Consider the following 63,584-nt stretch of genomic DNA (forward strand, 5'->3'; position numbering starts at 1 on the left):
ACTATCTGTAGTGGCAGAAAAGTCGGCCTTACATTCCCCGTGGTGCTTTGAAATTCATTCCTTACTTTTCCTCTATTTTCAGGTGAAATTGAGAACAGCTGGTCAACAAATTTTCTTATATTTAAAAAACATTATAAAGGTACTCTTCATTCCTTTTTCCCCTCCAGACTAAATAATATAAATTCAAATAATATTAATTCCTTAGTCTTGGTAGGATGTATTTTCTAATCATTAAATCATTCAACTCTGGTCAAATTCTTTCCTCTCCAGAATCATAGACAACACCCTTTGACCATGGAAAGAGATCCTACTATTTAATATTTCAGATTAGAAAAATCAGAAGCCTAGAGAAGTCACACTAAAGCCATCTGTATTAGTTTTTCACAGAAATTGAACCATTAGATACATAGATACATATATATTATATATCTATATAATATATATAATATAAACCTATACAATTATGGAGGCTCAGAAGTCCCATCATCTGCAGGTTCGAGACCCACAAACGCTGGTGATGTAAATTCTGGTCTGAGTCCAAAGGTCCAATATCCAGGGGCACCAATGGCATAAATCCTACTCCAACAGCAGGAGAAGACTGATGCCCAGCTTGCAGGCAGGCAGGAAGTAAAAGGGACAAATTCCTCCTTCTTCTGCCTTCTGTTCTATTCAGGCCCTCAATGGATTGGATGACGCCCTCCCCCACTGGAAAGGGTAATCTGCTTGACTGAGTCCACCGATTCAAATGCTAATCTCATTTGGAAACAACCTCATAGACGCACCCAGAAAGACTGTTTAATCTGGGCACCCCTAGGCCTAGTCAAGTTGACACATAGAATTCACCATAACACTATCCTAATCAGGGTTATTTCCAGCCATGAAAAAATGTGTACTTATGAATTGTTAACCTAACGGTATCTGCCTCTAATTCCTCCTTCCTTCCTGTTAGCCTTTTGTGTTGACTTTGATCAATGAAGGAACAAACCTAGCACTAACAGGTTGTGTCTGAGCCCTGTTGTGCCACAGGAGGATGTGAGTGATGAGATTGGGAAAAGGTACTCATGAGGTAAGTCCTAAGCAACTTTTCACCTGACCTTGTTAGCTTTTGAGCTTTTGCAAGTCTTGAGAACCAGTTATACCTTTTTGAGCAACACAAAAATGACACTTGGTGAGGGCCATAGACAGCAATCTGATACTGCTAGAGCCAGAAGGCTTAAAATCCTAGCACTGACACCTGCTATTTCTCAGCCTGCAGTTTTGCTCTCTCTTGAAAGAACTCTGCTAATCATTCACATATGCATTCATCAAACATGAGTCAACATTCCCTGAGTATTCACAGTCTAGCAGAGTTACAACAGGTACTATGAATAACGAATCTCTGAATAAGAGAGAACTTTGATGAGTTAGAGGAAAAGAAGAAAATAGAAGGGTTATTCAGTTTCAAACCACACTGATCAAATGACTCAGAGCCCCTTTGTGTGCATCCACAAGAAACAGACAGAGCGATAGGAAGAGCTAGGTCACCTAAGCTCCTGCCATTCATACTCTTCTAGCAGTAGAAAAAGTACCACTACTTGGCTAGTAGCCAGCCACATATTTCCCATTCTAGAGACGACTATGGGACTTTACTGAGAGTGTCTTTTTTTTAGTCCGACTAGGAAAGTTAACAGTTTTAATGGCTTTTTTAAGTCATAAGGTATTTATGAAGTACCCATTATGAGCAGAACTTTTTAAAATTAAGAATTGCTAAAGAAATGAGAAGATACAGTCAGCCCGTGAGGATTTTACAATTTATTTAGGACTGAAGATACTCATATCGTTAGAGAATGCTATAGGAATTCAAATTAAGAATTCAGTTTCCTGGAAAGGATGATTGATCACAGGAACTATCATGAGGAAGAGTCTCGAACTGAGTCTTGAAGAAAATGGAGGGTGGCATTGACAGGAGGAAGAAAGACTTACTAGGGAGGGCGAACTACACCCAACAAAGGCACAGCAAGGAGAAAGTTCATCAAGGTAAGAGGAAGACCAAGAAATCTGGGCAAACTGAATAAAGGGATCATTTAATGGGAGCTGTAAATAAAAGGTGAACTCAAGGGGTGGAATTCTTTGAATTCAGCCTAATTATTAGGTTGGCCATATGAAACTGCCACTTTTGTAAGTCAATTACTGGGAATTTCATATGGTTCAGTTAGGAATATGGAGTTCGTGAAATGACAAAGTGAAGAAGCTATTTTGGGAAGATTTATCTGGTAATGGGTAGGCTGGAAGTCAGCTACACTAGAGACCTGGAGACAACTAGAATTACTCTAGTAAATTGAGCATAAGATGGTCATAACATGGATGAGGGTAGGCTGTGGATATAGAGAGGAAGAGTCAAATCTCACAGGCATTACGAAGGAAAAATTTCACCTAGACTCGATGACTAATTGAACATGGGCAAAAAAGGAAAGAGAAGAGTCAGAGATGAATACGAGATTTGCAGTATAGGGGACTAGAAGGATAGTGTTGCCATGGACAATAGAGGCGTACCTTGGTTTATGCAATAAATGCTTTCCTGAAAATGTGTGTAGCGCAAAATTTTATAAATCAGGTCATGATTTAAATACACTAAGAACACTTGCTGCATTTGTTAGCATATTGATTTGCTGCTTTAATAAACAGAAAGATAAACCAGAATGGCCAGTAATGCCACACCTTGGGGTTATCTTTACTAAATATGGGCCCTACTGAACAGAAATTAGAGCTTATCACAACACAACAAATTTTGTTTGAAAATAACCTTTTTACTACTTTTTTATCTGACTCTAAAAGTAACATAGTGGCTGAAATAAAATAGATTTGTCTTTTATGTGAGGGTCTGAGCTGGTAGAAAACACACAAAGCAGGACAGGGCTTTGTGGGGACCCAAGTTCTTTTCACCTCTTTGCTCTATCATCCTTTATGATGCTGAAATTTGCATGACCAAAACTGGCTCACCATCATCTGTCCTTGTGCCAGGTTATAGAAAAAAGAAAGAGGATGTCAACGACAGCAGCTTCTGTATTAGGACATACCAGAAGTTGTACACATCACTTCTACTCACATCCTACCGGCCAGATCTTGGTCACATGGATATACCTAGCTGCAAGGGATCCTGAAAAATAGTCTCTAAGGGTAGCCATGTGCCCAGCTAAAAATTATGGGGGTTTTCCATTAAAAGGAAGACTGGAACAGCAGATATTGTGAGACAATTAACAGTTTCTGTCATAGTTGAGAAAGTCTTGTAAAATTGCTTTGAAAATAATAGTTAAGGGAAAATCTAGATTTTCAATGATCAGGTGGGCTAGGACTGCCATATATCTGTACAGGGAATGGGAAGAAGAAAATATCACTTCCTTTTCCCAAAAACGTGCTCTAGTCCCTGAGATTTTGAACTAATCAATGAGTCAAGAAGCATTGAAGAATTGTTTGAACAAACTAGTTGTCAAATTTTAGAACTGGGAGGAATCTTGTAAGAGTATCTTATTAAACACAGCATGAACCAGTAGATTTTCTGGAAGGAGATTTCTCCATGTAAAATAAATGACTGCCCAAGTGAATCTTCATTTCCACCTCTGTCACCAAACCTAAGACCTTTCCAAAGTTGCATCTTCTCCTAGAAGTATCACACTTTGATTCCAACTGCCACTTCCATGCCTGTCTCCCTGGAACACCCAGTTTCTCCTTTAAAATTTAGCCTGGACACAAGTAGACCCCGTTTCTTTAATGCCCTTTCATGCAACTAAGACAGGTATTCAAAAATGACTTAACTAGATATGATGAAAGAACCAAAAGAAAAATTAAAAAAAAAATAGATGCTACATAACAATCATCAGGTTTTTGAGGTACAGAGAGAATTTTGAGCCAACATTGACAGCAGTGGAGGAACTAGTGCAATGTCAGAGACACCTTCCTTCCCAGCTCCCCACCAATCTTTGCCAGGTGGCCTCTGGCCATTGCTTGTTTTTCTAACCTCTGGGAGCCGGGCCCAGACAGTTCTGCCCCGAATGAATAGAAGACCTTTGGGTACCAAATTGGGGCTTCTAAATACTAACCAAAGACACTAGTCTCCTAAGGGACTTAGGATCTCACAATTAGCAGACAGTAGGGTCTGTTCGTTCTTGTTGCCCCTATGCCTAGCCTAGTAACTGGCACATGGTCAGGGTCCAATATAATGTCTCTCATGTAAAAATTCAAAACCTATCCTCATGCAAATGATCAGGGCAAGCCAAATCTTCCCACTTAATTCCAGTTTGGGATCTGAAGGCCATGCTTTCCTTGAATAGTTGGAATCGGGGTGTTGGACATTCTGAATAGTCAATGCTTCAAGACTTACGTGATCTGCTGCAGCCATCTTCATGCACTCCAAAACAGGAGATGACTCACAGACCTGACCTGAGATCAGCACACCCACCTCTTCATTTTGAAATGAAGAAGCTGAGGTCCAGAGAAAGATCAGTGACTTGCCCAGGTTCTCACAGTAATTCAGTGGCAGAGATGCACCTGGAACCCAAATCAGGCAATGCCAGGTCTCTGTGTGTTTCACCTCACCACTTCTCATTGCTTAGCTCCTTGATTTGTTTTCCCCAGAACCCTGATCTCAGAGAAGCTGCAGAAGGTTCTGCTCACCTGGGACCCACAGGTGGCTCCTTATGGTCCCTCAGCATCGGGTGGGCCTTCTGTTAGTTCCCAGAAGCTACATCATTCCTTCATGTTTACCCCAGAACTCTTGAAGTTCAACAGATGTAAAAAACACATACTGACCAAACCTGGGCTCACCTGTGCAAGCCTCTGGGAACTTGAAGAAGACAGAGTTGTTTGCTACAGGGCTCTTGAGTGCGTCATAAATACAGAAAGCAGCTGTCAAAAGTAATGCTGCCTTATTCTTCAAAAAAAAAAAAAAGCACAAAAGACAAACTTTTCTCTGTTTTATTTGCCTTTTCCTTCTATTGGCCCAACTCTACCTTCCTGAAGAAATTGTAGGCAAACCCTCTGAATGCCTAATCCCTAGTTTAGAACACATAAACCAGAGAGGCCAGTAACTCCATGCCTTGAGGTTACCTTTACTGAGTATGGGCCCTACCAAACAGAAATTAGAGCTTACCACAAGAGGACAAATGTTGTTTAAAAATACCTTTTAAATACTTCTTAATCTGACTCTAAAAGTAATATACACTCTTGGATCAAAATTGGGGGAAAGCAGAGAAATATTTTTTAAAGTTTTAAAAAGTATAATCCCACCAACACTGTTAATGCTTTGGTATATATCTTTTCAGTCTTTTTTCTTTTTCAACACACATAGAACTATCATACGGTTGCAGGCAGAGTTACAGACCAAAAAAAAAAAAAAAAAAATCAGTGTTGGGTCAGAAAAACAGGCAACAGAAAAAAAAAAAGTCTCACACGTCCCAAGAACTGTTGACACATACAGAGATAGGAAACAAGAAAGCTTCATCTTTAAACTTGGAAAAAGAGAACTGCAGGTGGTATTCATGTTATCATTGTAACTGACTCCAACGGAAAAAGAAAAGTATATTAATCCATTTGTTGTTTAGAATTTATTGGTCAGCATTAGAGTAAGCGTTTCGTGTGGCTGTGACTAAGGTCAGTCAGTTTCTGTTCTTGCGCTAAAGTGGAATGAATCAATGTGCTTGTCCGAAGTGGCCATGGCAGAGGTGATGGCCCCAGTGTTTGCAGCAGCAGCAGCAGCCTGAATGCAGGAAATCACATTCAAAGGGGACGCTCCAGGCTGGCAGAAGTGTGTTAACCTTTCATCCATGTCATTGGGTTTAATATGTTAACTTTGTAGCTTTGTAGTAAAAGCTGCTTCTTTGAGCTCAGGGTTCATAAAAAGTGTGACTGGTCCTCAGTGTTCCCAGTTAAGGATAGTAAGGAAAACAGAACCCTGAAAGCTCACATTGATTGAAGAAAAGATAGAGCTGGGGGGGTCAGCCCAGTGCCCCAGCTCCTCCCCAGCCTGACAGAACTGAACAGCTATTCATAGCCACTGGAGTACTTCCAAACCGCGAGTGTAAATTTACTTGTATCATCTTTGCAGAGAGGAACTGTATAGTCCCCAGTGCCTCCTGGTTGATTCGGATCGACTGTTTATTTGTTTAGTCCTGTAATGATATTATCCACAGGGCCAGAGCCACACAGGGAGGACGAGGAATTCCTGGAGGAGGGAGGCTGTGTGTGTTTATTGCCCTGTCAGCCCTTCACGACAAAAGACAAAAGTTGCTGTAATTTGTGTGTTCCCACACACATGATCCATATGGACAATATCGAGTATAGGTGCTGATGAAGGGGGGGAGAAAGGATGACCAGAAATCAAGATGCCGGCTGCCTTGTGGGAAACATGGAGAAATGCTCTAACAGTGAGCCTCTGACTGAACACCACAGTTCCAGAGCTGGGAGGAATTCTGAGACGTTCTCCACACCACAGGGAAAAAGAACCACCAGCTCTTGACTGACTAAGGCCTTGTGTTGCCTTGGACCTTGGGCTTAATTTTTTTCTTTTCAAGCTTAAAGGTTTCTGTTGCCTTTGCAGGAGAATCTAGGTTTTTCTCCTACAGCAATACGTATTGGGGGGGACCATGATTTCCCTTTTTCTCAGCACATTTATTATAGCTCAGTTTCCACACAGTTCTTAGCTATGGGTGCATTATCAGGGCCAATTCTAGTTCATCTCCTCAGTGTCAGACTGAAACCACCTAAAATATGCTGCCAATTGGTTCCTGATTGTATTTCTGGAAGCTTGCAACTCTGAAAGCTTTTTCTACCTCAGGGACATGCCATCATCCAAGAAATACAGTACTTGAAAGAAAGGGCACAATGAATCAACACAGTGAGCCTGTCACTCAGCAGGCAAACGATGATCTGCTAAGGAGTAGTTGTGCCCAACCTTCTTGCTGACTGTAGGTCCCCTGGAACCCGCCACATGGAGGCTGCCATCACACAGTTTGATCAGTGCCAGGTCAGCCTTGCGAGTCTCACACAGTTCACTGATACCAAGACAGCAAAGGGCACTGCACTGCAGTGAGGGCTGCCTGGAAAGTAAATGCAAGTGAGATGGATGGCTGCCACCGGCCTTGAGAAACAACCCTCAAAACACCAAGCCAGCCAGGCAGCGATATGACACTGCTAGAAGCCAGTGAGGAACGATGGCACAGCCGGCAACCTCAAACTGCCTGGGCTCATTTTGAGTAGGAGACAAATCAAAGCATGGATGCATCATGGAGTTGCAGCCATCTCAGAAACAGTCATTTAGGGTTCCCAAACAATGAAATATTTCATGACCAATGCCAGGGAAAGGAATAGGAAAAGCCACATTCGACTTCCTGGGCAGTATTCACCATAGAAGCCCCACCCAACTGCCACAGAGCCCGCATGCAGTATGTAGTGAAAAGCTGAACTGCCTCTACAGAATTATAATATGAATAATAATTTAGGAAACGGGGATATGAAATAATAAGAGGAGAATGCTTAACGAAGGAACTAGAAATTCATTAGCAATCCTGAATTGCTGGAAGAGGCAGCGGTTGAAAGGCAGATGCTGTTGCAATTCGCACTTGGCCTCGGGCTGGTACCCACCAGCCTCTGAGCTTACCTTTTCTGATTCTCTAAGTAAAAAACCTAGAAGAGTCCCCTCATTTTGTTTACCGGGTGTGAATGGGAGGCAGAGATTGAGGGTCGGGGAGAGGGAATAAACTTGCCCTAGAACAAAGCAAACAACTATATTAAACAGAGGGGCTGTTACAAAAGCAAAATGTGGGCAGTGCATACATTTTTAATGACCAGGACTCGGGTGCCCTGTGCAAACATAAACAGCTCCCTGCCAGCGGAGGGCTAGAAACCTTCCAGTCCTGGAGTTTGAGCTCCCTGCCACCCCCTCCTAAGGGTGCCTGGCTGGCCCTGACAAAAATCATTCACAAATAAAGAGCTCTCAGAAATGTGCCCTACCTTCGGCCAAAGAAGAGAACCTCTTTTCCAATAAATATTTGGCCGGGTAGTGGGGAGAAGGGCCAAGAGTAACAAAGGGAGCCAGCGGCCTGGTTTGTTTGGATTGCCGGGCCGGCGCGGGAGCGGCCGGGCGCAGCTGACCACGGGTACAGATAGGTTAATTTCCACATGGAGCTGCAGAAACCCTATCCGCGGGTTGCGAAGCGTGGGTCAGCCAAGGCATGTTAATCTGTTTAGCATGTGTGCCGCACGGAGGAGCCAGACCACCGGGGCGCAGGAGGCGCGGCCGCAGCCGGCGCTCCTCTGGGGGAGTTAATAAAGAGCTTAAGGCAGGCAAGTAAGTGTATGGAGGTTGCGAGCGGCTCCTTGCCGGCGGCCCGGGGGAGGGCGAGGCCCGGCTGCCAGCGCTCGCGTTCCCAGGCCCTCGGAACCGCGCGCCCTCGAGGCCGAGCGAGCCTCGCCGGGCCGAGCCTCCCGGGCGTCCGCGGGCCTGACGCGCACTGAGGCGGGGGGTGCAGTACTGCGCTCCCGCCCCCCGGAGCCGAGCCTCTTCGCGTTCGCACCGTGAAAGGAGGAGGGGAGCGAGGGGTTAGCCATCTCGAACATTTTTAACTAATCAAAATATTTGCTGATGAGTATTTATTTTTACAAGAACTCGGTTTGGCTGGAGACTTCCCGAGCAACAATATGGGCTGCCGTATTAGGTTTGTGACGGAGCCAAGTGTGGTTGGGGCTTATTGAATCTGCGGGCCGGAGATCGCTCGCTCCGGAGATGTTTCTCCGTTCTGGGGAAGCAGCTTTCCCAAGACCGTCCTTCTGCAGATGGCTCTTAGAACACAACCACATGTCGTGTTTTATGTTTGGGCTGAATGAAAAGTGGAACGCACGCTCTTTCCTGTCCAAGCCAACAAAAGAGAAAATAGCGGGAAACGTCCCTGACCTGAGAAAGGAAAGCCAGAGAGCTCAGAGGTGCCAGTGTAAGCGCAAACAACAAAACTGGATCAGTCCAAAACACCTACCTCAACACATCGCTTCATCGTGCTAAGCTTTTTCTCTCTCTTGTCTTTCTTCCTCCCAATATCCACCCAAGAAAGACCCACTTTTAACTTTACCGTAGTAAAGATGTTGAGTCTGATCTGAAGGTGATTAAACAACTACGTCAAGTCATTGCAAAGCCACTGGCCACTATCTAGGAAAAGCTATGGACGATGAAGTCGAATCAAGTTTGAAAACGGACAAGTGGGAGCTTATAATACTTGAACTATAAAGATAACCTGAAAAATACTGGACCATAATTTTTTCAATGTTACTGACTGAGAACTAGATAAAACATATCTGAACTGGCAATAATAGTCATTAAGAAATGGACTGCTGTGGCAGGAACTTGCTAACCTGTAACAATTCTGCTAACCTCTAACAATTCAATTATTGCTAACCTCTAACTATTCAGCAGTCCTTAGAAAGTGCCTCATAAAGAGTACTTCTCAATGACTCTTAAGAAAAGGGAAGTTGGGTAGGGGTTGTTCTGGAAGACAGCATGCAGGGTATTGCTGGTAAGAAGTGTCTGCAGAAAGTGTAAATGAGCAAATATTGAAAAGAAGAGATTGGTGGCTTAGTCCTGTAATCCCAGCACTTTGGGAGGCTGAGGCGGGCGGATCACCTGCGGTCAAGAGTTCGAGAGCAGCCTGGCCAACATGGCAAAACCCCTTCTCTACTAAAAATTAGCCAGGCATGGTGGTGAGCCCCTGTAATCCCAGCTACCCAGGAGGCAGAGGCTGGAGAATCACTTGAAGCCATGAGGCAGAGGTTGCAGTGAGCCGAGATTGCACCACCACACTCCAGTCTGGGCAACAGAGCTAGACTTCATCTCAAAAAAAAAAAAAGAAAGAAAAGAAAAAAAAAGAAAGAAAATAGGAAGTTGAATCAGAGCAAGCAGAAAGTAAATTTACCTCTCATGAAGAGACTTCCCAAGTGCAAGATGAGACAGAACTCATTCAAATATACACAGAAGAGAAATAGCTGAAGAGCCATAGAGATCTTGAGCTAAGTATCACTTGGCAATGCAATCTGAAGACTTTCAAAAGCAAGCATAGTGCTAGGAAATAGAAAGTAAAATGGACTGTTTGGAACCATGTGCCAACTTCTCCCTGGTTTCTATATTAGAGGTTTTTTTTTTGTTCAATCTGGGGAGCCACAACTGAAGAGATTTGGGGAATTAAAACAATCTTTTTCTCTTATACTTCCTTCACTTGCTTGGCTTATATTGCTCATGAAGTGTCTTGATCTAAATGACTTAATACAGTGTCCACCTGTCTGATTTGGGCCCATATGCTCCTCCAACTCAAAATTAAGATGTGAAAGAAGCTTATGGGTCCTTTTGATCAAAGAGACACGGCCCTAAATTTAAAACAGAAAAGGAAAGCTAGCACTAGTACAAATTGCCTTCAGTTTACATTATTTTGAAACTGATTGGGAGAAATGAGGGGAATAAGGAAAGCAAAAATTTCAGCAAACCAGAAAAAAAAATCACAGCTGAGGAACTTAAATTCTTTGGAATCAAAGAAGAGAATGGGTTTCAATAATTCCAACCCAAATTTCCTTTATTTAGTGACCCCAGCCAAAAGAGGACACTTTACTCCTACCAGTCAGTAGAAAGACAATAATAAAGAGCCTGGAGCCCAGTAAACCAATGAGATTGCCTCCCTGGAAGGTGGCATATTCCCATGCGGAGGCTGAGGTTTCTGATGCTCCCCTCACCTCATATGAGAGTGTCTTTGTCAGCTTAAGCAGCTATAACAAAATACCATAGACTGGATGGCTTAAACAATAGACTGGATGGCTTAAACAACAGACATTTATTTCTCACAGCTCTGAAAATTGGGAGGTCCAACATCCAGGTGCTGACAAATTTGGCTCCTGGTGAGGGCTCTAGTCTCCTTGCTTGCTGACAGCCACCTGCTTGCTGTGTCTTCATAATGCAGGGAGAGGGAGCTCTAATCTCTTCCTCTTCTTATAAGGATACTAATCCTGTCATGGGGGGCCCACTGTCATGACCTCATCTAAACCTAATTACCTCCCAAAGGCCCCACTTCCAAATATCATGACATTGGAGGTTAGGACTTCAATACATGAATTTGGAGTTGGGGGCACAAACATCCAGTCTATAACAGAGAGGCACTGCTGTGTCAGTGCAGAGCAGCTGGTGGATGGAACAAGGGATGGCAATTTCCACCCCACCTTCAAGGCCCAGACCAAGGCCCTGCAAAGAGACCACCTACTCTTTGAAGCTTTCTCTCTCTTCCTTTTTACAGTCCCTTATTCCTCTTAAAAAAAAATTTTAGGGCACTTACTTTGACCATCTTTGTTTAGTAGCATAAGTTACTTTTAAATAATGTATATATGGATTTACATATGTACAATTTATATAATATATACATGGTTTAATATCTATTCCATGGCCTTGACTAGAATGTCATATCAGTAACAGTGATAATGTAATGATGATCATGATAATGACAGCAGCTAACACTGATTTAGCCTGTATCATCTGCCCATGCTTTGCATGCATTATATTGCATACTTTTCACAATAAACCTATGAGGTAGATATTATTATTTCCCATTTTACAAATGAGAACACTGTGGCTTAGGGAAGTTAAATAGTTTATCCACCAGGTTAATATGTGGCAGGGCTGGTCTCCAATCATTGGCATATGTACTCCCAAGCCTGTGACATTAACCATGCACCATACATAGGCCCCTCTTCATGCATACAGTGTCCCCCAATGTATGTGAGGGATGATTCTAAATGTTAATTTCAATGCCCCTGGGACCACAGTTCTCTTAATAGAAGCCTAAGATTTTTAGTATCAACACTTTCCTTACTGGGTAGAATTATATTTCCATTCTCAACAATGAATTAATTATTGCCTCCCTGTTTCTTTTAAACTAAAGCCTCTTTCCATCACCTATGACTGGATTCTGTTGTGTGCCTTCCCTGAGCCTGTGTCATTTCATTTGCTACAATGGGAGTGATTGATGGTTCTAATTCTTATGTATTTAATTTTTTAATGTATTAGACACCAAACTGGGAAAATTTACTCACCCCATTTGTCATTCTAAAAAATCTAAGACTAATGAGATATAGAAAAAAAAACTTAAATGGAACAGTTTCCCAGGGTCCCCAGTAGGTAGGTGGAGTCATGACAGGAAATGAACCCAGGGCTTACTGAAGAACTCCAGCAGAAGACAGTGCAGAAACCCGGGTAAAAGGCCAGATGGGCCAGAACCAGCCTCCTACTATGACAATCTTTGGTGTAAGGAAGTAGATATCCTTCATTCAGAACAAAGAGAACAGGACAGGGATTTGGTTAGCTCATGGGTCTTAGGCTTATAAAAATGGAACTGGCAATAGTGTTGCCTCTCTCCTAATTAAATATGCTGCCAAATTGAGAGACAAATTTGAATTTGGTCAAGTACCTTGAGTACCTCTGAGGAGAGCACCATAGAAAAGGTCTTTTCTTTTTTTTTTTTCCTTTTTGGAACAGAGTCTCACTCTGTCACCAAGGCTAGAGTCCAGTGGCACTATCTTGGCTCACTGCAACCTCTATCACCCAGGTTCAAGGAATTCTTCTGCCTCAGACTCCTGAGTAGCTGGGACTACAGGCAGGCACCACCACGCCTGGCTAATTTTTGTATTTTTAGTAGAGAAGGGGTTTCACTATGTTGGCCAGGCTGGTCTCTGACTCCTAACCTCAGGTGATCTACCCTCCTTGGCCTCCCAAATCCTCCCAAAGGGATTACAGGTGTGAGCCACCGTGCCTGGCCAGAAAACCTCTTTTCTAAAATGACATTGCCTCACTCACTTGCCAGAAAGTATTTCTTCCCAAATAATGTCATTGATGAACTGAAGAACTTTCAAAGTATGATGGATCCATGTCATTTAGGTAAGCCATTTGTCTGGGGTGCCAAAACAGAATCAATTCCCCACAATTCCTTAAACAATAGGTATCCTTATATGGGCCAAATTTGCCTGAAAACAACAGCATGACATTGCCCAGTGAATCCCCCAGGCTTCACATTCCAAAAGTGTCCCATTAAATGGGTCCAAGCAGTTGCTTCTGAAATCATAAATTCCAAAAGACAATGAAAGTTGCAATCACAAGGGGTAACAGAAGCCAAACACATTAGGAACATGTTCCTTGTGCAAATAGCATAATCCCGGACACGCGGGAACACATGGTTTGCCTCAGACATGTTTCATTTTGTCATCGCATTGAGTGTACAGTGTTTCTCTTTGGGTGCAAGAGTGATTGATTTCCTTGGGAGAATTGTTTGTAAGAACATGAAAGTTGCCAAAGCAAACACGTTGGAGGGAAGTGTGGAGAAGGGGAGTAAGAATATTTGGAGTAGATCTGGGTTTGGGAAGTTCATGCAGAGGTGAGACAGTGAGATGTAGAACAAATAAAAACATTCTGCACACTTCATCTACATAAATTATGTTCTGAAATTCACTCTGTATAGACACTAGCAGTGCAGCTACAACTCTCCCTAGTGTGCCTCTAGAATGTGGGCACAAAGCCAATTTTTAAGTGAATGATTTGTAACTTTTCCTCCACATAAATTAATCTACTAATATTTAGATCATCCTGATTTTAATCCACAAAAGTCATGTAGTCATTGTAAAAAATATCCAATAATCTATTTGTCTTTTACGATAGAATTATAGTACTGATTTGTATTAATAGATCTGTCTTGAGATATGTTGACAAAATGGAAAACATTACACATATTTCCTTTGATCTCTTTCTCTACCATAAAAAACCCACCTAAATAAATATGGCGGCATTTATAACATGTGAATTTGAAATGATCCTTTTGGTTATTTACTTTAAATTTTAAATTATGTTAAAGATGAACACTTTTAAGCTCCTATCTACCTATATGAACTTGCTTCTTAAGAGACGTGAATTTATTATAAAATACTCATGACACTTAGATGCTTAAGTGTGTGGTTACAAGACAGAGTAACAAATGGAATTTGTTTACTCCGCTAGGATTTTGTTTTCCATATAGCTATTGTTATAGTGCAAAATGAGAACTTCTGAGAACTAGCAATAGGATACCTAAATAAACATTCCCATTTAAAGATGATTCTCTAAGTAAAACATAAATAATTTAAACCCCAGAGAATAAAGACTCGTGACCTGGTTCTGTACAGTGCCCAGAATAGCTTCGTTACATGAAGGTTCTCATCACTCACACTAAGGCAGTTTTTCTCAAGTCTCCCCACTGTTCTTCTCCTGCCTAGCTAGTTATCTATTGCGGTATAATAGATTACCCCCAAACTTAGCAGTTTAAAACAACACTTATTATCTCACAGTTTCTATGGGTCAGGAGCTGGGCACGGTTTGGCTGGATCCCCTAACTGGGTCTCTTGCATGGCTACAGTCATCTCAAGGCTTGAATTGGAAGGGTCCACTTCTGAGGTCACTCATCTGCTTGGTGGCAGGAATCAGTTCCATGCCGGTCGGCTGGTGGACTGAGGCCTCATTTCTTCCAGGCCTGCTGGCTGGAGGCTTTGCCTCCCTAGGTTCCTTCCCATGTGGGCCTCTAGGTAGATCACCTCACAACATGTCAGCTGGCTGCATCAGTGCTAGCATGCAAGTGGGCGAGAGAGTACTAGCAAGGTGGAAGACACAGTCTCTTGCGACCTGATCATGTAAGTGACACCCCACCACTTTAGCTGTATTTTCTTTGTTGGAGGAAAGTGACTAGGTCCTGCTCACACTTGAGGGGAGGGGATTACACACGGTTTGAATTCCAAGAGGTGTGCATCACTGGGAGCATGTCAGTAGCTGCCTTCTGTATCACTGGTGACCATTAGGGGTGTACTTCCTGTGATGGTTAATTTTAGGTGTCAACTTGACTAGATTAAGGATACCTAGAGAACTGGTAATGCATTATATCTGGGTGTGTCTGTTGGGGTGTTTCCAGAGAAGATTGGCAGTCTGTGAACTGAGTGGGGGGAAATCCAATGTGGACAGGCACCACCCAGTCACCTAGAGGCCCAGAAAGAACCAAAAAAAAGCAAAGGAAAGGTGGTTTCCTCTCTCTCTCTCCTGGAGCTGAGACATCCATCTTCTCATGCCCTTGGACATCAGAACTCCAGGTTCTCCAGCCTTTGGACTCTAATACTTAACCAGCAGCCCCCTAGGTTCTCAGGCCCTTGGTTTCAGACTGAGAATTAAACCATCAGCTCCCCTAGTTCTGAAGCTTTCAGATTTAGACTGAGCCATGGTACTGGCATCCAGGGTCTCCAGCTTTTGGACGGTTTGTCGTGGGATTTCTCAGCCTGCATAACCATGTGAGCCAATTTCCCTAATAAATTACCTCTCATCTACCTACCTTTCTATCTGCAGTCGTCCCTTGGTATCTGTGGGGGACTCAGGAACTTCTTAGAGCTGCAGATTTCCAGGCCTACTCCAGATCTACTGAGTCAGAAACTCTAGGATTGAGGCCCAATATGCTGTGTTCTAAGAAGCGCACCAGATTATTCTGAGCATCTTAAAAATTTGAGAAGTATTGCCCTAAAAACAAAGGGAGTAGAGCTGCTGGGCCTCCCAATTTCCCTCTTACAAGACCACGATCCCAGTCATGGGAATACTTGCTACTGCTCATGGTTTTAATGATGATGATTTGCAACGTAAACTAGGAGACAGCTTATAACGGTACATCATATGGCAAATCTAGAAGAGAATTTTAGTTTTTCTTCACCTGGGATTTCAGTTTTTCAACCTAGTGAACCTCATGCACCTAACCCCAAAGCCTAGTACTTTGCATGTTGTGAGGCCAAAAGGAACTAAACAAAGCTTCAGAAAAGCTAATCAGCAGTAGAAACTTCATTCAGTTGTACAAATGCCAGACTTATTAATATACCTTAATTCTCTTAAAGGGTTCTTCTTATACTCTTTACCACTTCCTGCCCCCCACCCAAAAAATATTGTAATGGCCACAACTGTACTCCTAAGGTATAAGGTGGCTAAGAATAGCTAATTATATGTACTAGGTCCTTCTAGTAGGAATGCAAACTGAAGTGAGTTAGCATCATAGCCATGAAACGCTATGCAATGTCCTCCCCATTTGTGTTCCTTCTGGTCTCTTTACCATCATTTCAAACTCTTCATCTTTGGGAGGCCTCCACAGTGTTGTAAGAAAGAATATAGGCTCTGGAGATGGAAGATCTGGGTTCACGTCTAAGCTCTGATACCTAGTACAGTCATGCATTGCATAACAATGTCTCAGTCAATGACAGACCACCACTAACAGATATTGATCCTATAAGATGATTAGGCTCTATTTTTATTGTGTCTTTTCTGTGTCTAGATATGTTTGGGTACACTTACCTTTGTGTTACAAGTGCCTACAGTGTTCAGTATAGCCATACTGAACAAGTTTGTAGCCTAAGTAGGCTGCACCATATAGTCTAGATGTGTGGTAGACTATACCATCTACATTTCTGTAAGTACACCCTATTATGTTCACATAACAACAAATTTCTCAAAACATAACCCCATTGTTAAGCAACCCATGACTGTACATCTATAATAGTCTACAACTTTTGGTCAGACCAATCAGCAGGCATCCAACATAGCAGTGCGAATGCCAGGTATCTGAAAGGGCAAATTACTACAACCCTACCAGTCTAGTTGGACAGTGTAGATCCATTAGGCCAACATTTATCGTTAGAGCAATTTCTTATCTTTACTGTTTTGCTTTTGGGTAAGTAGACAAAGCCAATGGACTCCAAATTATTTTATCCACATCATTCACCTGGTAAATCAGTCAATTTATTAATCAGTCAAAATATTTATTCAATGCTAATTATGTACATGGAATTATGGAAATGCAAAGAATTACAAGGCATGGCCTTACTTTTAAGTAGCTTGAAATATAGTGGAAACTTAATAGTGGACTGAGTAAAGATTGGCACTTCACAAACGCTCATATAGAATTAATACCAGGTAAGTAGTGGTCCACATAAAAAATTGCTAGGGATTGGGGAAATGAGTCCTTCACTGGGGGCAAATAAGAGTAACAGCACCCAGGCTCAAGAATCCAGCCACCTGGATTTGAATTCTAGCTCATCCACTTACAGATATATGACAATGGTAAGCTGCTTAACCTTCTCATGCTTCAGTGATTCCTTCTTTTCTGTTTTTTTTTTTGGGGGGGGGGGTTGTTTGTTTGTTTTTATTTTTTGGAGACAGGGTCTCACTCTGTCACCTATGCTGGAGTGCAATGGAGTGATCATAGCTCACTGCAGCCTCAATCTTCTCCTTAGCTCAAGCCATCCTTCTGCCTCAGCCTCCCAAGTAGCTGAGACTACAGGCTTGCACCTACACACCTAGCTAATTTTTTGTAGAGATGGGGTCTCACTGCATTGCCCAGGCTGGTCTTAAACTCCTGAGCCCATGGGATCTTCTCACTGTGGCCTCCCAAAGTGCTGGGATTACAGGTGTGCACCACCATGCCTGGCCCAGTGTTTCTCTCTTAAAAACCTTGTAGGATGGCTGTGAGAATTAAATGAACTAATTTATGTCACATACTTAACAAAGAACCTAGCCTAAAGTACTCCATACATGTTATCTATGTAGTGGTAGCTTTTATGGGGTAATAGTATTCATGAAGAAGAAAAAAGTCTTAGTAGGGTCTTATGAAGACTACGGAGTAAGAAGGAAAAGGTCTTACAGATATGGACTATAACATCAATAGTACAAATTGCAGGAAAATTGTGGTGTTGGCTGGGATAGTAAGTTTGGCCCAGTTGTAAAAGGTCTTGAACATAAGATGAACTTAAGACTTCATCATGTAATCAGTAGAGAATCACTTTCACTTCTTAAGCAGAAGTGTAGCACGATAAAGATGTTTTGGAAAGTTTTAGTCTGCTGCACATATTGGGCAATGGGAAGACTAGAGGCAAGGAGACCAGAGAGAAAAAGGTATTTCAATGGTACATGAATAGGGTAATAGGTGCCCAATCTTTGATGATAACAGTGGGAGTGCAGAAGGGAGAAAAGGTGAGTTTTTACAGAGGAAGAATTAACTATACTTGGTGAATGACTGGATGTGAGAATTATGCTGCTATTTTTTATACATTCTATTTACAAGTTTAATTTCTGTTCCTTCTTCAAAGGTCATCTAAAATATTACCTCCTCTGGGAAGCTTTCTCTATCCCTCCCAGATAGTTATTTTTCTCTGTCAATCCTGTCGATCAGTTCATATTTCTATGACAACACATCAAGAATTGTTTTATTTCAGTGAGTATACATATCTCACCACCTCCAACCAGATGTCTAATATTTTTGTATCCACATCACACTATGCCTGGCACACAGTAGGTGCTCACGATAAAAGAAGAATGAATAGATGATTAAATCTGGGTCTTTGGTTCCCCTTGATCATTTTTTTTTTTTAAGAGATGGAGGTCTTGCCCTGTTGCCCAGGGTGGTCTCAAACTCCTGACCTCAAGTGATCCTCCTGCCTCAGCCCCCCAAAGCACTGGGATCACAGGCATGAGCCAACATGCCCAGCCTACAATATAAGTATTTTAATGTGAAGTTTATTTGTATTTTTTTCACCCCTTATGCTACTTTATGGCTATAATGTTATACAGATCCAAGAATCTCAAAATAAATGCCCAAGTTTTGACACTTTTTATAGCATTTTATAAGAAGTGTTTTTTCTTTGTTATTAATTTTTCATATATTTTGTTGACTTCTTAAATGAAAATATTCACAATTTTTCTAAGAATTTATGTAAGGATATTATAGAGCAAAGTAATGTATCATAAGTTGCTTTGTTTTTAAAATAAACTGTTTTCAAGCAAAAGAAGAAATGAACAAAAATTTAATATCTTTACTAGAGATTTTTCTATAATAAAACCATTTTGTCAGCTACTCACAACGTAGTTCTTCTGCTCAAGTTTCTTAGAATCTGTGTGGTCTCTTCTGAATTCTTTAAATAGACAGGAGCCCATCTATGTGAGCAGGTAGATGAATGGGTGCAATGAAAGTAGCCAGTCTCTTTCTCCACATATAGATCTCCAAAAATAATAGGATACATGTGTGCAAAAGCGGTAAACCACTAATAATATTTATAACTCCACAATTCCTAGTGGAAATAAAATAATAAAGCAATAAAACATTCAAGGAAAGGAACAAGTACCATGGTTAAAACATTGGCATCAGGGCTTGAAACTTGTCTGAAACCCAGTCACTCATGATTTGGAATGCTTACAGTAGGAATTTAGATTGTTTTATGTCATGTTCCACTTACAGATCGGCAGGCCAGATCTCATGGGCGGGATATGTATTAAACCTGTGCCATATTCCTATTGAGCACAAAGATTGAACATGCTCTTCATCATTAGAGACTTTTTGCTACTTAATTAGTGGTAGTACTGGTTGAGTCACCCTTATGCTTTGGTAGAGGGTAAAGGGAGTTACAATTACGTGTAGAGTTTTTAAAAATTTCACTTGCATGGCCGGGCACAGTGGCTCACGCCTGTAATCCCAGCACTTTGGGAGGCTGAGGTGTGCAGATCACGAGGTCAGGAGTTCATTCGAGACCAGCCTGGCCAACATAGTGAAGCCCCATCTGTACTAAAAATACAAAAAATTAGCCAGGCGTGGTGGCAGGCGCCTGTAATTCCAGCTACTCGGGAGGCTGAGGCAGGACGGAGGCGGAGGTTGCAGTGAGCCGAGATCACGTCATTGCACTCCAGCCTGGGCAACAAGAGTGAAACTCTGTCTCAAAAATAAAAAATAAAAAAATTCACTTGCAGTAGTTCAAAATTATAAAACAGTTAAGATAATGTATATTGCTTTGTCTTAGAAAAAGATTAATAAATGCTATCTTTTAAAAATTTGATACCTTGTTTAATATATTACTTCTAAAATTAGCCATATATATATCCAAGAACCATCTTTAAAGCATGACTAAAAAGTGACGCAACTTTTTTTTACCCTTCATCAAACTTACAGGCATGTTCTCTTGTAAGCAATCACCCTGGGAGCACACCAATATCAATGGTACTGCCATTCCTGAGGACATCTTGAGAACTCTCCTTTTGTAACCAGTTTACAAGACACACAAGATGATAATTCTTCAAGGATATGTTAGTTTTTGTTTTTTGTTTTTTTTACTAAATTTGTTCATCCGCTTTATGCAACATATTTGACTCAGTGACATTTGACTATTTGCAAAATTAAATCTACCTTCAAAGAATGAAGTTTTTTAAAGTACCTGTTGCAAGGACAGAGCTAGATAATTACCCTTATTAATTATTGAAAAAGACAATGAAAGCACTTGTCATCAGTGGAGTTTTATTAATGACACAGAAACTGAAGGATCCTTTACTTTCTTTTAACTATTTTTTAAATAATTATAGACTCATAGGAAGTTGCAAAAATACAGTTCCATACACCCTTCACCCAGCTTTCTCTAGTGGTGACATGTAATTGCAATACAATATCAAAACTAGGAAACGGGTATTGTATAACACTGTTTTTTTGTGTGCGTGTGTGTGTATTTTTTGTTCTCTTTGTTTCTGTTTTTGTTTGAGACAGACTCTCCCTCTGTTGTTCAGGCTGGAGTGCACTGGCGCGATCTCAGCTCACTGCAACCTCCCCCTCCCAGGTTCAAGCGATTTTCCTGCCTCAGCCTCCTGAGTAGCTGGGATTACAGATGCCCATCACCATGCCCAGCTAATTTTTGTAATTTTAGTAGAGACAGGGGCTTCACCATGTTGACCAGGTTGGTCTTGAACTCCTGGCCTCAAGCGATCCACCAGCCTCAGCCTCCCAAAGTGTTGGAATTACAGGCATGAGCTACCATGTCTTACAGGCGTGAGCTACCATGTCCGGCTCAGAAATTGACATTGTATGTCACTGTTTTTTTTTCCCCCAAACCCCTGCCCCCGAGACGGAGTCTTGCCCTGTTGCCCAGGCCGGAGTGCAGTGGTGCGATCCCTGCTCACTGCAAGCTCCGCCTCCCGGGTTCACGCCATTCTCCTGCCTCAGCCTCCTGAGTAGCTGGGACTACAAGCGCCCGCCACCACGCCCGGCTAATTTTTGTATTTTTATTTTTAGTACAGACGGGTTTTCACCGTGTTAGCCAGGATGGTCTCAATCTCTTGACCTTGCGATCCGCCCACCTCGGCCTCCCAAAGTGCTGGGATTACAGGCGTGAGCCACCGCGCCCAGCCGTATTTTCACTGTTAAGTACACTACAGGCCTTACTCAGTTTTTGCGAAGTTTTACATGCATTCACGTGTGTACTGTTCTATGTAGTTTTATCCCATGTGTAATTCAAGCACCATAACAAGGTACAGAACTCTTTCATCAATACAAAGGAACTCATTCCTGGTCCCCTCTTACATTCCGACCCCCACCCTTTCCCTTTCCTGTGTAGGCCACCAATCTGTTCTCATATGTACAGTTTTGTCATTTTGAGAATGTCACATAAATGGAAATATGCAGTATGTAACAATTTGAGGTGGACTGTTTTCCCTATATTGCCATTGAGATTCTATTTGCTGTGCACATCAGTAGTTTATTTCTTTTTATTCCTAAGTAGTATTCCTTTGTATGCATATCCCAGAGTTTCACCACTGAAGGACATATGGGTTGTCTTTTTTCTTTCCTTCTTCTTCTTGTTACAAATAAAGCTACTATGAACATTCATGTGCAGGTTTTTCTGCAAACATAAATTTTCATTTCTCTGAGATTAATGCCCTAGGACATAGTGGCTGGGCTGAATGGTTAAGTGCATATTTAATTTTGTAAGTAACTGACAAACTATTTTCCAGAGTGACTGTGCCACTTTACATTCACATCAGTAATGTAGGAGAGATCCAGGTTTTTTGCATCCTTGCTAGCATTTTGTATTATTGCTATTTTAGCTATTCTAATAGGTCGGTAGTTCTAATTATTTTTGGAAATTGCTGATTCAATGTATTTGGTCTTATGATAATTCAATAGAGATGGCTTTTTGCCTTCACATTGTCTTCCTGGGTATGAACTTCAAGCCTTATTTTATATTTATTTTTAGCTTTAAAATTATAAAAAGATGTGTTCATCACTTCGTTTACCAATGTCCAGCATAAGTGACGAAAAATTCACTTCAGGCTCTTCTGCCTGCCCTTATAATTTCTCCCATGTCATAAACATGCCTTTGTCTAAAAATATTGTCCTTCCTGGAAAAAAAAAAGTCCTATTGGCTGCCTTCTGTTTCTGTTGAGGGAAGGAGGACTAATGTTGGGCTGCACTGGTTGCCTCTGGTTAGTCACTCGCAGCATGAATTCTACTGTGAATTCTGGCTTTGTGGCTGGCTTTTGTGGGTGAATTTCTGGGGATGCTAGGAGTGAACAGGACAATCATAATTCTGCAGGTTTGCTCTGTTCAAAGTTAACAGGTCTGTATGGTGACCCATAGATGAGACAAAGTAGAGACTGCTATGTTAGTTGCAAAATGATCACTTTACTTCAAACAGAATTCAAAGTGCTCTTGAGAGGCTGTTGCATTAAGTACTTGCACGGCTGAGGTGGAACACACAGGATACAATTTACTTTCCCCCTCAAGTTCACGCCATTCTTTGTGAAGAGGCCCAAAGTGCTTACTACTAGTCTTAGGGAACGAAATGGCAAGGAGGAAAAGAATCCAATTACAAAACAGCTTGTGGCTTCTGCTCCACTTACACTTACCCACAACTGCATCTTGAAAATGATGTAACTAGCAGTTACTATGTGTAAATCATTTAATTTTATTTACTTGTAGTCATAAAATTACCTCTGTTAGTTGATAATGAAATGTTGGGGTTTGGGGAGGGGCATATGTTTTAATTTCAGGTTAAGATAAAGCTTTCCAGCATTTGCTTCCCATTCTTTATCTATCTAAATTGACATCATTTATATTATTCTATAAATAGGAGTTTGAACAGATGAATATCACAAACATACTGATGAGTAAAAGAAAAGTCAATCAAGAGACTCCATACATATTGTATAATTTCATTTATATGAAGTTCAAAAACATGTAAAACTAATCTGTGGTGAGAGAAATGAGAACAGTGGCTGGAAGTGGAATGACATTTATTGGATACAGGCACAGAGGAGTTTTCTGGGGTGTTTAAAATACTCTGTAACTCCGGTAGCTACACAGGTGCATATATATGGACAATTCACCAAGATGTACACTAGGAGTTGGATACTTTATTGTATCTATGTTATTCTTTAATTAAAAGTTAAGCTAACAACTGAAATGAAAAAATAAGAGGTTTGGTGATAACATCACAGGCAGAATCGATTTTGGTTTTTCCTCTCAAAGTTTCCAGGAATTTTTACATCTTACAAATTGTCATTTTCTCCAATGCAAACGAATGGCTTTTCTCACCTCTTTCCTCTTCTCTGCCCCTCCCAGTTTCTAAACTAGTTAGATTTATGGTGCAATGTCATGCATACTGTAACTGTGAAATTAAAATATTGTGAAGCAGAGTGTGGAAGCAATAAAACCCTATTAAGATCAGTTTAGGCCTTTAAAAATTCCATGATTCCTTTCACTCACATGACATCTTTCATTCCTTTTTTTGAAGTTTGGATCCAAGGAATTTTGCATGCTGTGGGTTGACATTTAGTTAATAGCATCTTTTGCTGAGGTTCTATTTTCTAAATTAACAAGATCAAGAACAGTGACCTGATGATATTTCTTTGTACATCTGGCTCTTTTCCAAAAAGAAGGATTAAGGGGGTGGGGTGGGGGAGAGAGAGACAGAGAGAGAGAGAGGAAATCAAACCCCTTTTGGTCACCTTTATTTTAGGGCAAAGTTTGTTTCAAATTTTTGTAAAAATATTAGATAACAACTTCTCATCAACAAAATGAACAAACAACGCCCTCCCCACACAAAATCCGTAGTTGCAATATGTCTACTATTTCTCATTTCTCTTTTGCTTCCCTGTTATCTTGTGTCTGCAGTTCTTTCTAATGAGCCATGAAAAAGACAAAGAAAAAATACATCTACATATAAACTATGGGGACAGAATCAACAGCTTGCCTAAGGAATTGAACCAAGTCAGGTTTAACTTCTTAAGACAGATTTGGAGATAGACTTAAGAGGGAAGGAAGACGACTGAGGAGTATAGTAAGAATCTGTCTGTCTAGTCACACAGTAGGTGCTCCACACACATTTCTTTAAAAAAAAAAAAAAACTGGTAACAAAAAATACACATTATTTATGCAAGCGAGGAACTCCTACAGCATAATGTTTGGCCAAGATAGTGACTTCAGGATGGCATCCGAGCCACTTTCCTCTCATTCCCAAATGCTTACTTGGAAATTCCATGTTGCTGAAAGTGAGGACGGGGAGAGGGAGGAGCTGGTAAGTATGTGAGAAATACGGAAGACAGATGGAGAGGAAAATATGTAGCCTACCGAATGCAAAAGGATGCTTTCCAAGACAGAAGGAGGGAACTAGGCGCCTTTTTTCCACTCCGCTGCCCCCAACGTCTGGGCTGTGCGTTGTAACGCAGTTGGCGGGGACTTCAGCCTGGGATGAGGGCGAAGGGGCTCGGGATGGGTGGGAAAGCAAGGACCCGGCAACAGGTGGGGAGGTGGTGGACTTTTGTCTCGGGGAAGGAAATCGCCTGTGCTGAAAGGGCGGAAAGCAGTAGTGCACAGAACTAGTGTCTGCGGGGTCTCGGGCGCTCTCGCCTTCGCCCTGGGCTCCTCTAATTAGAGAGGGGATGCAGGGTGGCATTAGTTCCCAAACGTTTTAATCGAGCCTCTTTTCAATGGCCAGGGATAAATGTAGCCACTGTTACTCTGTGCTGAATGGGTCGCAAAGGCCCCCGCCCGGCCCCCAGCGAGGCCATTCAGGCGTCTTTTCACAACCCCTAAGCGGTTCAGTCCCTGGGCCTAGCGACACTGCAGAGCGCTCCTAATTAGTCTAATTAGAAAGGTGGATTGATAGATGGAAAGAAGACAGAGTTGGGTTAGGAAGATGCTCAATGCTGCCAATCTCGGCTGGGTTGCCGCTTATTCTCTGCGTAAAGAAAAGGCCGCAAAGAAGGAAGTTAGAGCCGAAGCCCGCGCTGGGGCTGGGCTCTGGCCGGATCGCAGGCTGGGCGGTCTTTGACCCCCCGCGCCTCCCGCCCACAGCCGGAGCCCGGCAGCTGGAAGCACCCGCTACCCCGGGGAGCGTCTCCAGGCCGCGGTCTCCGGCCTTCGCCGAGCGAGGCGGGCGGGAAGGTAGGGCCGCGGTCGAGCGGGCACGGCCTCCCGCCCCAGCCCGGAGCCTCTCCGCCCCGCCGGGCACCGCGGCCGCCCCTTCCTCACCCGGAAAATCGTTCGGAGACGCGGCGTAGCGGCCCGACCCCTGGCCTCCGCGTCGGGCCGCGCCACGTGGCAGCTCCCAGCGCCCTGCCGTCCTGGCCTCGCGTGCTGTCGGGGGAGCGCCTCGTCCCACTCAGGCCGAAACCCCAGGAAGGAAATCACTCTGGGCTGGGGACAAGGCCTTTCTGCGCGCGGCTGTTGGGTGCTGTGCCCGAGGTTTCTCTGCCCTTCTCCGGGCGCAGGCCGGTCACTCGCGCCGCCGCTCCTGCGGGTGGCTGGGCGCGGAACCGCCTCGGCCGCGGCCCGGCCTCAGGCCCCGGCCCCGCGCATTCCTGCGCTCGCCGCAGCCGGCGGGAGGCGGGGAAGGGAGCAGCCCGGGTGGCTTGGAGAACACTGAACCTTTAATTGGGCTATAAATCAGACAGGGGAGTGCGGTGGAGTTTATGCAGGTGTAAAAACAGAGGGGAAAGCCCGGGCCGAGCAGCCAAAGCGCCCGGGCAGGTCAGAACCTCCTGCAAACTAACATCTTGATAAGTCCGCTGACAACAAAATAAACAGTGGAGAGGGCTGGGGGGCGGGGGGCGCCGTGGCCCGCGGCTGGCTCGCAGCAGCTCGGCGGTCTTCTGCGAGGGGAAGGCGGGCCGCTCTCGGCTTTGTGCTTGGGGCTTTAGGAGGGGGGCAGTTGGAGGAGAGAGAGAAGCCGAATTATCTCCCTTTCCGCGTCTCATTCCCGTGGATGGAGGGCCCCGGGAGCGTTTGACGATGGCAGTTTGGGGAGTGCGCGCTGCCTCGTCTGCCCCTACGACGTCGGGGGCCGGAGCTGCAGGGGCCCCGGGCGAGCGCGCAGCGGCCCCCGCGTCCCTCCCGGACACAGCGCCACCGAGAGGCCGAGCCTCCCGCTCCCGTTGCCATTTCAAGGGCTGACGCCGGGAAAACACCGCCAGGACCCTGGCCGAAGGAGGTAACTAACCGAGTCGAAACGGCGATCAGAAATTAATTCAGTGCCATGCTCAGGAGCAAAACCCTGTCAAAACCCCATCGAGATGTTGGCGCAAGCGGATTCACACACAAAGGAAAACAATAAAAGTCTCGTTAGATCATTTTTCTGGACATTGTTTAAGGTCTGAAAGGGACCAAATCGTTTCAAAATGTTGCCAGTAAAAATTATCCTATGTGGAATGCAACTAATCCTTTTAGGTTCCTGTCAACTGTTTCCACAAAAGGAATCCGATTTTTCAAATCAAAGATCCAAAAGTCTTTGGGGAGAGATTTATTACATGCCAGAGCTTTAGTTACAGAATAGAGTTACAGTAACAACCCGCACCCACCAACTCCCTAAAATAAGGGATCCTATCCTACATAACTCTAAAGACCTGTGGGATATAGTTTGCTGGAGTCCTGCTATCTGTGCAGATAGGGAGGGAGGCCAGGAAGCGGGGAGGAAGGCAAAGAAATAGTAAATTCCTTAAATAGAAAAACAGAGCACAGAATGCCTCAACATTTTATTTTTCTGCTCTGTACCCCCAGTTACCTTTGGAGACCAAAAAAAAAAAAAAAACCAAGACCCAAACTTGGTGATTTGGAAGCAGTTCCTTAGCAATGACAAAGGTGAAATAAATGCTTGAATTAAATGCAGAAAAACTCTTGGGTGCTTAATGCACCACCCCCAGTGGTCCAAAACCTGGATTTGCTGTCTGCATTTTGAAGATGCGACTACAACTTCAGCAAGTGGGCAAGTATTTATTTAAAAGTTTAACAAGGAAAATATACCTGGTTTAATTTTAATTTTTTTATTTGTAATAAAATGTTTAAGCCTGCAAAAAAAAAAAAAAGTGCCCTAGGGTTTTTGTTGTTTTTGTTTTACTGGGTCTCTGTATTTAACTCTTCACAAACCCATGTGAGCCTAAACTCATTCGGAATAGGTGACAGTCTCCGTTCACAATGATATCTGAGGGCCTGATCACAAACCATCACCCTCCTCCTTTTCAGCTCTTCACAGAAAACTGGCAGCTAGGGATAGGATTCAATCTATTAGTAAAAAGCTGTAAACACTTGGGAAGAAATTCAAATTCACAGTGCCTGGAAACTTCTGGCACTGAGTTGCCTCCATACCACATAGGCAAAGGTGCTCACGCGTTTTAGTCATTTTGTGAGTAAACTGGCCACACGAGAAAGATATTGTCAAGAAGCTATTATTAGTTTCATTTAGACACTAGGGAGATTTTTGGTAATGAAAATAAATCGTTTTAATGGAGAGATTTAAAAAATATATCTTGCTAACCTTCCCTCCACCCCATTGTTTCCTGCTAAAATGGCTTGCTCTTGTTGTTCCATGGTGAGTGCTTACTGGTGGCAGGAATTCTTTAATTTGTTTCTTATATTTAAAGCAGGAGTAAAGGGATTTGCAATATAGCAGGTGCTCAATAAATAATGCAGACTAATCCCACTTTTCAAAGCTTAGAGGTTAAAGAGATGATCAGTAGATAAGTAGAGGAAAGAAATAGAGCAAGAGACTAGAAGAGCGGATTTAAAACACCAGTGGTTTGTTTATTTTAGAAAGGGAAAGTTATCTGTCCAAATACACATCTGGCTGAAGTAAGAGAAAACACATGCCATCTCTTTTATCCTCATTATATCTAGAAGAACTAATTTATTTCATAGATAGGAATGGAAATTTTGAAGATAAATTTTTATATATGGCCAAAAATTTCTCTTAACTAATTTAGGGATTTAAGTATATGCCAAAATTTAGAAGTTTTTCCTTTTCTTTTTTCCTTGAAAAATAAGAATGTGGAAAGAAGCCACAAAGGGATCATAATTCTTATACATTATACAGGTTTTAAGTTTTCCAAAGCATTTTCACACAAATTGTATTATTTGATTCTCACAACCTCGCCTACCCCACAAGAAAAATGCAAATAATTATGAAAACTGATCTAATGTTTAATTTCAAACTATTCTTTCTCCTCTTGCAGGCTTTGGAGATTTTTTTTCTTTTGGCTTGTGATTTTTTTTCTCCATAGTCAATCATCTAACAGAACAAAATTTTGCACAGTTTCATACATATATGAAACTCTGCATAAGAATAAGCAAAAATAGAGAACCAGTTATTTTTCCTTCATAATAACCCTTTCTTGTAGACCTTTCCAAAAATGTGTTGCTTCCTTTTGCTGCTGAAAAGATCTGTCTTCTAGCTATTTTAACAGGAATTCCTAGACAAGTAAGCAAAGACACTTCTGCCTTCTGCCATAATTAATCTCTGCCCTCCCCTCTTTGCCAGTCTATTATTATTGATCAGTAATTGCAATAAGAATCCTTGGTCTGTGCCTGGCTCCCTCTGGGACAGGGAGATCCAGGCAAGGCCGCAGGGCCTCAGATTCAGCCTGTACCCACCCACCTCCACCCCACACCTGTTCCTCTCCTGGTGCTCAGTGGACTGGTGGGGCCTAGGTTTTTGTTGTATTTTTTAAACTCTAGAATTAAAAAGAAAAAAGTTTCTGGTTTTTAAAACAACAAATTTTCTCCAGGAAATCAACGTTCTCTTGCATTAAGCACTGTCCCTTGGAAAGATTGCCATACACACTCTCCTTTGCTCTCTGCAGCTTACACGCACAATCCCTGCACTGACTCTGGTATGGATGTCTTCAAACTGAACAAAGCAGTGGCCCCAGCCCATGCTTGAGGAGGCTAGGCTGCAACAAGGCTTCTGGGTGGCAATGGGCAGTGGTAAGCTTGCAGGTAGTCTAGAATTCCCCCACAAGCATTTTAGGAGACCTCTGGCAAGGCAGGTGGATTAATTGTATAGGGGCGAAGATGACTGGCCCAAGCCACATCATATGCAGCTGTTCAAAGACAACAAAATATCTTCAAGAGTATGCTGGGAGAAGGGGCATATCCTCAGAAAAATTTTTTATTTTCTCATTAAGTGTTAAACCAGTTGATCTGACTCCTTATGTATTCTTACCTTTTCCACACAGGGAGGATGTGTCCCTAAGGCTGGTTGTAAGACCCGCTTAGCAGTTTAGCAAAAGTTCTAAACTAGAGGATCTTGACCATTAAAAACCAGCAAAAGAAGCTGAGGAAATGGGTAAATGGTACAAAATAAGCTGCGTGTGTGTGTATGTGTGTATGTATGTGAGTGTGTGTGTGTGTGATGTTTTAAAGAATACTGTTGATGCCAAAAAATGGGGGGGCGGGAGGGATGCCAGGAAAGTATCATGTGTATCATGTAGAGCTACGTGGAGGAAGCTGATGCCTCTAAAATAATTAGCTATTAATTCCAAATGAATCTAAAATGAGTTGCTAGAGTATCTCTCAGAAGACATGGGTGGAAGTGGTAGGGAGGAGGGTGTGGCAACAATGCCAAAAAAAAAAAAAAAAAAATGTGTTAAGAAATAAATGACTCTTCTACACAGTGACCTCTAAGGAAACTTCCCTACCACAGCTGTCATTTAATAAATCACAATGATGGCAACAAAGTGGCAGTGCGATGTAACAAAAATAAGATGGGTTTTAAATGCTGAAGTCCCAGTAGCTGTGACCTTGGGCAAGTCATTTAATCTCTTTTGAGCCTTGATATCTCTATTTGTAAAATGATGTCAATAATAATTCTTGTCCTCACTATTTCACAGTGCAGCTGAGAGAATTATTAGTGAGAGTCCTTTTACAAAGTCAATGTGTGGTGATGATAGTGACTGAATAGACAGGAAAGGGGTTCTGGGACACTGATAACATCTGCTTCTTGCTCTGATGCTAGTTATGTAATACATATGTGGCCACTGCGAAAAGTTGTTAGGACTTGTGCACTTTTCCAAACATACACTTCCCTAAAACTTTTACTTTTAAAAGTCAGAGTAGCACAAAATAGTTGTTTCAAGGTGGTATGCTCATGATAATAACGACAAGAAAAACTCTAAATGTAAGTCATCAGAAGCTCATCACTGTTATCTTCGTTTCTCCTCCCAGCCACCCTGTATGGAGGCTTGGGAATCAAAGGAGATCTACGAGAATCATCAGTTGTTTTCTCTGTGTGTGCTTTGCATCTTACTGACTAGTATTTTCCTAGAGGAAAGAAGCTGGAGGAATGAACCAGGAAGTTTCCTACATGCCAGAGGGGTCAACACTAACAAGAAGCCCAAGCTGTTCACATCAAGGGAAAGATGTGATTAGAGAGATGCGACATGCAAAGAAATTATCTGAAAAGTGAATTCAGTTGGGAAAGTATAAGCCCCAAAGAGCCCTGAGCAGCTGGTCATGATCAGATTCTCCATCTTTCTGTCAAATGTAATTGGATCCAAGTTGGCAGGGTATTTATTGCTAAAGTCGAAGGGCCAGATTTTACACTAAACATATTTACACATTTACATTCGTTGCCCTATAAACACACCACGTTTCACTGGCCATGACATCAAACACATTTACCAACAAAAAGCATATGTCTAATTACAAAATCATAGAGGAGGCAAGTGGCAGCTGATGGGCAATGAGCTTGCATGCCTGTGTATGTATATGTGTGACCCAGCTGCACCACCAGGAAACCGGCAGAGACAAGAATGAATGCAAACAATGCTAGGCCCACTTCACTTGTCCTCTGCTCCCCAGGCCTGTCCTCGTCTGGTTTAGTTCTAAAGGGGGTGATGGACCCCTGGCATTCCAATTAGATGCATGGTTTCCCCCCTGGAAGAGCCCTGAGAGACTAGGGCAGTTCCTGGGCAGATTTCTGATTTGGACTGGGTTTGATGCTGATATGACCTCTAAATTGCCCCAAAAATGTCTTTTCTCAGTCAGTAATAAAAATAGGTGTGAGCAGAATGTGTAGCCAGCAGAGAATTTTAAAATTATAACTAGAGTCCTTGATTCCTGGCTTTGGGTAGTAAGATCAGATCCCTACCCATCAATAGCAGTTGTAATAACACCGTTAGCCGCTCCAAGCTTGGTCCTCAATCAAACAAGGAAATCAGAGCCACTGGGGCTAGAGAGAGAAAAACACAACAGGCACAGCCTCAACCACTGGCCTCAGACAGCCTTTAATAAATGACACAGGCTGGTATTCCATCAAAATAATCACCTTCCATCAGAATAACCACCTCCCCCAACTCTCTCAGTGGACAGGCTACAGGAAGAAATGGTAGGTTTATAAAAAAGAAAAAAAACTGTGAAGGGCAGAAAAGCCTTGTCCTGAGATGAATGCTTACTACATTCACTGCAAGAATTTTGATAATAAATATATCCAGAATTCCAGATCCATCAACAGAAAGTTTGGCCAAGAAAGAGCTGCCAAGTAGGGGCCAGACAAGTTGAGATGTGTAAACATACAGATGCTTCAGGGAGTGAAAAATAAGAAGCGTCTTCACAATTTTTTTTCCTTCATCTCCCCAGTTTCTTTTTTTCCTTTTTTAAGGGGAAGGGAAGTGGCCCTTAAATAAATGCATGGAATAGGATGGACAGGAAACACGTTGTTGAGAAGATGCACTAGCTTCTTATTTTAAAGAAATAAAATAATTACCCAATAGAGAAAAGAGAAATCAACCAAGGAACGATCTAAGGTCATGACACCATGTGTGGTACAAGGAGCAATTCAACCCATAAGGGCTTCATTACCCCCGCAATAGATAACATTTGGCTAAATCTAGCTGCAGATTAAATCTCCGCGCACAACAGAGCCCTGAATGGAGAGGCACCTTTTTGTGTGGTCCTTCTCCGGGAGCTGCCTGAACCATTAGCCCCAATATATCCCTCTCCCTATTAACTGCAATTCCCTCCCGACTGAGCTTCGGTCATTTGTCTCGAGGCTCTACGGGGGCGTTTGATGAGCAGAGAAACAAGGAGAAGGGGAGAAAAGCGTCGGGTTAATGAGTTGTAGCAAATCCACACTTTGTAGTTGGGAGGAGGAGAGCTGGTGGCCAATGTTTGTCCAACTGGTTTATTTTTCGAGACCCAGCCTATTGAGGAAGGCTTGTTCAAGCAGGCTTCGTTCCTACAAACACACAAACATCCTTCTGTTTGCCTACAAAGAAAAGGGGACCAGCGCTGGATTTGCATGCGAATGAGGAGCCCCAGGAGGAGACGTCCTTGCCCATCAAAGGCCCCGGTAGCCTGGCGGCCCCGCGGCCTTTGTTCCAGCACCTGCTCGCCTGCACTGCCTGACGGGACGCGCCCCGCGCTCCTGGCTCGCCCGTCCAGGGTCCACGGCCTGCCCGTCCCTCGCCTGCCCCGCGGCCCACACCTCTCGCAGCCCATAGGTCACCTGCCCCGCGGCCCTGCTTCCCCCAGTCTCATCCTCCCGGGAGCAGGCCCGCAGGGTCTGCAAGGCCAAGAACGGAACCCCAAACGCAGAGGGTGGGGAGCTGAGCGGCAGAACGCAAAACTCGGAATCGAGGCGGCTTGGGTTTACACGTTCCTTTAGCTCTGGGCTCAGGCTGCTCTCCACCTGTTTAAAAACAGGCTTGCTTAAAAACAGGTCTCCAGTGGGGGCGCGTGAAGCGGGATCCCAACCCCGGGACCCGGAGCGAGGCCTGGATAGCCCTATGCCTTCTTGCCATTCTCTTAAATGCACTGACACCCCTGGAGGTGGGACCGGTCCTGGCACTTTTGAAGACGTGGGAATAAGAACGAGAGACAAGATTAACCAGAATTCTCCGATTTCAGGACATCCACGCATCGCGCAACAATTAAAAATACACACGGTTTTGTTCTTGGCTGTCTCTCTTCGTAATTATTTTCAGATCTAAATTTCAGATGCGTGCGTTACAGAAGGCTACCAGGCGTGCCAGCAGTGTCTGTGCCGTTTGGATTCCGCCTGCCAACCCCTCTCCACCCGGGGCGGCGCGTGGAGTCCGGACGTTTTCGGGTTCAATGACTCCTCTCTCTTAGCGGGGCTAGAGTAAAAGTAACTTTTGCATATAAGACTTTGGTCTAACAGTATTTCAATTTGTATCTATAGATTTAGTGGTAAGTTTCAGAGTGAGAGGGTTTAACCTCCTTCAAACATTTAACAAGGGTTGGGGGGACGGGGAAGAACTTCATTTGAGCCCGTGAGAGTCCGTTTTCTCCCTAAAAAGAGGCAGGGCGTCATGAATGAGTATCATTGCAACATATTGACCCTATAATGCAGATTTCATTAACTTGGTGAGTTAAATCTGCGAATCTTCAGATATATACCTGTCCAGACATTTTAAAGAAATTGAATACACAGATTTAATCTGCTGCAAACACTAATGTTAGACATTTAAATTATGTGTTACATATGCCTAGGTTTTATTTGGAGCGCACAACATTGTAGTAATCAAAACTAGTGTCTCACTTTTTTTCAAAGAACTAGAAATTTCATGTAATAATTAAAAGACATTAAAAATTGAAAAAGATAAACCTAAATCACCTAAATTCAATAAATTAGTTCAACGAACACCTGATACATTTTCATTTTTTATTATTTAAAGCATCCCAAAGTTGAAGGTTTATCTTAAATACCCTAAATTATTCACTTAAGCCAGAATTTCAATAAATTGGCCTTTTAAGAGAAAAACCTCTTTATACAATTACTCGCATTCCTTCCAGCTGCAACATAGTAGCTGTAAATACTGGTACTTTTAAATATGATTTATTTCATATATGCAAATATGTCCTTATTCAGGGCTTTAAAGCTCCTTAACTGATTATGATATCTACTAATTTTTCCTATTAGAATTTTAAAACTAGACTGCCTCTTTGTTTCACTTCCATTACAACATATTATGTTGAGAGTTTCTGCAGATATAATATTGCCGTGAACTGAGTGGAAATTAAATGAGGAAGGAAGCTCAAAAATGAAATGCAAAGTTCCTATAAAATTACCTTTGGGTACCTGTGGCTTTAATTTTAACATACTTCAATGCGTTTTAAAATGGCATAGAGTCAGATCTGAAAATGTATACCAAAGTAACTTATTTGTAGTCGTTTAAAAATAATTTCTGATCTCCTACCATGGTTTTCACTTAGGAAGTTCAAATGAAAAATCATGGCATGATGCTGTTGTTAAATTCTCTCTGAAAATATTTGTCTGTTCTATATTGAGTTCCTACTTACCCCACATAGAAACTTTTTTTAAGTAGAAAAGAAAAACTAAGAAGGGGACAACTGAAGCCAATTATTTTGGTGTATTTTCTTTGAAAATTAAGCATTTTTATTTCTGAAAAAGTGTAAAAATCTTACATTTAGAATAGTACAATAATAATTGCCAGTAAAATTTACAATACTCCTTGTAAAGAATACGCAGTAAGTACAAAAAAATTCCGCACGTCTGTTATGATACAAAACACAGGTTGAAATAAATGATAATTTTGACTTTTTTTCTTGTGTAAACATGTTAACCATTTTTTTCCTTTTCATGAAAAAGTACACCAGACAAGTGTCCTCAAATAAAAAAGAACTGCTTCGCTGGCATTCTTCAAGACCTTTACTATTTTTGTATTATTCTTTTGAACATTATTTTTTAACGCCTGGACCTGAGAATCTCTACACCTCAAAATGGCTTAGTTGTTTTTCATCTGCCAAACGTCAAGGGAGCCTCTAGTGCCTGGACAGGGCGGACCCCCTTCCCTGGCACCCTCTTCCTCCCTACCCCAGGTCGGGGATCGGGGGGCTGTAGCCTAGGTCGGCTTTGCATAAATAGAGGGACCCGCAGAACCAAAAAGCGCGCCCGGGCTGTTGACAGTTTCGTCCGAGAATTCGCAGCGGCGAAAATGGGAGCGCGAGGTCGAGAGGGGCCGCGCTGGGAGGAGCGAACAAAACACCGAACCACCAAGACGAGAAAAGGAGCCGGGATTCCTACCTTCTTCCTCGAGCGCGCTAACATAGCGTTATTAACAATTGGAAATCCTAGCCGTAAAGTTCTCGACACTGGACAGGGCAGTCCCTTGGTGCAGAGTCCCCAAGGCAGCGGACGAGGAGACTGAGGAGGCGGCGGCGGCCGCGGCGGCCACGAGGGATCGGGTGAGCGCGGCCGCCGGGCCCACGGCCGCCTGCGCCGCGCAGCCTCCTCCACTGGATCCGGGAGCGGGCGGCGCCGCCACCGGCGAGGGCGAGGGCGAGGCCTGAGCGGCGGCGGCAGCCTGCGCGGCGGCGGCGGCAGCAGCGGCCGGGCCCAAACTGCCCCCGATTATGCTCTCGATGGAGAAGGGCGAGCGCGCCATCGCTGAGGCGCCTGGGCCGCCCGCCTTGGCCGCGGAGGCCGGCAGGGGGCCGGGCAGGGCGGCGCCAAGCGGGTGCGGCCGGTAGCCGAAGGCGGTCCGGGCCAGCTCGGCGGCCGCGCCGTGCGGTGGCGGGGGCGGCGGGGGCGGCGGGGGCGAGTGCGGGTGGAAGGCGGCGGCAGCGGCTGCAGCGGCCGCTGCGGCGGCGAAGAGGGCCGAGGGCGGCGCGTAGGGCGGCAGCTGCAGGCCGTAGCCGCAGCCGTAGGGGCCGTAGCCGTAGGCATGCGGGGGCGGCGGGGGCGCGGGCGGGAAGAGCGCGGCGGCGGCTGCCGAGTCGCCCGCGCCCCCTGCGGCTCCCGCGCCGCGCAGCAGCAGAGACTCGGCGGCCGCGGCGTTGGGTGGGAGCAGCGGCTGCCGCTTGAAGCGCTTCCTCCGGCGCAGGAAGCTGCCGTTGTCGAACATGTCGGCGGACTCCGGGTCCAGCGTCCAGTAATTGCCCTTGCCCGGGTTGCCGGGCTCGCGGGGGATCTTGACGAAGCAGTCGTTGAGCGAGAGGTTGTGGCGGATGCTGTTCTGCCAGGCGGGGAACTTCTCCCTGTAGTAGGGGAAGCGGCCGCTAATGAACTCGCAGATCTCGCTCAGCGTCAGCCGCTTCTTGGGGCTCTGCAGGATGGCCATAGTGATGAGCGCGATATACGAGTAGGGCGGCTTCACCAGCGGGTTCTTGGCGCCGCTACCCGCGCTCCCGCCGCCGCCGCCGCCGCTGCCGCCACCGCCCGCGCCACCGCCGCCGCCGCCCCCACCAGCTCCTGCCCCTGCCGCCGGGGCCGGGCCCGGGGGCGCCGGGGAGCCCCCAGCAGGCGGGGCTAGCAGGATGTCATCGTCGTCCTCCTCCTCCTCCAGGTCCTCCAGCTCGTCCTCCCCGGCGTACGAGCGCCGCCGCCGCCGCTGCGCGGGGACAGCCAGCCGGGGCCTGCCACCGCCGCCCTCGTCGTCGTCCTCCTCTTCCTCGTCGTCTTCGTCCTCGCCCTCCCCCACCACGTCGATGTCTGTTTCCTCGGCGAGGCCAGAGGCATCGGACATCTCAGTGCTCAGGGTCATAGCTGTGACGCGGCGGCGGCGGGACGGCGCATGGGGGCGCCGGGCTCCGGGCTCCCTCTGCGCCCCAGCCCGGGTCCCAGGCGGCAGGCCCGGCCGGGGGGCGCCACGCTGTGGGCGCTGCGACTGCGGCTGCCGGAGCTACGCCGGGGCTGCCGGGTGGCGGCGGAGTCTCGCGCGCCGACTTTGTAACTCCTGCGCCGCCGCGGTAGCCGCGCGGATGCTGCGCTCCCTGGGCTCCGCTCGCGCCCGGCCCGGGCGGAGGACTTGACCTTCTCCTCTCGGAGCAGCTTTTGCCCCGTCGGTTGAGGAGGGGGTGGCGGGGCCCGGGCGGGCGAATCAGAACGCCAGGCGCCCGGAACGTGCGGGACGGGTGAGAGTCTAGGAACAGAGCTCGGCGAGGCCAGGGCTGAGTCCAGGAGAGGGCGGACCTTCCTCGGCTTATAGCAGAAGGGGGCCTGTCACATGGTGTGCACGTCAGAGCGCTGCCAAGGAAAGGAAAGAAAGCCTAGGAAATCAGCCCTGCTCGGGAGAGAAAATTCACCCGTAGGAGGGAGGCAGCAGCTGAGAAGAGTGGGGAGGAGAGGGGACCTCACTATTTCTTGCCAAAGGGGCTGATGTCCGAATTACGCGGCGGTCTGCACCGAGGGCCGCCGCACGAGTTAGACTTTCCAGCCTCCTCAATTAGTCCTCCACCCTAACCTCAGAAGCACACCCGCGACACTCCGGTTTGACCCCTCGACAGCCTGTAGGAGCCGTCCAGCCGGGGGGATAGCCACCCCGTCCTCTGAGGTGGCCCCTGGGGGACGCTCTGGGGTCGGTTGGGGGGTGTCCAGCTCCCCCAGATCGGGCGAGCGGCCCCCCCATTGGATCTGATGCGAAGCCCCCCAATTTAAGCATGATAATAATTGTTTATTGACCCTTTAACCCATTCTCTTCGGTTTTACTCCAAAGACGTTTGTTTTCCGCCATCTGTTAATAAAAATGCTGTGAGACTGGCGTTTTACTCACTTCTCTGCAATTGAATGCCCTAGAGACTTGACAGTTAAACTACGCCACTCAAATGAGACGATGTGACAAATGTCATGGGAATAAAGAACGTAATAATTGAATTCGGAGAAGAAATAGAAAATTTTAGTGAAAACCCAAATACACGCACAAAAATTGCACCTAGAAACTACTAAAAGGTTCGACCAGCCTGGCCAACATGGTGAAACCCCGTCTCTACTAAAAATACAAAAAAATTAGTAGGCGGTGCCTGTAATCCCAGCTACTCGGGAGGCCAAGGCAGGAGAATCGCTTGGACCCGGGATGCAGAGGTTGCAGTGAGCCGAGATCATGCCACTGCACTCCAGCCTGGGCAACAAGAGCGAAACTCCGCCTCAAAAAAAAAAAAAAAAAAAAAAAAGTTCGTTCTTAATGGGGCTATATAGTTCTCAGTAGGAGGAACATTCTAGTCAGCACTTTTCATAGTAATCTCAAAATACTTAAATTACATAACATATACATATTTCTACTGAGGCTTATTAATAGAAACTATAATGATAGATGACTTTAAGATAAACTTTTTAAAAATGTATTTTTGGAAAACCCTTAAATATTGTTAATACTTTCTGGTGAGATGAAAATTTTTTTTATGAGATTCAAGTTCCGCTCAATTCAGTTTTCAGGTGACAAGATAGTGGAAATAATTAAGATATGATGCTCTTTTAAATATACCTATCTTTATCACCAACTCAAACGAGCTATTTTGGCTAGTGGAAAAATCCTAATAGTTTGTTGAATTCACATTCACTTATTTGTGCATTTCCTAAAATGCTTCTATTTCAAAGAGGGGAGCTTGTCCCAAAAGTTTAACTTTCTGATTAAAATGACCCCTTCACATGAACTAAGAATCAAAATTCAATGGCGTTGTGTAGAACAGCCATCAGCTGCCCTTATGTATATCATTTTATCGACCAAGTACTTTTCACATTTTGAAACGTGTCATTACTACCGCTGTCAATCACAGGGCCTCAAAAATAAACTGTTTCCCCATCTAAAGTTCTCCATTAAAATCGAGTTTTTGTTGCTGAGGACTGCTACCACCAGTTACTCTTACAAATGACCCATAAAGGCTATCATAGGTTTTTGAACAAGCTATGAGAAAGCCTCGACTTACTAAATAAATTATTTTTCATTAACTCTTGTTTGATATATCGGTGAACAATTTAATTACTGTAATAGGCTGAGCATTAACCTGAGCCAACATTAATCAGCACTATTAATCAGGCATCACATTGCTTCGTTGATGCAGCCAAGGGTCCTTACCAAGGAGTTCACTTTTACATTGGAAAGTTTAAGTTTTATAAGTACTCAGTCGATATCTAAATAAACATGATTTTCGCAGCACTGAGGGTTGGTGTGTGGCGAAGTTATTCAAAGATGAAACAGAGAGGAATGATTTGTTCGCAGACCATTAATTACTTTAGATGACCGGTTACAGCCATCATTCCGTTCATGGCGCGGGAGATAGACTGCGTTCGTTTCTAACTTTGTCCGCAAGTTCTTCCTCCAAAGGGTTAAGAGGCTCTTCCCTGGAAACGTTTGCAAAATGTGGCGAATTATCTCCTGGCCACTCCGGGGAAAGTTTCAGGACTTACTGAAGGTCAGAGTGGAAGATTAGCCCAGAGGGACCGCTGCAGAGACGGCGAAGTGTCACTAAGATTTAGGCGAGCTTTACTGAAGCCCCACATGTGGATGTGACCACTTGTTTTGTTTGCTTAGTTAAGCTACATGTTTGTATGCAACCTTTAGCTCCGCAGTCGCGAAATGCCCCGAGCGCGGAAACCCAAGCGATTCACGTCTTGCGGGACCCCCTTGTCTCCCCCGTCGTCCCCCACCCCGGGCCTCCCTCTTTACAGCGCTCCCGGCTTTCGGCCCCAGCTGGTAACTCTCCCCCGGCTCCCCGCCCCCAAGCTGGTACAAGGGACCAAAACCTTTCCCAGCGGCTAGCCGGGAAAGCGACGCGAAGACCCCCGTCCCGAGCAACCCGCTCGCGTGGACGCGGAAAGTGGCGGGGCGCGGGTGCCGGTGGTGCCTGCGTAGGGCAGAGTTGCCCCCTGGCGGCGGTGCGACGACCTGCGGGCCCTCGCGCCCGGGCCGGTAACTCCCTGGGAGCTCGGCCCGCGCCGGGAACTCGCCCAGCAGCCTGCGTTTCTCGAGTGTGGGCAGCCGGCTCCCGGGCGTCCCTCCCACTGGCTGCGGGCGGCCGGGACTGGACGGGAGTGGAGGCAGGTCCTTGGACTGCAGGCTGAGGCTTCTTCCCCCCACGAGCGGTTTGGGCCCTCCAGGAGCCCCCGCGCGGGGGTCACGTGGATTACGCTAGGTGAGAGCCGGAGAGGCTGCGCGACCCTCGGGAGGCCTTCTGCCTCCGCTCTTTGTCCTTTGCCCCGCCATGAGCGCCCCAGGCCCAGGGACCTCCTTCGGCGGATGAGGGCTGGCAGAGACCTGGGGGCTCAGACTCATGGGGCAGGAACCTAGGCTATTCCTTGTGCATCCCAGGATTTTACCCATGAACGTGAACATGAACGTGTTTTCAACCCCAGCGGTTCCCCTGGCGCCTCGACCCTCCTTTGAAGAGTCATTCTAGAAGGCTGTATTGAGATAGTTTGTACCTGTCACTGTGAGCCCTGAAAAGAGACAGAAGGAAACGCGAGTCTCTGGCCTGAGGGTGCTCCGTCCCGTGGGTAGCCAGGTAGGTAGCTATTCTGCCCGATGATGAGGTCCTCCTCACGCCCCCGCGAAAGGGAGGGATGCCGGGAGTCGCTGCCCCAGGGCCCATTTAGCCTTCGCTGTCCTTCCTCGGGGCTACAGGCATTTCCATTCCTGTTAAAATCAAGCGTGTGGGGGCCAAAACCTGGGATCTGAGTTGTTTATTGTTTACTAGGGTAGTAGGGTGAGGGGCGAGTAGGGTTGTAAAATATACATAATTTACCATTTTAATCATCTTAAGTGTATAGTTTAGAGGCACTAAGTACATTAACGTTGTTGTGCAACTATTACCACTATCCATTTCCAGAACTTTTCCATCATCCGAAACTGAAATTTTGTACGCATTACAAAGTAACTCCCCATTTCCCCAACCATCTTTCTACCCCCCCCAACCTTTCGCCAGCCCCTGGCAACTACTATTCTACTTTCTATCTCTATGAATTTATCTACTCTAGGTACATCATCTGAGTGGAATCATAATCACATTTGTCCATTGTGTCTGACTTATTTCTCTTAGCATAATGTCTTTAAGGGTCGTCCTTGTGGAAGCATGTATCAGAATATCTTCTTTTTACGACTGAATAATGTTCCATTGAATGTATATGCCACATTTTGTTTATCCATCCATCCATTGGTGGACATTTGGGTTGCTTCTCTTTTTCTGTTAGTTTTTGAACCTCCACTCACTTAGCTCTTTGTCTACTCTGCATGCAGTCGACATTGATAAAATGTTTGATATATTCATTTTTCTATGTCTTTTTCACTCCAGAAGCCCTCAAAGGAAGCCCATTGTCCTAACAGAGCACACACATTGGGGAAGTGAGGGGGGACGCTTTCTGCTGACAGAACAACATAAGGTGGACTCGCCCTTCTGGATTTGAAACCTCAACTTGTTCACAATTTTGAGACTTTCAGGTTCAGACTCTGCACATCACCTTCAGTAAAAAGGCGTGAGTCGAGACTCCTCCAGAATTAGTTCTGGACAAATGTGTGATCATCCCTACTCCCACCCCATGCTTTTACACCCTTAGTCCCCCTCCTTATCTGTCCTGATCCTTGGGAGCCCCAAGATGATCTAAAATTTTTCTCTGGCTGTCTAGGGCACTCCACTTCAGCATTCTCCTGTGGTGTAACATTACCTGCCACTCATGCTGGTTCCCATGCGCCAAGCTAATTTCAACAACGGGTGAAGTGGTTATCTCCATGTGATGGCTGAGGAGACAGATTCTGGGTGTTGCTACTAAGCCTCATGGAGGCAGCCATGACAGAGCAGAGCCTTCCGTCCTCCTGTTCCAGGTCAGCAGCCTCTCCCAAGGCAGGACTCCATGGGCCAGGCTCTTTCCACCCCCACCCTGCTTCTTCAGGCCAGCTCTTACTCGGTCTGACGATAAGTCTGAGGTAAGCTGCTACTGGCTGACAGTGTTTGGTGCTTTTCCCAAGAGTGGGTACATTTTAACCCGGGCATCCTCTTGATACCACCTTAATCAAGGTTCCAGTGGTGGATCTTTTATAGAGAGTGTGGTTGGGAGATGAGATTCCTTTGTGAAGAAGATATTTTAGTGGCCTCTAGGTCCCACTAGGCAGCTTGTGCTTGCATGACAATTCCTTAAACAAGCATTTCATGGCCTGAGCAGGGCTCAGAAATCCTCAAGAATTCAGAATGTCAGCAAAAGTCCAAATCTGTGTTTTATAACACCAAAATTATTCACATGGACTCAGGAATTGTCCTTACGTTGTTAACCTGGACTGGTCCTCCCATCCTAACACACACCCACACACAGACTTATTTAGCTCCGCATCTCAGTGGTTTGTAGTGGCACATGTTTAGATTTTGTACCCCAAAGTCAAAAGCTCAAAAAGTATTTTTTTATCATGAATTTAACTGAAAAATACATATATTTCCATTCCAGAGAGGACTCCTCTTCTTGGGGGCTACCTTCAACACCAGACTCTCCAGAGTACATCTTTGCAGCTCTATAAACTTCTGTTATTTGTTCACATTGTCTAATAATTTCCTGGAAATAGACTTCGTATTTTTAGTTATAAGAAGAATTGAAAAATAATATTGCCGTTCTAGAAGAAAGCATTTATTTATTTGGCATTTGTAATTCACCCAGAGGCTGGCTGTGCAGACAAATCTCTCTGCTTGGGAAGGACAGGGCTCTCTAAAGTAATTCTAGGGATGCAGCTGTCTACAAGTCACACTGAAAATGAAAAGTATGCTTATGAGGCCATGAGAAAGCCTTGTCATAAGTTGTAATTTTGTGTGTATATTTAAAATGTATTTGGTGACCAACCTTTTCTGTCACACACACTATTGCCTGATGTCCAGGCTTAAACTGAGACTGAACTATCACCTCTCCGTTACGCATATGCAAACACACTGAAACCTCATTGTCTACACTCAGTGTGGCACTTCACCTGATACCACCAGCTGACACCAGGCTGCAAGTCATAGGTTGCAGTCAAGTACATACACCCCTTTGCAAGAAGGCATTCTCAATAGCTTCCACTAGAGGCACGTGTGAGCACCTTTGCTAGAAAGCTTTGATTGGCTAGCCTTCCAGAGCAGAAAAAACTGGGAATGGCCTGAACCCAAAATTTACAGAAAAGTAAATACAAATAATGAATGATCCCTACTCTTCACAGACATGCAAAATAGGAAAGAGAAAACTCTATCAAATTAGCAAATTACATGAGGATGATGAACATGATGGTAGGAAGTCAATTACACACTGCCTGTGGAACTGTAAAGTTGTACAAACCTTTCAGCAAACAATTTGGCAAAACAGAGCTTGGATCTTAGTGTCCGTTCCCTTGAATCCTTTCATTCTAAGATTCTATTTTATGGAAATAACCAGAAATATGAGCAAATATTTATGTTCAAAATGTTTGTTGCAGTTTTTTTTTAAGAAGCAAAAAAAAAAATTCTAAATGCTCGAGATTAAATATATTATTCTCATGATGGAATATTTTGCAATCACTAAAGCAGGGTCTGTGAATAGTTTTAATAACTTGAGAAAATCTTAAAATTAAGAGAAAGGTTCAGATAGAAAATTACAGTATTTTCTCAATAATTTAATGTACTAAACATGCAAAAGACTGGAAGAAAATACAATAAAATGTCAATTGGTTAACTCTGGGTGAGATTATGGGCGGTTTTTATTCTGTTATTTATATTGTATTTTTCTATGTTTTCCAAATTTTTCAGCCTGAGCAATTTCCAAAGTGCTGAGTTGAGACAGCTGAGGAGCACAATTAGTGTAAAAGAAAGACTACAGATGGAACAGTTCATGTCATTTGAAGCATGATTATAGGAACAGACATCAAGAATTTAAAGCAAGCATAATACATATATCAAAGAGGGAGGGGACTTATTAGTAACATTAAGCAAGAGAAAGAAATAATTGTTTTAAACCTAGTGGAAACATTAAGTATGAAGAAAGTAATAAAATAAAGGACAAATAGATGGAATACATAGCAGAATGTAGCACAACAGTGTGACTGTTGTCAATAATAATTAATTGTACATTTTTAAAATAACTAGAAGAGCATAATTGAATTGTTAGTAACACAAAGGATGAAAGCTTGAAGGGATGGATACCTCATTCCCCATGATGGGATTATTATGCATTGCCTGCCTATATCAAAACATCTCATATACCCCATAAATACATACACCTACTATGTACCCACAACAATTTTTTAAATTTCTTTTTGTTAAAAAAAAACCTTCATCTGGAGCCACAACAGTTTAATTTTTAAAAAACAAATATGAAGCAGAATAGATACAACTGAAGAAGGGACTGGGTTTGAAGAGTTTGAGGAGCTCTTCCAAAAGCAGCAGGAAAAGACAAAATTGTGGCTCATGAAATCAACCTAGTGCATTTTGACCACAACTGAAAAAGAATAGAACAGAACAGAATGGGATGGGTTAGGATAGAAAACATCACTGCACAGCACATAATAATGCTAAGAATAGTTTGTGAAAACTTTATTTCAGTTATTTTTATTTTTATATTTTTATGCATGTGTATGTATACTGAGTTTCTATGTAAAATGATGTCTTGGTTTGCTTGAGCCCAGAAGTTCGAGACCAGCCTGGGCAACATAAGAAGACCCCATCTGTACAAAAAATAATAATTAAAAATAAGTAAAATAATTTCTTAGTGTGGGTTACAATAAAAAAGTTTGAAAGCTCCTCTATCATTTTATTTATTTTAGATCCAAGAGGTACATGTGCAGGTTTGTTACATGAGTATACTGCATGATACTGAGATTTGTGCTTCTATTGAACCCATCACCCAAATAGTGAACATAGTACCTAATATGCAGTTTTTCAATGCTTACCCTCTTCCCTAATTTTGGAGTCCCCAGTGTGTCTATTGTTCCCATCTTTGTGTCTATGTGTACCCCATGTTGAGCTCCCATTTGTAAGTCAGAACATGTGGTATTTGGTTTTCTGTTTCTACATTAATTCATTTAAGATAATGGCCTCCAGCTGCATCCATGTTGCTGCAAAGGACATGATTTCTTTCTTGTTCATGACTGTGTAGTATTCCATGGTGTATATGCACCACATTTTCTTTATCCAATCCACCATTGATGGGTACCTAGGTTGATTCCATGTCTGCTATGGTGAATAGTGCTGTGATAAATGTACAAGTGCAGGTGTCTTTCTGATGGGATTTCTTTTCCTTTGGATGTATACCCAGTAATGAGATTGCTGGGCTGAATGGTAATTCTATTTTTAGTTCTTTCAGAAATCTCCTAACTGCTTTCCACAGTGACTGAACTAATTTACATTTCCACCCACAGTGTCTAAGTGTTCCCTTTTCTCCACAACCCCGCCAATATCTGTTTGTCCCCATTGCTTTCATGTCCTCTCTCCATATTCCATAGGCCCTCATAGTGTCATTCCTACTCCATACGCCACTGCTGTGGTAATCAGTGTGCTGTGGAACAACCTGGCTATGGAAATTTTGGGAAAGATGAGGTACATCAAGAAAGCAGCTGACTTTACTGCAGCACTTTGAAATTTTTAGGTTTGTTTTGTACGTTGTGACTCTTTCAGAGGACTATACATATGATGTAATATTTTCCAAATTTATTTTACTATGGGATACCAGTTTGGGAAATGGCATTCACTGAAATAATGTGATACAGACAGGGAGCAGTAGCTCACATCTGTGATCCCAGCACTTTGGGAGGCTGAGGCACAAGGATCGCTTGAGCTTGAGCTCAGGAGTTCAAGACCAGCCTGGGCAACATAGTGAAACCCCTGTCTCTTAAAAAAAAAAAAAATTCCAAAAAGTTGTAGAGTTAACAGTGACTTTCTAATTTCCCAGATTTAAAATTCTTCTCATTCATTTACTTAACAAATTTATTTTATTGACTGTCTACTATGGGGCAAATACTGTTCTAGGAACTTGGGATACATCAGTAAACAAATGGACAAAGGTCTTCGCCCTAAAAAGCTTTACATATTTAACAGGAGAAAGACCATAAGAAATAAGTAAACCGAATACCTTAATTAATTAATGATATCATATGTTAAAAGGTAATATTTACCGTGTGGAAAAATATAGAACAGCTAAGGGGGCTGGAGGTGGTAGTGGCGGGGCAGAATGGAAAGGACAGATGGGTGGAAATTTTACATAGTGAGCAAAGACTAGAATAATGCTACTGCTGGATATCTGGGGGGAAAGGATTCCAAGCAGGAGGAACAATTTGGGCAAAGGCATGAGTAATCTTAAATAAAAATCATCTTAAAGACATGTTACAAACTATTATGTAATTATCCCCAAATGTAGTGGCTTAAAACTGTCATTTCATTATGCTAACACCTTTTGTGAGTCAGGAATTAACAAAGAGAATCAAAGGGTGAAAGTTGTCTTAATTTATATCTCTACCAGTCAATGCTAGCTGTCAGCTGGGATTGTCAGCTAGAACACCAACATGTGAACTTTTCCGGTGGCCTGGGCTTCCTCACAGACCAGTCTTCCAAGAGAATCAGTGGAAGGTGTATTCCCTTTTATGACCTAGCCTAGGAAGTCACATAATGTCACTTCCACAGTAATTATAAGCTACCCAGATTTGAGAGGAGGGAGGTGTATTAGTTTGCTCGGGCTGCCATAACAAAGTACTACAGACTGGTGGCCTGAATAAGAGAAATGTATTGTCTCACAGTTCTGGAAGCTGGAAGTCCAAAATCAAGGGGTTGGTAGGGTTGGTTCCTTCTGAGGGCTGAGAGGAAGGATCTGCTCCAGGCCTCTCTTCCTTGGCTCTCCTCTCTTCTCTCCCTGTCTCCTCACATCATCTTCCCGCTCTGTGTGTCTGTGTCCATTTTTCCCCTTTTTAAAAGGACACCAGTCATACTGCATGAGGGCCCAACCTAATGAGTTCATTTTACTTGATTAACTGGGTAAAGACCTCATCTCTGATTAAGTTCACATTCTGAGGTACTGTAGGTTAGAACTTCAACATAAGAATTTTTGGAGAAACATAGTTTAACCCTTAAAAGGAACACAGACCCAACTCTGAATGGGAGGAGTCTTCAAGTCACCATGTAAAAAGTGCACGGGAGATGTGGGTACTGCCATCTTTGAAAAATATAGTTTGCCACATCATGACATAAAAAGTTTAATAATGAGGCTGGCCGTGGTGGCTCATGCCTGTAATCCCAACACTTTGGGAGGCCAAGGCAGGCAGATCACGAGGTCAGGAGTTTGAGACCAGCCTGGCCAATATGGTGAAACTCCATCTCTACTGAAAATACAAAAATTAGCCAGGTGTGGTGGCACATGCTTGTAGTCCCAGCTACTGGGGAGGCTGAGGCAGAAGAATCACTTGAACCCGGGAGGCAGAGGTTGCAGTGAGCCGAGATTGCGCCACTGCACTCCAGCCTGGGTAACAGAGGGAGATTCCATCTCAAAAAAAAAAAAAGTTTAATAATGAGGTCAGGCACAGTAGCACATGCCTGTACTCCAAGCTACTTGAGAGGCTGAGGCACAAGAATCGCTCGAACCCAGGAGGCAGAGGATGTAGTGAGATGAGATTGCACCATTGCACTCCAGCCTGGGTGACACAGGAAGACCCTGTCTCAGAAAAAAAAAAAAATGTGTAATATATGAGAGTCCATGACAACTTACACTGTATAAATCAGCCCACAACATAATAAAACATAACTTGGGGGGAACTACTTTTATATGTTTTTAAAAAATTTTTATGGTAGGGTCTCACTCTGTCACCCAGGCTAGGGTTCAGTGGCATGATCATAGATCACTGCAGCCTCAGACTTCTGAGCTCAAGCAATCCTCGCACTTCAGCCTCCAAAGTAAATGGGACTACAGGAATGTGCCATCACATGTGACTCATTTTCTTTTCTTTTTCTTTGTTTTGTTTTTTTTTGTAAAGACAATGTCTCACTATGTTTCCCAGACTGTGTTTCATATTTTTCTAGTGAGCAAAAGCTCATATACCAACTGTCTGGTTCCAGACAAGACACCTGGAAAAATCTATGACTGACTCTTTCCCAAGGCAATTCAAGTCTGTGCTTCAAAAGCCAGTGCTTTCAGCAAATCATTATTTTTGGCCCAGGGATTTGCTCTACTTTAAGATCCTTCGCTAATTTACTTATTTGTAGTAGACATTCGCTATTAGTTGCTGTAGTTCAACCTTGACCAATCTTGTCTTCACTCAGAGGAATTCCTGCCTGTTAGTTTTATTTTATGTGCAAAGTAGATTAAACATGTATTATTATCAAATTTTAGGAGAAACAAATGTTAATAAGTACTTGCTATAACAATAAATATGATTATGCTTTATTTATTGCCATTATTGTTACTACTTGTGATGAATCTTGTGCAAAATAAACTTTAAACCTGGGTGGGGCTCCCACCAAACCCAGAAAGGTATTGGTAACGTCTTATTGCCCCAGTGCTCACAGCAAATTTTCTGTAACATCAATCATTGAATAAAGATTACATAAAAGCCAGTATCTTTTTGCCCTCTCTAAACCCTAAAAATTCCTTTTTAAAGTGAGTTGAAGAGACCCAGTTATCCTACAATCCAGTAGACTAATCTCCAATTGCCTTTGGAGTATTTATCACCCTTGCTGCTTCAATTTCCCTAGCCTCTTTTCACTAGTCAGCCTTCCCCCAAGTCCTGCTGCTCAGCTGGGATGCACACATCACCAGGCCAGGCTCACCACAGACCTACTGAAGTAGAATCTCTAAAGGTGGGGCTCATTATTTTGCTTTGTTTGTTTGTTTTGTTGTTGTTCTTGGTTTTTTTGGAAGTTCTCCAGGTAATTTGGGTGATCATTTAGGTCTGATTACTACCAATCTGTGTGCTAAAATTCAAGTTCCTTAAGCTTAGCATAAAAAGGGCCTCACCTCTGCTTGACTCTACAATTGCATCTCCTACTACTTTGTACATCATGATTTACCTATCTAAAATATTGAACAACCAATAGCTCACAACGCCAGACATACTGCCTCCCTCCTCTGGGCCCTTGCTTGGAACACCCTTTGCATACTTTGACTGCTGAACAACTTATTTTCCTTCCAAAATTTAGCCCTAGTGTCTGCTTCCAGAAAGCCTTCCCTGATGACCTCACCTCCACCTGCTCTGAATTCCGACTGCACCTCGTTCACACAGCAGTCAGCACCCAGTGTGGAAATATATTAATGAAACTGCCTTTGCAAAATTATGACTGAGACAGTGAAAGAGATCTAACTTAACCAACTCCATCTTGCTTCTAACCCCCAAGCTATCCTTGTTCATTCCTAGGTGTAGGCTTAACTAACTTTGGGAGAAGTTAGTAAGGGTAATAACCCTTTCCCAAAGCAGACCTCCTTCTTGCCTGGGACTGGATTGCCTTTGTAGGACTAACATTAGCCACAAGATTAGAAATTATGGTTTAGGAGTCATACAGCTGAAGGCTACAAGATTCTGATGCTCCCTAAACTGCTCCAAAGATCAGCACTTGAGATATTTGGCAGATCCTGCACTTGATGGATCAGCTGGCCCCACACAGATCAATAAACTGGCTCATCTGATCTTGTGGCCTCCACCTAGGAACTGACCGAGCAAAAGAAGACAGCTCCAATTCCCTATGATTTCATCTCTGACCAATCAGCACTCCTGGCTCACTGGCTTCCTCTCACCCACCAAGTTATCCTTAAAAACTCTGCTTCCCAAATGCTTGGGGAAACTGATTTAAGTAATAATAAAACTCTGGTCTCCCTGCCAGCCGGCTCTGTGTGAATTACCCTTTTTCTATTGCAATTCCCCTGTCTTAAGGAATTGGCTCTGTCTAGGCAGCAGGCAAGGTAAACCTCTTGGGCAGTTACATTAATACTTGCTCACCTACCTATATCCTCTGCTAAAGTGTGATCTATTTGAAGGCAGCCTCCATGTCATCTTCACCTCAGCATTCTCAAAACCTAACCCAGTAATACAGGAGCTAGAAAGAAATTATTTAGGCAGTTAGTGAGGGTGAAAGAGTCCTCGGCAAGATTTTCCTTTTAATAAAAAGCAGTCCCCAAATCATTTATTTTCTAACAAAGGGCAGCTGCAGACATAGATAAGCAAGCTGAAAGCGTGCATGGGTGAATGCCAGCAGCTGTGCCAGTAAAAAAAGGCTACCTGGGGGCCAGGCATGTCCAACGTGGAGACTCCATCTTCCCTTTTCTTTGTCAACCATATGTGCAATAAAGAAGCAGGCAACATGGTGCCGGCCAGGTAGAGAGCCCATTCAAATAATAAAGATTATGGTGGGGTGGCCCAGCTTCTTTGCCCGCTATGTAAATGGCACACCTGGTCCAACCAATCTTTTGGGCCCTATGTAAATCAGATACTGCCTCCTCAAGAGTTTTTCTTTCTTTTGCCTGTTAAACCTCTGCTCTTAACCTCACTCCTTGTGTGTCCACATCCTTGATTTCCTTGGCATAAGGCAACGAACCTCAGGTATTACCCCAGACAAATGATGCCACTTCACCACGTCTGGATTGAATTAGAATAAACTGGTTTTATGGGAATATGCAGTGCGGTCCTTTATCAAGCAGTTTAAGTCTCCTTTGTAAGAGCCATTGGATATTATTGTACTCAACCAGGCTGCCAAGTGTTTTGTTACTCTGCCGGCCCTGAAGTGGTCAGGAAGATTTTCTTTCAGTGTTGAACACAGTACATGACCAGTTGCAGTGGCTCATGCTTATAATCCCAACACTTTGGGAGGCCGAGGCAGGTGGATTGCTTGAGCCCAGGAGTTCAAGACCAGTCTGGGCAACACAGCAAAACCCCATCTCTACAAAAAAACAGAGTCTCGTTCTGTCACCCAGGCTGGAGTGCAATGTCACAATCTCGGCTCACTGCAGCCTCTGCCTCCCAGGTTCAAGTGACTGTCCTGCCTCAGCCTCCCAAGTAACTGGGATTATAGGCATGCACCAAAATGCCCAGCTAATTTTTGTATTTTTAGTAGAGATGGGGTTTCACCATGTTGGCCAGGCTGGTCTCGAACTCCTGACCTCAAGGGATCCACCTGCCTTGGCCTCCTAAAGCGCTGGGATTGCAGGTATGAGCCACTGCGCCCGGCCTCATGTATTTCTTTATAGTAACACAAGAATGGATTAATACAGTGAGCTAGACCAGCAGTTCTCAGCCCTGGTTGCAAATTAGAGTCACATGGGTAACTTTTAAAGCTTATTCCTGCTAGGATAGGACCCCACCCCAAACATATTAAATTAGAATATCTGGGGGTGAAGCCTGGGCCAGCTTGATTCCTTCTGCCCTTGATTTCTTCCTCTTTCCAGTTTCCCAGATTTTTCTAAAGTTCAGCCAGTGTTGGGGCTATTAATCTGGACTTGAGTGCACCCTTGTTATAATCTGTATTTCTGTTCCAACTAATAAACCTCTTCTTGTTCTGAATAACAACCAAAAAAAGAGATAATTACTTTGATGTTTTGAAAACTAGAGGAGGAGGATCTACATAGTCTGGGTAAGAGTAGGGGCATGAGGGAAAATCAGGCTTCAGAGCAGATCCCCTAGAAACAGGAACAGACCTTCTCTAAAAATCACCTAGAGCAGCAGTGCTCAGTCTCTGGACTTGCAGCATCAGCATCACCTGGGACCTTCCTGGGAATGGAAATTCTCGGGTCTCACTTCAGAAATTCTGAGGATGGACGCAATGGACTGAATGTTTGTGTCCCCGCCCAAAATTCATGTGTTAAAATCCTAACCTGGCTGGGCATGGTGACTCACGCCTGTAATTCCAACACTTTGGGAGGCTGAGGTGGGTGGATTGCCTGAGGTCAGGAGTTCAAGACCAGCCTGGGCAACATGGCGGAACCCTGAATCTACTAAAAACACAAAAATTTGCTGAGCATGGTGGCACGCAGCTGTAGTCCCAGCTACTCGGCAGGCTGAGGCAGGAGAATCACTTGAACCCAGGAGGCGGAGGTTGCAGTGAGGCGAGATCACTCTGCACTCCAGCCTAACTGACAGAACGAGACTCTGTCTCAAAAAAAAAAAAAAAATCCCTAATCTGAAATGTGATGGTATTAGGAGGTGGGGCCTTTGGGAGGTGATTAGGCCACAATGGTGGAACCCCCATGAATGAGATTAGTCCCCTTTTAAAAATGACCCCGGAGAGCTCTCTACACCTCTTTCCACCATGGAAGGATGGACACAAGGATAAGTTGGCCAGCTGCAACCGAGAAGAACATCCTTATAAGAACCTGACCATGCTGACACCCTAATCTCAGACTTCCAGCCTCCAGAACAGTGAGAATTAAACTTCTGTGCTTAATAAGCCACTGTGTCTATGGTTCTTTCTTATAGCAACCCAAACTAAGACTGTGGTGTTCCTGAATCTGTTTTTACCAAGCTCTGCAGGTGATTCTGATGCACTGACTGGAAGATAGCAGTGGGGAAATTAAGATCTTGATCTTCCTTTTCTGATGTTGATTCATCTCTATTTTTATTTTAAACACATCCTACCCATACTGCCTCCCAAAAGGAAGACTGTAGCAACAGCCAAAGCAGTAATGTCAGAAGCTACCTGACTGACCGTCACGTGTCCAGTGTTAGATGGAACATTGCAAACTCCACCATTCCCTTCTGTGCATGCCCTTTGGGCCCTGACCTTTTTGTTTAAGCTTAGGTTTTGTGTCCCTAACATGACAGCCACAGTTGTAATTGCCAAATTCTGACAGCCATGAGCATTTAGTAGCTACTCAGGGATGGTACTGCCAGACTGATGTGATTAAAATATGTTTTATGAGGCTTTTTTTGGCTCTTGTTTGCCCGTCTTTTGTTCTCCATTTCCTCACCAGATGAGGTCACATACTCTCCAATTTTCATGCAAGCCACAATTTAGCCTGTGCAGCTGGGGAGCTGGATGCAGGTCATTCTGGGTTCCACCCAGCAGTATTTTACCCTAAGCCAGAGCTTTCCTCTCAGCCTGGAGGCCAACAAAATAGGAAGCAGCTCAACTTTTTTTGCCAAGAATGCTTTATCACGGGTTCGCAAGAGCCTCAGATAGTGTGAGGCCTCAGAGCCTGATTGGAGTGGAGACCACACAAGAAATGTAGAATGCCACCTGTAGGATAAGTAGTCCCATGGCTTTTTTTTCTCAAAAAGGAAGGAAACCTACCTTTATTAAACATAGACTAATTCTCAGGATTTTACATACACAATTTTACTTAATCCCCACAACAACACTGTGAAGTTGGTGTTATTATTCCTACTTACACAAACATTTGGCAGGGCGCAGTGGCTCACGCCTGTAATCCCAGCAAGTTGGGAAGCCGAGGTGGGTGGATCACGAAGTCAGGAGATGGAGACCATCCTGGCTAACACAGTGAAACCCCGTCTCTCCTAAAAATACAAAAAAATTAGCCGGGGGTGGTAGTGGGCGCCTGTAGTCCCAGCTACTCGGGAGGCTGAGGCAGGAGAATGGCGTGAACCCGGAGGGCGGAGCTTGCAGTGAGCCGAGATCGCGCCACTGCACTCCAGCCTGGGCGACAGAGCGAGACTTCGTCTCAAAAAAAAAAGAAAGAAAGAAATACAAACATGCAGAAAACAAGTTGAGAACGATTGAACAACTTGCCTGAAACCCCACAGGTGATAAACTTTGATTCGTGCTCTCACTGTTACCCTGCCCTTAGCATTCAGTGTGCTGAACATACTGCACAGAAATGCCAGCCCAGCTTGTTTCTGCTACTGCCTTTCCTGATATAATGTTGAAAGTGAATGCAATTTTAAAAAGAAGCCAGTATAAGTGTGTGCTGGGTTTTAAGAGTTGATTCTTGAGATGCTCTATAAAAATAAAAAGGTGAGCAAGGAAGAATTATGAAGGGTAACTTAGATGCAGTGGCATCAGAAATGACAAGCACTCTCTTGGATCTGTTTCTCCCCTGCTCTCCTGCTGTCTAACTTCCTAACCCATCAAGAACTTTCATCAGATCTCCAGCTGGGATGGCCAAGACTGATACCACATCCAGCCTCTTTAGGGACATGAGGCTGTTTACCTGTGACTGTCCTACCCCTTTATTCCACACTCTAGCCTCAGTTTCCACCTATGTGTGAACAATCCATCTAAGACTGGGAGAGTACCTCCTTCTGCACATGCTTGTCAATATTGAGAACTATTCTCTTAAAATCTTTTCCATTATATGGTAAAAATAAAAATCTCATGATTGTAATGTGCATGTCCTTTATTGATGTTGAGGTTGAATACACACATATTTGAATTTTTTCCTTTGTGATTTCCCCATCCATATTTTTCACTTATCTTCTTTTGGGGAGTGATTCTTTTTGATATATTAGAACTTGTTTTTGGGCAAGGGTATTAATCATCTGTCATGTGTGAACTCAAAAGCAACTGAGACAGGTCTCAATTAATTTAGAAGGTTTATTTTGCCAAGGTTAAGGCCACACCTGTGACACAGCCTCAAGAGGTCCTGACGATATGTGTCCAAGGTGGATGGGGTACAGTTTGCTTTTGTACATTTTACAGAGACATGAGACATCAGCCAATACATGGAAGATATGCATTGGTTCTATCTGGGAAAGTGGGACAACTCAAAGTGGGGGCTTCCCAGTCATAGGTAGATTTAAAGATTTTCTGATTGGCAATTGGTTGAAAGAGTTAAGTTATTATCTAAAGACCTGGAATCAAAAGAAAGGAATATTTGGATTACAATAAGGGGTTGTAGAGGCCAATGTTTTATCATGCAGATGAAGCCTCCAGATGGCAGGCTTCAGAGAAAATACATTGTAAATGTTTCTTATCAGACTTAAGGTCTGTGTTAATGTTAATGCTGGTTGGCTTTTCCTGAATTCCAGTAGGGAGGAGGGTATAAAGAGGCATGTCTGACTCCCCCTTCCCATGATGGCCTGAACTAGCTTTTCAGGTTAATTTTGGAATGCCCTTGGCCAAATGGGGGGGGTCTGTTCAGATTGTTGGGAAGCTTAGAATTTTTTTTGGTTTACATATATATAAGCAAATATTGTCTCCCAATTTGTCTTTTGACTTTGGTTGTTTTTGCAGCACAGCAATTTTCATTTTATATGGTCAAATCTATGGTTTCTTCCTCCAGGGTCATTTTTAGAAAGACCTTCCCCATGTCAAACTTTTAAAATATTTACCTATACCTTTTTGTATGGTTTTTATGTCTCACTTTTTACATGTAATTTATCTGAAATAATTTTGTTGTAATGTATGGGAAAAGATTCTGAAGTTAGCTGGTAGCCAGTTGTTCTAACATCATTTATTGAACAAGACCTACTCTTCTCACCTATTTTAAAGTACCACCTTTGCTGGGCGCAGTAGCTCATGCCTGTAATCCTACAACTTTGGGAGACTGAGGCAGGTGGATTGCCTGAACTCAGGAGTTGGAGACCAGCCTGGGCAACATGATGAAACCCCATCTCTACTAAAAATACAAAAAAGTAGCTGGGCATGGTGGCACATGCCTGTAGTCCTAGCTACTCAGGAAACTGAGGCACAAGAATTGTTTGAACCCTGGAGGCAGAGGTTGCAGTGAGCCGAGATCATACCACTGCACTGCACTCCAGCCTGGGTGACAGAGCGAGATTCTGTCTTCCAAAATAAAAAAGCCACCTTTATTCTATGCTCAATCTTCATAGCATTTTAGTTTCTTTCTAGGCTAGAGACTTTCACTGATCTATCTATTCTTGTGCTGATACCACACTGGTTTAACTTCTGAATTATTGTTATTATTATTATTTTTTTTTTGAGACAGGCTCTTACTTTGTCACCCAGACTGGAGTGCAGTGGCATGATCTTGACTCATTGCAATCTCTGGGTCCTAGGCTCAAACAATCCTCCTACCTCAGCCTCCTGAGTAGCTGGGACCACAGGCACATGCCACCACACCAGGCTACTTTTGTATATTTTGTAGAGATGGGGTTTCACCATGTTGCCCAGGCTGGTCTCGAACTCCTGAGCTCACACGATCATCCCTCCTTGGCCTCCCAAAGTCCTGGGATTACAGGTGTGAGACACCATGCCCAGCCTAATTTCTGTAATTTTATAATATGTTTTAATATCTGCTAGAGCTGGTTCTGCAATGATTACCTAGTGGCTCCTGTTAAGCTGGCATTTTGCTAGGCCCCAGAGATATAAAAAAAATTTGACCTAATCCCTGCCCTCAAAAGTCTGCTAATCACATTTAGGTAAAAACATCAACTAATAGGCACATTAAGTCATGATCTCTGCTGTGGAGGAGGACTGAACTGGGTAGAGAGTATAATAAATCTCCTAGGAGAAGGGGTGGAAATGAAAATAGCAAGAGGACTACAGTGCTTCACCACTGAGCCAAGCAGGTGGACTAATGGAGGCCCCATGCTCACTGTGCAGCATCATGACTGTATTAGTCAGGGCTCTCCAGAAAAACAGAGCAAGAATAGGGGTGTGTGTGTGTGTGTGTGTGTGTGTGTGTGTGTGTGTGTGTGTGTAGAGAGAGATAGAGAAAGAGAGAGAAAGAATATGAGAGAATGAGATATATTAGAAGGAATTGGCTCATTTAACTGTGGAGGCTGAGACATCCCACAATCTGCCAACTGCAAGTTGGAGACCCGGGAAAGCCAGTGACATAAATTCCAATTTGAGTGCAAAGGCCTGAAGACCCGAAGTGCTGATGGTGTAAGTACCAGTCCAAGGGCAGAAGAAGACTGATAACTCCAACAGGCAGAGAGAGAGTTCAATTTTCCTTCACTTTTTTTGTTCTATTTGAGCCACTGATAGGTTGAAGACTGTCCACCTACACTGGGAGGGCCATCTGCTTTACTTGGTTCACCAATTCAAATGCTAATCTCTTCTGAAAACATGCTCACAGACACACCCAGATAGAATGTTGAATGAGGTATCTGGGCATCCTGTGGCCGAATTAAGTTGACATATAAAACTAACCCTTGCAAAGACCTTAAGATTTCAAAGAGAGGTGTTTAAGGAATTTAAAACAAAAGTCTACATCCCGTCTTAATGCTACATTTCCAGTTTCTCCTATCTCATGCTGAAAGTTCTGTTGAGGTTATGTCTCACGTGCTGACAATAGTGCAGACACCTCCCCTCCTATACAGCTCTTCTTATCTTTCTAAGCAGTATGTAAGCGGTGTTGATGTCTGTGGTAAACACCCGAGGTTTGTCCTCTCACGCAGGGAAATCGAAGACGTGGTTACACAAGAAGTGACTTTAAGAGCAGAGGTTTAGGCCAGGCACGGTGGCTCCCACCTGTAATCCCAGCAGTTTGAGAGGCCATGGCAGGTGGATCATCTGAGGATGAGAGGTCGAAACCAGCTTGACCAACATGGAGAAACCCCATCTCTACTAAAAAATACAAAAATGAGCCAGGTGTGGTGGCGGGTGTCTGTAATCTCAGCTACTCGGGAGGCTGAGGCAGGAGAATCGCTTGCACCAGGGAGGCGGAGGTTGTGGTGAGCCGAGACGGTGCCACTGCACTCCAGCCTGGGCAACAAGAATGAAACTGCGTCTCAAAAAAAAAAAAAAAAAAAGCAGAGATTTAAAAGGCAAAAAAAAGAGAAAAGAGAATAGCCTTCTCTCCTGCAGAGAGAGAAGGGCACCCAAGTGGGTCTTCTCGTCCTGTGGTGAAGTGCACAGGGTTTTATAGACTGGCTTGAGGAGGTTGCTCCTGATTTACATAGGGATCAAAGATTGGTTGGACCAGTCATGACATTTACATAGCAAGCAAAGAAACTGGCCACCCCACCCTAATCTTTTATTATGCAAATGGATTTTTACCTGGCTGGTGCCATGTGTCTGTTCCTTACTGTACATGTGGTTGATAAAGAAAAGGGAAGATGGAGCCTCCATGTTGAACATGCATGGCCTTTTCCTATTGTCACAGCTGCTGGCATTCACCATGCAAGCTTCCAGCTTGCTTATCTATGTCTGCAGCCTGTTTTACAGGCTGCTTTTTGTTAGAAAAGAAATGATTTGGGAGCTGCTTTTTATTAAAAGGGAAACCTTCCTGAGGACTTCCTTACCTTTACTATCTGCCTAAATAATTTCTTTTTAACTCTTATATCAGTATTTATGATTTTATGTCATCTACAACCTGTCCCTGTCATACTGGACCCCCATTGACTCCAATTGAGATGGCACCATGTCCAAGAGCATGAAGAAGAGGCCTGGAGCTAGCAAACAAGACATAAGGCTTATAAGGACTTATGAATGGGGTGGTCCCATGGCCCATGAGGACTTACAAACAGGGGCGGTCCCGTGGCCTGTGAGGACTTACACACAGGGTCGGTCCTGTGGCCTGTGAGGATTATAAACAGGGGCGGTCCTGTGGCCTATGAGGACTTACACACAGGGCCAGTCCTGTGACAGCAGGTGGACAGGAGAACCACTACTCTTTGTAAAAAGCATGCAGTTTATATAGCATTTTCACTTAGCACCCTCCACCTAGCAATCTCTATTTGAAACAAAACAAAGGGCCTCAATCCCCTATATGGCCTGCATTTTAAGGGATAGGCCAGGGATTTGGACATCCCTCACAGATAAGGAGTGATTCTCTCGATTGGCCACTCCCAGATTCCTTAGCTTGGGACTTCAAATCCACATTCTTCTTAGACCATAGGGTCATTCTCAGAGTATGCCTCATTTATGGCTGTCAGGTACCTCTGCCATACACACCTCTGCAGTCTTGTGAGGTGGGCAGATATCAGAAATTTCACTGGAAGTGTAAATAGATGTTTTCATGGAAATGTAAATGGATGTGATTCATCTAAAGCGCTTGGTGACAGAGCCAAGTTAAGTTTCAGATTCCTGGACCATTTGTTTATCATATCCTATGGCTTACCAAGTAGTCCTGATTTTCTGTTCAATAAAGTCCTAACAGTACTACTCACCCTATCTGTCATGTATTATAGTATTTCTAGGAGAATATATGTCTGGAATTCTATGATACCTCAGCTCCCGCCCTCCCCTCCCACTACTATAATGAAGTGGGGGAACCTCTCTCTTTATATCCCTCCATCCAACACACACCTACATAAAGAGAGAAGGGAAGAGACTATGGTAAGATTGGGGTGAAGATCTGGATGGAGACCCAAAAAATGGAGCAGAGAGGAAATGGGCCTCTTAGGGATGAAGGTTCCAGGAGTTGCGACTGTCAGGATTTCCTGCTAATGAATCTCCAAGCTGCCCCTCAGTCACCCAGCCCACTCACTTCCTTTTCCATTGCCACTCTTAGTAGCTATTTTTCTTTTATTTTCTTTCCTTTTCTTTTGTTTTCCTTTCTCTTCTTTTTTCTTTTCTCTTCTTTTTGAAACAGGATCTCACTCTGTCACCCAGGCTGGAGTGTAGTGACATGATCATGGCTCACTGCAGCCTCCTTGGGCTCAGGTGATCCTCCTGCCTCAGCCTCCTGAGTTGCTGGGATTACATGTGCATGCTACCATGCTCAGCTAATTTTTGTATTTTTTTGTAGAGGTGGGGTTTTGCCATGTTACCCAGGCTGGCCTCCAACTCCTAGGCTCAAGGATCCGCCCATCTCAGCCTATCAAAGTGTTGGTATTACAGGCTTGAGCCACAGCACCTGGCCCTTAGTAACTTCTGAACAGAATTTCTCTCCTCTTTGGGCCAGTGAAGAACAGAATTCAGACTCAGCTTTCTGCCTCCCCAGACATACCTTTTAAAAACACACACATATCCTTAAGGTTTTTTTTTAGCTTTTAAGGGTCTGTATTGCCAGTAACAACAGAGAAGGGGGCAGGGACTGAAAAGGCAAAAAGCCTCCACCCGGCACTCCCCTCTTTTGCTATTTCATTTAGATATTACAGAGAAGGAAGGAAGACATTTTCCCCACCCCTGGTTTTTCTTTGGGACTATCTGGGACAGAAGATCTATCTGCAGCTCTTGTAGACCTGAACATTTCATTTCTAGAGCTGAGATGTCAAGAGAGGAGTCTGGGATAAATGGAGGAAACGGGAAGAATGCTGCCAAGACTAATATTAGGGGTGGGTGGGGACCGAGAACAGCTGTAAGGCAATGTTCTTCCCTACCTTAGCCTCCAGAGCTCATGCTGGACCAGCTGGAGGATGTGAAAACCCAGAGGAGGTGGGGATCTGGGCCAAAGGAAGGGCAAGAAAGAAGGCAGATCTTAAGTCAAGCAATTGGAAGGAAAGGGAGGTTCCCATAGTGGACTCTGGGGCAGCAGAGATGGAAGGGTTGGGCATTTGGGCTCTCACACATGTGTGTGGGGGTGGGGAGTATGGGGGTGCAGTTAAGGGACCTAGGTAACTGAGCAAAATTGGGCCTGTAAGGCCAATTGCAAAGCTCGCTTCTGCATGTAATGTGTGTTCCATCTGTCTCTCCATGTCACTAGGAGCACTAATAAGTGTTACATGTAGAAACTTTTGCACTAGCTTGTACATAAAAATTCCATATGCCAATTGACTGGACTACATGAGCACATCTGTCAAAAACAGGTCTCTTAGGCCCAATTTAGGACATTCCAAAGCAGCTTTATAACTGCTTCAGCCTCCAAATGGTATGAATAAACTCTCATAAGCCAAGTCAATTCTCACTGAGTAAAGGATTCAGCCAAATGTCCAAAAAATTCAAGTCAAAACACTGTCTTCCCTTTATTATAGAGAATATCATTAGAAAGATCTTTTTTCCCCCAAAATTGTGCTGCTCATTGACTCCGCATTTGATGTCATACTGTTAATATATGTTAATATGGTCAAAATGATAAAATGCTTTATTGTATTATGGGCATGAAAAAGACCATATTTTGCATTTTTACAAAATTCTGTTATTCCAGTTATATTTACAATTTACAGTGTATGCTGATATATATTAAGTGGTTAAATCTCAGGTGGCAAGTGTATTTTATTTTGAAAAAGTAAATATGTATAACTCCCAAGACAACCTGTTTAGACCCATTCTCTCCCGGCAATGGAAGATGCATAAAGAAGAATATAATCCTCCCTTTTAAGGTAAAGCTTAGATTTACACTTCACATGCCCAAACTCAGCACATATGTTACCTCTAGGAACTGGAAATTTTGCTTCTTTTCCTCATACTGATTTTTTTGTTTCCATTCTTATTAACTTTTATGAAAATATCTTTAGAAAAGCAAGTATAAATACGTGAATGAATAAATATATTGGATGATAGAATCAGAATCTTTAAATATCTCAACATGACGGAACGATAGGGAGATTCTAATAATGAAATGTAACAAGTATGAATGCCAGTCACACCTGTGTTCCAGGAGCAATTCATCATAACAGCAGGATATGTAAGGAAAGGCTTAGGGATTTCAGTTCACTATGCATAGACTGTTTTTTTTTCTTTTTGAGACAGAGTCTTGCTCTATTACCCAGGCTGGAGTGCAGTGGTGCAGTCATGGCTCACTCCCAGCCTTGACCTCTCAAGCTCAAGCACTCCTCCCACCTCAACCTCGCTAGTAGCTGGGACTACAGCCATGCACCACATCTGGATAATTTTTAAATTTTTTGTAGAGAAGGGGTCTCACTGTGTTGCCCAGGTTGATCATGAACTCCTGGCTTCAAGTGATCCCCTGGCCTCAGCCTCCCAAAGTGCTAGGATTACAGGTGTGAGCCACCACACCTGGCCCACTACTAACAGGCTTTAGAGAGCCATTCAGGCTACTCCTCACCCCATGCAATCTTACACTGTGTTACTAGATAAATGCTGTCTAAAACAGGGGAAGAGATATCCTTTTTCTCCACTTTGTGTCAGAATACTATATTCAAATCTGGACACCTCATTTCAACAACAGATTGCAGGGATGCAAACAAAGAAACCAGCTTGGTGATCAAAATAGTGCCTGCCCCTCAAGGACTGCTAACTCAGTGCGGTTGGTACTGACATAGCAGATACACAAAATGTATTCTAGATTGGTACCAAAACTATGGTGAGTAGATGGCTGTGACTGGGGGACTTCTCAATTGATTGCTCAGTCCATTAGAGGTGACCTTTTTGTGCCTATTGGCTGTGATTGGCTGCCTTGAGTATATTGTCTATATTTGATCCTCAGTGTTTTTGTGTGTGACTTGAGCTTTGAGAATTAAATTAAAATGATATATATTTTACTATTTAATCCTACAAAAGTTATTCAACTATCATTAAATATGTCAAGTGCTGAAAAGAAAAAATATCAACAATATCTGAATAAATATTGACTATCTAGTTATTTTCTCAGCTGGGCCTAGTGGCTCATGCCTGTAATCCCAACACTTTGGGAGGCCAAAGCACAAGGATTGCTTGAGGCCAGGAATTCAAGACCAGCATAAGCAACATAGTGAGACCCCCAACTCTACAAAAAATAGAAAAATTGGCCAGGTGTGGTGGTTCAAACCTGTATTCCTAGCTGCTTGGGAGGCTGAGGCAAGAAGATCACTTGAGCCCAGGAGTTTGAGGCTGTAGTGAGCTATGATTATACCACTACACTCCAGCTACCCTGCCTCTTAAAAAAATAAAAAGTTATTTTTTCATATGAAGCAAAAGTTAAACATTCATGTTTAGAAAATCAGTCATTTTCAACTGTTGCTTTTGCTAGAAAAGTACCAGTTTTGAATGATTTTTTTTTTTTTTTTAGATGGAGTCTTTCTCTGTCACCCAGGCTGGAGTGCAGTGGCATGAACTCAGCATGATCTCGGCTCAGTGCAACCTCCCTCTCCCAGGTTCAAACAATTCTCCTGCCTCAGCCTCCCGAGTAGCTGGGACTACAGGTGCACACCACCACGCCCAGCTAATTTTTGTATTTTTAGTAGAGATGGAGTTTCACCATGTTGGGCAGGATGGTCTCACCCCCTGACCTTGTGATCCACCTGCCTTGCCCTTGAATGATTTTTTCTTTCTTTCTTTTTTTTTTTTTTTTGAGACAGAGTCTTGCTCTGTTGCCAGGCTGGAGTACAGTGGTGAGATCTTGGCTCACTGCAACCTCCAACTCCCAGGTTCAAGAGATTCTCCTGCCTCAGCCTCCCGAGTAGCTGGTACTACAGGTGCGCACCACCACGCCCAGCTAATTTTTTGTATTTTAGTAGAGATGGGGTTTCACCATGTTGGCCAGAATGGTCTCAATCTCCTGACCTCATGATCCGCCCACCTCAGCCTCCCAAAGTGCTGGGATTACAGGTGTGAGCTACCACACCCGGCCAGCCTTGAGTGATTTTTAAGAAACTACAGGCAGGGCATGGTGGCTCACGCCTGTAATCCCAGCACTTTGGGAGGCACAAGTGGGTGGATCACCTGAGGCCAGGGGTTTGAGACCAGACTGACCAACATGGAGAAACCCCATCTCTACTCAAAATACAAAATTAGACAGGCGTGGTGGTGCATGCTTCTAATCTCAGCTACTCAGGAGGCTGAGGCAGGAGAATCATTTGAACCTGGGAGATGGAGGTTGCAGTGAGCTGAGATTGGGCCATTGCACTCCAGCCTGGGCAACAAGAGCGAAACTCCGTCTCAAAAAAAAAAAGAAACTAACAAACTAAATACATTGCTATTATTATTTACCTATATAAATTGCCAATTTACATATAAAATTTGATGCATTATAATTATGGGAAAATAAATTCTATTAAAAGTTACTCAGCAAAGATGGTTATAAAGATAAATTAAATGTTAATAAATTTTATTTTTAATCTAACTAAAATTTTAATTTAAAATTTT

The 63,584-nt window shown here is 43.8% G+C and overlaps 1 protein-coding gene and 1 long non-coding RNA gene across 4 annotated transcripts; one reads left to right on the forward strand and one right to left on the reverse strand.

Annotated features, from left to right (window-relative positions):
* Positions 1-34,507: 34,507 nt before the first annotated feature.
* On the reverse strand, positions 34,508-37,148 carry FOXD1 (forkhead box D1). The gene has a single exon (XM_032144839.2). It carries the CDS (start codon positions 36,635-36,637, stop codon positions 35,210-35,212), a length of 1,428 nt encoding a protein of 475 aa, XP_032000730.1. The 5' UTR covers positions 36,638-37,148; the 3' UTR covers positions 34,508-35,209.
* Positions 37,149-39,854: 2,706 nt separating this feature from the next.
* On the forward strand, positions 39,855-44,584 carry LOC131382386 (uncharacterized). Of its 3 annotated transcripts, XR_009211824.1 has the most exons (5): positions 39,855-40,001; positions 40,178-40,370; positions 41,157-41,337; positions 41,488-41,785; positions 42,298-44,584. It is a non-coding gene; the product is annotated as an uncharacterized LOC131382386 (long non-coding RNA). The 3 variants fall into 3 exon arrangements; XR_009211823.1 differs by lacking the exon at positions 41,157-41,337; XR_009211825.1 differs by lacking the exon at positions 41,157-41,337 and having other exon boundaries at positions 40,222-40,370.
* The last annotated feature ends 19,000 nt before the right edge of the window (positions 44,585-63,584 follow it).

This window comes from Hylobates moloch, unplaced genomic scaffold, assembly GCF_009828535.3.
Source record: "Hylobates moloch isolate HMO894 unplaced genomic scaffold, HMol_V3 SCAFFOLD_23, whole genome shotgun sequence".
Lineage (NCBI taxonomy): Eukaryota > Metazoa > Chordata > Mammalia > Primates > Hylobatidae > Hylobates > Hylobates moloch.

Coding starts and splice junctions, on each gene's coding strand:
- FOXD1 (XM_032144839.2), bottom strand. CDS start 36,637: ATGACCCTGAGCACTGAGATGTCCGATGCCTCTGGCCTCGCCGAGGAA.